Source organism: Callospermophilus lateralis, chromosome 6 (genome assembly GCF_048772815.1).
Source record: "Callospermophilus lateralis isolate mCalLat2 chromosome 6, mCalLat2.hap1, whole genome shotgun sequence".
Lineage (NCBI taxonomy): Eukaryota > Metazoa > Chordata > Mammalia > Rodentia > Sciuridae > Callospermophilus > Callospermophilus lateralis.
In genome coordinates, this window is record NC_135310.1 from 68,018,089 (window position 1) to 68,090,177 (window position 72,089).

General features: G+C 34.2%; 2 pseudogenes; one reads left to right on the forward strand and one right to left on the reverse strand.

Moving 5' to 3' along the window:
* Window positions 1-20,789: 20,789 nt before the first annotated feature.
* LOC143401888 (pumilio homolog 3-like) lies at window positions 20,790-40,025 on the forward strand (annotated as a pseudogene).
* A 24,353-nt stretch (window positions 40,026-64,378) lies between these two features.
* Window positions 64,379-68,888, reverse strand: LOC143401889 (microfibrillar-associated protein 1 pseudogene; annotated as a pseudogene).
* Window positions 68,889-72,089: the final 3,201 nt, after the last annotated feature.

The following is a 72,089-nucleotide window of genomic DNA, read 5'->3' on the forward strand; positions in this document are numbered from 1 at the left end:
TTATCTTTTTGACTCTTTTTGAATAAATATTTTATCCTTTGTTTTGTAGTTTATTAGTAGTTGATTTATTTAGCCTATGGTTGACTTTTTAATTGAGAACTATTATTTTTCATTGGTAGGTCAAAACCTGATAATAATTTAAGTTTAATTGAATCTGTTTGGTACTTGATGTATCTTACTAACTTAAAATTGTTTTTTTATATTAAGATTTTGAATTATTGTAAACTCCCAATTAATATCATAGAGACAACAATCTGTCACAAACAAATTAGATATTAGAACTAGAAGGGAAGAGAGTACACCTAGACCTAGCATAGTTAAAGACCTTGCCCCTACAGATGTCCCATTCATCATAAATCACAAATGCAATTTACTTAACATCTGAAACACTTCTATATACAAATCTTAGAAGTCATGGAAATATAAGTAAATCTTAAGCACTTAGTTCTCCGAGTGCTCCGCCTCTGCTTTTGTAGGTCAAATTGTTCTGGTCACACACTGTTGCCAACTATCTCTGCCAGCAGGTGTCAGCACCACATGCATTTACTTACATTTTTATTAGATTAAGCCTCATAAATAAAGGCATAGAAAGAAAGCATGGGTAAAACTTAGTAGGCAAGTCTGTTTCACTTATAATGCACATATATAATGCTTTCATGGGAATTTTCTAATGAAAGATTTTGATAATTTTTGTCAAAATATTATGTGCACCTATGACTTGCCTGTTATGTATGTATATCTGCATGAGTAACTTTTACTTGCAGTGTGTGAAAGAATATTTCTAAATAAGAGAGTAGAAGAAATCTAATGGTATTTGATTGTTCACCAAACTACGGGAATATTGACATATGATATCTCCAATTAACAAATGAAACATCAAAATATATTAGTCAACATCTGCCAACTTCATGCTATAGCTCTATAACTTGACCTCTAACATATAATTTAACCTAAAAATAGTTCTTCTGCATTGTAATTTTTCTGATTACTATATATGTTAATGTTATAATATATATATATATTATGTTATAATATATATATATATCACTTTATAGTGATATATATATATCACTATAAAGTACAGTGATTATATTGTTTTCTGCAAACTCAGGATTTCAGATGAAAGTTTCAATATAAACAGACTTTATAAGAAAAAATAAGCCAAGCCAAGCAATTATATTTTTTTAGTGTAACCTAAATCATATGCAACTTTATACCTGAGAGCAAATTTAGTAACTCTACTAATTTAGTATTTTTCTAGTCTGTAATTATTTTATAAATCAGAAATAAGTCAAATGACTTTACATTAATATTTATTTCAACTTTGCAAATTATGGTAGTTGCAGAAGGGAGAGATCAGAATATATTTCTCTTAAATCCATATTAGGAGTCTGTTATGGTGCACTGAAAATACTCAAGGCAAATACTCCACATTTTAATGGCACAGTCTATGTAATACTTAGAATGATTGTATAATCACTTTTTCAACAGTAAACTATGTCTTTTAAAAGCCAGTACATGAAGTGTATATTATTAAAAGGCATTTAACTGCAAGCTGTATTGCCTATTATTTTAATTTTATATTATAATTATAATATAAATAAATAAATTCACATGGAAATAAATAAGGATGACTGTTCTTTGAAGCAGTCTGATTAATCATTAAATAAATTTCTAATGTTGCATGAGTTATGGAAGACAAAAGATCTTAAAGTCTTAAAGAAATTAACAAATTTGTTGATATCATTGGATAGATTTACAGAATTTCATCAACTATACAGGACTGAGAAATGACAAATGAATGTAATTTTGTTTTGCATTTTATAAGGTGGTGGAGTGGAGGGAACCTTGATACCCTAATCAGAAAGACAAAGGAATTTTAGTTAGGGCTTAAATGACAACATTTAAAGAAGAGAGAATAAGGGAAAAGGAGTAGACATGAATTATGAGACTACAGAGGAAACCAATCTTCACCATTCAGTTCATATAGGCATTTTAGGGTAAATAAAAATAAACACTTGAATATATTGAATTATTTGACACTGTGTTTCTTACATCACTCAAAAGTCAGTGGTCCTTCCCCTTTATTTATTTATTGTTTTTGAGGACAACGTTGGAAGATTATCCAGTTATCATTATTTTAAATGATTTCAATAAGTAAAAAGAATATCAAAGAAATTATCTGATTTCTTGTGGTAAACATAATACCATTCATTTGAAGCATTCAAATTTTTATCTCCTGCAAGCTGAAAAAGAGCTGAATTCAATAACATAAAATCAAAACTTTCAAAGTCCCATATATACATTTGTGAAAACCCACAGATAAGTGGAAGCATGAAAAGAATTTATCAGCAACATGAGAAAACAAAACTGTGAGTAAACAGTGTGTGGTGACTGCAACAGATTATATTTTGAATAAATATATTTGGGAAAACAAAATCATTCATATCTTTCCAAGTAAACTTTACCATATCTTGTGATGCTTGCCATTAGGTAAAATATTAATTCTTAGTATTTCCAATCAATAATATTTGCCTTATTGATTCAAAGAACTAACTAGAGTTTTTATCTGACTTCATTTTCTAAGCATGGCTACAATAATAGGAAGACTATTCTGAAAATTTTGGAAAAAAAATTTATATTAATTTTCAATGAAATTTTTGGAAAATACTATAAAATTGATGCAAGCCATTCTGGGAGACACTATAAAATGTTTCTTTTCCTAAAAAATTTTACTAGACTGAGATATCTAGTAAACATGAGTAGCTACCTTACATTTTCAAGTGGAGTTATAGAAACCAAACAGACTAGTGAGTGGGTATTTCACTATATTTCTTTAGAATTTGAAACACTTTTAAAAAGAACTAGGCAGGGGCTGGGAATGTGGCTCAAGTGGTAGCACGCTTGTCTGGCATGTGCGGGGCGCTGGGTTTGATCCTCAGCACCACATAAAAATAAAGATGTTGTGTCCACTGAAAACTAAAAAATAAATATTAAATCTCTCTCTCTCTCTCTCTCTCTCTCTCTTAAAAAAAGCACTATGCATAAGAGTTTTTTTAAGAAACATAACATTTTTCAATTACTATCAAGACTTGAAGGTGCATGAAAGAACATAAAATTTCAGGACCCAAGAAGGTAAGTGACATTCCTAAAAGCTAATCTTGTGATATTAAAAATAGCAAATATAGTTAATATCAAATATACTAAAAATATGAAATTTCACACAAATATTTAATTCCATTTTAATTATTTCTGCTATTTGTAATGTAATGTTTCATATACTAAAGTAAAATATGGCATAAAATATGAATTACAGTAAGACATTCTTCATATGAAATATGTGAGTATGATTCATGCATTCTATCCAAAAGTTTTGAAAGTCTGCAGAAAACTTACGTTTTTATCACTTGGAAAAAAAATTTATGATGACATATTTCCAAGACATAGACTATTTTCAAAAGTAGAATTGAGATACAAATGTTTATCAGGTGACCCACATGAAGAACTATTTCAAATAGTGTTAAGAAGTCAGGAAAGTGAGAAAATATGTACTTTCATGATATACTGTAAGTCACAATTCAATAAGATAATTCGACTGAATTGTAAGGAGATACAAAGTAGAGCTGAAAAAGGCATGGAGTAGAGAAGAAAAGGACCCCTTCAGGGCAAAAACACTTCTTTACTACTGGAACAGAGATGTCAGGAAATCACACCTGTTCTGTTTAACCTAGGATGCAATATCTCTCTAGTTTCCTTGTAATGTCACTCTAATTTTCCTAATTGTTGCTTAATCAATCCAGAAGTTGATTCAAGTAGCAACTCCCCCCCCAACCTTGAGTTTAATTATTCAATTTAATCTTCAGCCCTTTTGGCATACAGACACAGCATTGTTTAAATTACTGTAAATGCATTTGCAACATTTATATTCCAATGGCTTGGAGATTTTTTAGATTCCCAAGTGTTTGTCTTATAGCCTAAAGTCAATGTTTTTATAAACTGCAAAAAGAATACCTTATCCCTGAAGCTTAATTCTAATTAGAATTAGTTAATTTAAAACATCTTGATCATGTAATACTTTACTACTTTATTTTTCTCTTCATCTTTATAGCTAAATTTTAAGAAAATAATTTTATTTGTTGTTTTGGCTTCTTTATTATATATGCATTACTTTTGGTTCATCTGTTTTTCTTAAATTTGATTATGTCTTTTGTTTTGAAATTTATATATCTCTTTTTCTTTTAGTGACTAGCGTTATATTTTTCCAGTTTCTAAAGTTAGATAATATATCCTTAACACACACTTGGAACTATAGATTCTACCAAAATTGAGCTCTTATCATACTTTTCTCTATTTACATGATTATATTATGCTATATTTTAGTACTATCATATATTTTTACAAACTAATTTTGTGGTCATACAAATGAAAGTATTTCGTTATGTTACTTATAAACTTGTCTTAATATTCTCATCCCTCTTTTTTGTATTCAGGATCATCGTTATGCACTGATTTATCTTATTTCTTAAGTATAGCTTTTAGATGTTGCTATAATGTTTGTCAAGCTCCAAGTGCAGAACAATATGTTTTTCCCTAATATCTGTTACACAGGGCAAAAATCCTAGTAATATGTTGACTTTTAGCAAAATAACCGTTTGAAAAAAACTTTTCCTGCTTCTGCTTACCCTCCTCTTTTAAACCATGACTCCGCCTAACATCATTATGATTCTGGTCAGCCAGTCTGAAAAGTCTCCAAATCTACCATGAGCAAAGAAAGAGAAGAGTTGGGGACAGGAGGACAGAGAAGGAAGGTGAGAGGATATCAAGTAAAAGGAAAGAACAGTTAATTTCAGTTAAGTATGAAAACAATTTTTATTTTCTTTTTACCATGGAAATTATCCAGTTCTTATAGCATGACAGCATGCCTTGCCAATAGAATACACTTGACTCATGTTTATTGAATAAATAAAAGGGAGAAAAAAGTATAAATTATAAGGTAAATAATGGAGTTTTAATTACTTCATAAATGACACCATAACCCAAATTTTTCATTCCAGGGGGAAAAATAGCCATTGTATTTGATGAAGTGGTTTTTTTAGAAATTTTAAATAGATAATTCAGAGATTATTCAGAGAAACACTTATTGGACTGCAGTTATGTATTGGCCTTAGAGAGGCCACTGGAAAATATATTCATATTAACTGATTTTCTTGATCTGTATTTTCTCATAATTAGAAAATAAAATCTTTGACTTTTACTTTGTTTTTCTTTTTTTGCAATCTATAAGGCATTAATTGCTTTTTCTATGGTTTTTTACTGCCCTAGTTCCCTCCCTGATTATCTTATGTTTCTTACAGTATCTCGATTATACTCATTATTGGACACAATTTTGCATAATTTGGGATATATTTGTGAATATTCTCAAACAGATAGTAAATTCCTAGAAATAAATTCTTACTAAATTCTTCATTTATGTCTTACTCTGTTTTTTTTTTGTTGTTTTTTTTTTTTTGCTACAACAGATGATTGGAGATAGGGTAATAGGGTAATGTATAAACAGCAAAAATTTATTTGACATACAGTTCTTGAGGCTGGGAAGTTCGAGTTTATGCCATAGTCATGTGGAGAAGGCCTTTTGCTGTATCATTTCTTGGTGGAAGGTGGAAGGACAAGACAGATGTGAAACAAAGAGTGAAGATTGAGAAGCTCAGTCTCATAACTAACCAACTCCCACAGTAATAGCAATAATTATTCATCTTTTCAAGCTTCCATTTCCTAATGGCATCACAGTGACAATTAAATTCTGACATGAGTTTTGGAGGGGACATTCAAATCAGAGGAATCTCCAAATAAAATCCCACAGTTCTCAGGATTTATGAATGTCTTACATAGAGTATATCATAAACAAATTCAGTGACTCAGCCTTATTCTAAGTCATTTTCTCCTTGTTTGTAAATTGAACATTTGGTACCACACTTTTGCACATGGGAAAAAAAAAACATGAGCACTACCCTACTAATGAAAATAAGTGGGCAGCTCTCAGAACACAGGCTAGCTGTGGGGAATCAAAAGAAGGCATGCAATTATAAATACTTCCCTCCAAATTGCAAGTACAAGTATTAACATAGATGAATCCATATAAAATATCTGAAATGCCTCAGAAAATAAGTAGGTTGACTGATGAAGGCTTTTCTCTTCTGAAAACAGTCAATAAAGACTAGAAACATTGCTTGCCTTTTTAAATTAAGAACAAAAGCAGGGCTAGGGATGTGGCTCAAGCGGTAGCGTGCTCACCTGGCATTCGTGCGGCCCGGGTTGGATCCTCAGCACCACATACAAACAAAAATGTTGTGTCTGCCAAATACTAAAAAATAAATAATAAAAAATTCTCTCTCTCTCTCCCTCTCTCTCACTCTCTCTTTAAAAAAAAGAACAAAAGCAATAATTCATGGAATTAAAAAAAATCAAGGCAAATATGCCATCACCACAAGAACCCAATAATTTTACAGTAACAAATCCAAAGAAATGAATATCTATAGATTTCTCAACAAGGAATTCAAAATAAAATTTAGAGGAAGTACAGATTACTACAAAAGACTATAGATGATCACTCAATATTTTAAGGGGAATATTATAAACAATAAATTCAATAAAGATATAAAATATTACAAAAGCACGAATTTTGGAGCTTAAGAATACAATGAATGAAATGAAGACATGCAATATAGAGTTTCAACTTCAGACTTAATAAACACAAGAAAAAATATCTCTGAACTCAGAGGAAAGCCATTTGAAATTATCCAGGTAGAGAGGAAGAAAGAAAAAAGAATGAAGAAGAAGAAGATTTTGAGATTCCATCAAGTGAAATAATATAAAAATTCTGAAATTCCCTTAAGGAAGAGAGAGAGAGAGAGAGAGAGAGAGAGAGAGAGAGAGAGAAAGAGAGAGTGAGTGAGTTTATTGAAATAGTTACTGAAAATATTCTAAATCTTGGAAAGCTAATGAAATCTAAGTTCATAGACATGATAAACCCAAAGAAGATTTCACTAAGACACATTATAACCAAGTTTTCAAAAGTTAAGGACAGAAAATTTTGAATGAAGTAAGAGAAAAGCACCCATCACATACAAGGGAACCCTCATAACTCTATCAGTGGATCTCTCAGCAGAAATCTTACAGATCAGGTGAGAGTAGAATAATATATTCTTGTGCTGAAAGAAAATGAAGAACAAGCAACCAAGAGTACTATATAGTTCAGACAATAAAGGGAGGTGAACTTTTCCCAAGCAAACAAACACCACTAGTAGATGTGTGTTATAAGAAGAAGGGTTAAATAGTTGTTAAAGTCAAAATAAAGGTTGCTAATCAGTAACCAGAAAACATGCAAGTGTATAGCTCACCAGTAAAAGTAAATGTACATTCAAATTCAGAACATTCTAATACTTTGATGGCAGGGAACAAATCACTCCAAACTCTAAAAGCTAAGGCACAATAGCATACTTTACAATCATACTACAATAATATTAATGATGCACAGTATAAAACAATGTGACATCAAAAAAATAAAATATGGGAGATGGGATTAATATTGTAGTAGTTTTTAAGTGATTGAAGTTAGTTGTTAACAGTTTACAACAGACTCTTATAACCATAAGATGTTTTATGTAGCTATCATTGTAAATACAAGTAACAACTTGGAGTAGATACATAATCAATTAATAGAAAATGATCAAAGCATACCACTATAGAAAATCATTAAATCACAAAGAAAAATGCCATGAAAATAAAAAAGTAACAAAGGAACTATAAAACAATCAGGAAAAAAAAGTAAAAAGACAGAGTGGGCAAGTCATAAAAACCACAACCAAACCAATCAACTAAGCAAACAAATCAGATTTGATAATAGGCTGAGTGAAAAAACCCACGTTATGTAGACAGACAAGCTAACATTAAAGGGATGGAAAAACCATCCCATACAAATGATTACCAAAAACAGAAAATGAACTTATATTGGACAAAATAAGCTTTAAAAATATTTAGAAAGAAGCTAGGTGCATTTATTCATACCTGTAATCTTAGCTACTCAGGAGGTTGAGGTGGAAGGATTGCTTGAACCCATCATTGCAGCAGTATTCAAAATAGCCAAGATAAAGAAACAAATTAAATGTCCATCTAACAATGATGAGTGGGTAATGAAAATGTGGTATATACACACAATGAAATATTAATCAGCCTGAAAAAGGAAGAAAATTTTGCCATTTGCAACAGACTGGATAAACCTGGAAGACATTGTGTCAAATAAAATGAAAAAAGACAAAAAGACAAATGTTGTATGATATCACGTATATGTGAAAATTTTTAAAAGTCAAATTTATAGGAGTAGGGAGTAAAATAGTGTTTCCATGGGCTTTAGGGTGGGGTAGAAATAGAAAGATGATGATCAAGAATAGTTTTAGTTTTACAGTTCTACAAAGTTTCAGTTATTAATTCTGGAGATTTAATATACATATGGTGACCATAGTTAATGGTAGCATATTACTATTTTGTACATATATGAAGTTTTCCAAGAAAACAATTTTTTTTCAGTGCCTAGAATCAAACCCAGGACCTCACACATGCTATGTAAACACTCTATCATTAAGCTATACCCCAAACCTAAGAGTAATTAATACTTACATGTTTTCACACACAGAGTAAGCAACTCTATAAGATACTTGTTAACTTACTTCCATTAAACTTTTCACAATAATACTTACTTATATTAAAATACCATAACACTTCTCAGAGGAGGACATACAATCAATCAACAAGTGCATGAAAAAATGCTCACCATCTCTAGCAGTCAGAGAAATGCAAATCAAAACCACCCTAAGATACCATCTCACTCCAGTAAGATTGGCAGCCATTATGAAGTCAAACAACAACAAGTGCTGGCGAGGATGTGGGGAAAAGGGTACACTTGTACATTGCTGGTGGGACTGCAAATTGGTGTGGCCAATTTGGAAAGCAGTATGGAGATTCGTGGGAAATCTTTGAATGTGTTAGAGTCTGTAAACAAGTCTGGATGGCGCCTGGCAAAATGCCAGGGGGAGTGGTTTGTGAAGTAACGCCATTGAGTCATTAAGTGTGGAGATTCCTGATTGGTTGGCTGCTGTATCTAGTTTATGTTAATTAGATAAGCTCTGTGGAATGTATAAATATCCCTCGGGTCCTACAATAAACAGCTTCCATTCCTGCTGTATCAATCTACACAAGTTGTTCATCACCCCCGGGTTATTTTGCTGCAGCCGGACTGCGGCAGGAATGGAACCACCATTTGACCCAGCCCTTCTCAGACTATTACCTGAAGACCTTAAAAGAGCATACTATAGGGATACTGCTACATCGATGTTCATAGCAGCACAATTCACAATAGCAAGACTGTGGAACCAACCTAGATGCCCTTCAATAGATGAATGGATAAAAAAATGTGGCATTTATACACAATGGAGTATTACTCTGCACTAAAAAATGACAAAATCATGGAATTTTCAGGAAAATGGATGGCACTAGAGCAGATTATGCTAAGTGAAGCTAGTCAATCCCTAAAAAACAAATGCCACATGTCATCTTTGATATAAGGAGAGCAACTAAGAACAGAATAGGGAGGAAGAGCATGAGAAGAAGAGCAACATTAAACAGGGTGGAGAGAGGGGAGGGAAAGAGAGATGTTAGAGTCTGTAAACAAGTCAGTCAGGATGGCGCCTGGCATTTTGCCAGAGAAATGTTAGAGTCGGTAAACAAGTCTGGATGGCACCTGGCAAAATGCCAGAGGGAGTGGTTTGTGAGGTGGTGCCAGCGAGCCATTAAGTGTGGAGATTTCTTATTGGTTGACTGCTGTATCTATTTTTTGCTAATTAAGATAAGCTGTGTGGAATGTATAAATACCTCTGTTGTCTTACAATAAACGGCTCCTACTCCTGCTGTATCAATCTACACAAGTTGTTCGTCACCTCCCCCCCCCCTAGTTAGTTTGCTACAGAGAAGGGAAATTGCATGGTAAAGGAAGGAGACCCTCATTGTTATACAAAATTACATATAAGAGGAAGTGAGGGGAAAGGGGAAAAAAAAAACAAGAGAGAGAAATGAATTACAGTAGATGGGGTAGAGAGAGAAGATGGGAGGAGAGGGGAGGGGAGGGGAGGGGGGATAGTAGAGGATAGGAAGGGCAACAGAATACAATAGACACTAGTATGGCAGTATGTAAAAAAGTGGATGTGGAACCAATGTGAATCTGCAATATGTATACGGGGTAAAAATGGGAGTTCATAATCTGCTTGAATCAAAAGTATGAAATATGATATGTCAAGAGCTTTGTAATGTTTTGAACAACTAATAATAAAAAAAGCAGGAAAAAAACACCATACCATATACCTCAAATTTATAATATATTTTTATTTGTCAATTACACTTCCATCAATTTGGAAAAGAAAATATTAGGTTATTATAGTAAAATTTTCTGATCCCCTTTATATTCATCTAATTGGAAATAAATCTGCCAGTCCAAGGAATGTTTGTATTTCCTAATAAATATCCTTGGCATAGAATTTATGTTGAATAATAGTGATTTCCATAAAAATCATCAATAGCTCACTTCTTCTTAAATCATATTCAGAAGCCTATAATTTCATTTTAATTCTTACAAGTGATATATTGCAATTTGTATTTTCAACTGAGTCCTCATACAACTGTAATGCTCTCAATGATAATTCCAAATATTAAACTTCTTTGAATATAATTTTGACCAATAGAAATCATATGTAGTTCTGATAATCTGTACTAACATAGATTTAAATATGAAGAAATGTGTTTAACTGATGCTATCTTTCAAACATTTTTACTCTCTTATTTCATTTTGTTTTACAATAATTTGACCAAGTTTTCATTGGGAACACCCAGTAACTTTGGTTTTTTAAATTATTATTATTATTATTTTTTAGACTGTAAGCTAGAATTTCATTTTTAAATAATCACCAGTTTTAAAACACATGCAACTATAGTTATATATTAATCAACATTTTTTTATTGGTTGTTCAAAACTCTACAAAGCTCTTGACATATCATATTTCATACATTAGCATACATTAGCTTCAAGTGAGTTATGAACTCCCTTTTTTACCCCAAGTACAGATTACAGAATCACATGGGTTACACATCCACATTTTTACATAATACCATACTAGTAACTGTTGTATTCTGCTACCTTTCCTATCCTCTACTATCCCCCCTTCCCTCCCCTCCAATCTTCTCTCTCTACCCCTTCTACTGTAATTCATTTCTCACCTTGTTTATTTTCCCATTCCACTTACAACCTCTTAAATGTAATTTAGTATAACAATGAGGGTCTCCCTCCGTTTCCATGCAATTCCCCTTATCTCTCCCTTTCCCTCCCACCTCATGTCTCTGTTTAATGTTAATCTTTTCTTCCTGCTCTTCCTCCCTGCTCTATTCTTAGTTGCTCTCATTATATCAAAGAAGACATTTGGTATTTGTTTTTTAGGGATTGGCTAGCTTCACTAAGCATAATCTGCTCTAGTACCATCCATTTCCCTGCAAATTCCAAGATTTTGTCATTTTTTAGTGCTGCGTAATACTCCATGGTGTATAGATGCCACATTTTTTTAATCCATTCATCCATTAAAGGGCATCTGGGTTGGTTCCACAGTCTAGCTATTGTAAATTGTGCTGCTATGAACATCGATGTGGCAGTATCCCTGTAATACGCTCTTTTAAGGTCTTCAGGGAATAGTCCAAGAAGGGCAATAGCTGGGTCAAATGGTGGTTCCATTCCCAGCTTTCCCAGGAATCTCCATACTGCTTTCCAAATTGGCCACACCAATTTGCAGTCCCACCAGCAATGTACAAGAGAACCCTTTTCCCCACATCCTCGTTAGCACTTGTTGTTGTTTGATTTCATAATGGCTGCCAATCTTACTGGAGTGAGATGGTATCTTAGGGTGGTTTTGATTTGCATTTCTCTGACTGCTAGAGATGATGAGCATTTTTTCATGTACTTGTTGATTGATTGTATGTCCTCCTCTGAGAAGTTTCTGTTCAGGTCCTTGGCCCATTTGTTGATTGGGTTATTTGTTATCTTATTGTCTAATTTTTTGAGTTCTTTGTATATTCTGGATATTAGGGCTCTATCTGACGTGTGAGGAGTAAATATTTGTTCCCATGATGTAGGCTCCCTATTTACTTCTCTTATTGTTTCTCTTGCTGTGAAAAAACTTTTTAGTTTAAGTAAGTCCCATTTGTTGATTCTTGCTAATCAACATTTTAGTCAGGTGTAAAAATAATACACTGAAATTTTTATGATTGTTTTTATTTCTCATTATATAATTAACTTTATCATATTTCCACTGGGGCCCTCATTTCAATCAAATGTCACATTCCTGGGAATAATGTAAAATAATCATACTTTATTGGGAAAATATTGGAAGGAATTCATTAATTTTATATTTTAAAGTGAGAATAATCTTCACAACCTGCAAATTTAATATATGAAACTATAATTTGGCTTATTTTATATCATTGATATAATTATCATGGTAAGTATCCAATATGTCATGTATTTATTGAAGGTAAATCTAGTGTATACAAGGATACATCAGATTATTTCTTCGTTGACTTGGGGATTCCCTAGTCAAGTTACAGCTCTGGAGTTGTGTCTCACTTTTGAGGCATACTGGAAGACTATATTCCAATTGGCTCATGCCTGACTATCATCTCCGTAGGCTAGCACTTGCTGGCTTCTATGCCCTTGAACAAAGACATGATTTTATCCCCTTGACCTCTCCTTAACTTTCAAAGTTTTTATAAGTTATCCAGTCATAGGTCTAAAATCTACTCAGTCTGTCCTAGCTAAAATTTTCATGAAGTATACTTAGAATTCTAGGCATGCTGTGTCCCTCCAGATGCTTACAAATATGCTCCTACATCTTAATGATGCTGTGGGGAATGGGGAAAACTATTCCAGATAGACTCTACCATTGTGTATTCTGGAATTCTGTGAAATAAAGTGATGCCAAAAAACTCAGATTAGTCATAAGAAATAAAGCAAAAACCACCTCACTTTCTGATAACACAGCATATTTAATAGTTCCATCACCCTTGGGGGGTCAAGGCCAAGAAATCATAAAAGGAATGGCTGCCTTCAACTCAGTAATCGTACCTCTGACTTTTTCATGATTCCAATCTCTCTACCTATCACAAAGACTCTGAGCAGGGAGTAACCTAGTCTGGCACTTGATCTTTTCTCCCCTGTTCTATTACTAGTGAAAGCTGAGTGGCTTTTAGCAATCTAAATTTAAATTGGTACAATCAGTATGGAAAGAAAGCAGTATGGAAATCCCCAAGAAAACTTGGAATGGAACTAAAGTATGACCCAATCATCCCACTCCTAGGGTACTACAGTGATGCAGCCAAACCAATGTTTATAGCAGCTCAATTCACAGTAACTAAACTATGAAACCACCCTAGGTGCCCTTCAATAGACAAATGGATAAAAAAAACCTGTGTAATATATACAAAATGGAGTTTTAACCAGCCATCAAGAAGAATGAAATTTTGGCATTTGCCAGTAAATGGATGGAACTGAAGAATATTATGCTAAGCAAAATAAGCCAGTCTCAAAGAACCAAAGACCAAATGTTTTCTCTGATAGGTGAATGCTATTCACAACAAGGGGGTGAACAGAGAATAGAGGTACTTTGGGCTAGACAGAGGGGAGTGAAGGGAGGGGAAGTAGTAAATGGGGGTAGGAATGATAGTAGAATGAATTGGATATTATTACCCTATGTGTGTATATGATTACATGACCTGTGTAACTCTATATTATGTACAACCAGATGAAATAGAATTTATATTCCACTTATCTATGATGTGTCCAAGTCCATTCTACTGTCATGTATAACTAATTAAAACAAATTTAAAAATAAAATAAACAAGCTAACCAGAAAATTCCATTTTTTCTTTTTTTATGTATAAAAGTGGAATGCACTACAATTCTTATTACACATATAGAGCACAATTTTTCATATCTCTGGTTGAATAAAAAGTATGTTCACACCAATTCCTGTCTTCATACATGTACTTTGGATAATAATGATCATCACATTATTCTACCATCATTTATAACCTCATGCCCCGTCCCTTTCCCTTCAACCCCTCTGCCCTATCTAGAGTTCATCTATTCCTCCCATGATCCCTCTCCCTGTCCCACATGAATCAGCTTTCTTATATCAAAGAAAACATTTGGCATTTGGTTTTTTGAGATTGGCTAACTTCACTTAGCATTATCCTCTCTAAGTCCATCCATTTACCAGCAAATGCCATAATTTCATTCTCTTTTATTGCTGAGTAATATTGCATTGTGTATATATGCCATGTTTTTTTAACCCATTTATCTATTGAAAGGCATCGAGTTTGGTTTCACAGTTTAGCTATTGTGAATTGTGCTGATATAAACATTGATGTGGCTGTGTCCCTATAGTATGTTGTTTTTAAGTCCTTTGGAAATAGACCAGAGAGAGGGATAGCTGGGTCAAATGGTGGTTCCATTCCCAATTTTCCAATAAATCTCCATATTGCTTTTCATATTGACTGCACCAGTTTGCAGTCCAACCAGCAGTGTATGAGTGTACATTTTCCCCCACATCCTCGCCAACACTTACTGTTGTTTGCCTTCATAATAGCTGCCATTCTGATTGGGAGTGAGATGAAATCTTAGAGTGGTTTTGATTTGCATTTCTCTAATTGTTAGTGATGATGAATATTTTTTCATATATTTGTTGATTGATTGTATATCATCTTCTGAGAAGTGTATATCATCTTCTGTTCAAGTCCTTGGGTTACTTTTTTTGTGTGCTTAGCTTTTTGAATTCTTTATACACCCTAGAGATTAGGGCTCTATCTGATGTGTGATGGATAAAGATTTGCTCCCAAGATGTAGGCTGTCTATTCAACTCACAGATTGTTTATTTTGCTGAGAAGAATTCTTTTAGTTTGAGTCCATCCCATTTTAAGCCCTAGGCTAACATCATTCTAAATGGAGAAAAATTGAAGACATTCCCTCTAAAAACTGGAACAAGACAGGGATGCCCTCTTTCACCATTTCTATTTAACATAGATCTTGAAACACTGGCCAGAGCAATTAGACAGATGAAAGAAATTAAAGGGATACACATAGGAAAAAAAGAACTGAAATTGGCACTAAGCTGATGATATAATTCTATACCTGGAAGACCCTAAAATTCCACCAGAAAACTTCTAGAAAGAGTAAATGAATTCAGCAAAGTAGCAGGATGTAAAATCAACACTAATAAATCAAAGGCATTTCTGTATATCAGTGATAAATCCTCAGAAAGGGAAACGAAGAAAAATACCTCATTTTCAATAGCTTCAAAATAAAATAAAATACTTGGGAATCAACTTAATAAAAGAGGTGAAAGATCTATATAATGAAAATTTCGGAACCCTCAAGAAAGAAATCAAAGAAGACCTTAGAAGATGGAAAGATCTACCTTGCTCTTGGATAAGCAGAATTAATATTATCAAAATGACCATACTTCGAAAAGCACTATACATATTTATTGCAATTCCAATAAAAAGTCTTATCTCTTTTTTCTATGACCCTATATTTGTAAATGAAAATGTTTACTCTGTGCCTTTCTATATTTTATACCTGTAATTTTTTTTATTTTCATAGGAGCTCATAATGTGAGCTTGCCTTGAGACTCAGAGGAGACTGGGCTTGAACCTTGGGGCAATCTTGGAACTGTTGAGGCTATGAGGATTATTGAAACTTAACTAAATTACATTGTGAGATGGTCATGAAGTTTTAGAGGTCAGGGGCAAATGTTATAGTATGTATGTGAGGTATGCCCCAAAATCTCGTGAGACAATGCAAGAAGGTTTAGAGGAAAAATGATTGGGTTATAGCCTTAACCAATCACTAAATTAATCCCATGGTGGGATTAGTTATGTGGAAACTGATGCGATGCAGGTAGGGTGTAGCTGGAGGAGATGGGTCTGTGGGGATCATACCTTTGGGGTATATATTTTGTATCTGGCAAGTAGAGTCTTTCTCTCTGCTTTCTGCTCATTATGTGAGCTGCTTTCCTTCATCAAACTCTTCTGCCATGATGTTGAGCCTAACCAGGAGTCCCAAGGAATGGATCTGGCTCTCTATGGACAGATCTCTGAAACTGTGGGTCCTGAAAGTTATTCTTGTCAGGTCTTTTAGTCACAGCAGCAAAATCTGACTAAAATATCTACCAAGATCATTGCTATAGAACTAGAAATGGGACCAAGCTAGGGAACTGTTTTATAGATAAAACTATTTTTTGTCAATTATCTGATAAATTATAATTTTCTCTTAAAGATGGTTTATATATTCTTGAAGCTTCATTAATCTAATAGATAACTGTTAATAGCATAATTATTTATTAGGTTTGATAAATTAAATATCTGTTCTCTAACAATTAAAGTCACTAAGTGAATGTTAATGCATAGTATGTATGAAGGTAAATATTTATGAAACTCTGCTTTTCATGTTTCAGAACAAACGAACTGGGTTCCCTTTTTTTTTTTTTTTTTGTTATCTGGAGGCACACAGAGTTCAACTGATTTGCTTGTGATCATAAGCAGCCTTGGACTTGAAAGACTTAGATTTCTTTTCATTATGTTAAATCTCTTGGTGTCTTTATAACCGACTCCACAGAATAGCTGGCATCAAATACATGTTGTTAGAGTACAAAAGTCAGTTATCCATGAAAGCATTACCATTGTTCAATATACAATTTTATACTTTCTAGATCTAATTTGACATAATTTGCTCCAAGTATAGACTGAGAAATTTACTCATTCAATGTCTTAAAGAGGATCTTGATTCTAATATCTAATAATTTGCTTCATAATAAATAATGAGTCTTTTGGTTATAAACAAATTTTGCTATTTAAAGACAGTTGCCTTTTAATCACTAAATATAATTTGTTATAATATACAGAAATAAGTTGTAAAATGGTTGCTCTGAGGCTATAAAGAATTGCTATCATTTCTAAATTATGCAAGACATTTTGTAACCAGAAAGATGAAAATCATTTGGAGAGGTCAGTAACAAAAAAGTTATTTGTAATAGAAAATTTAACATTTTTAGAAGTATATAATCACCCATTTCATGAAAACCATGCTCATTGTCATCTATTTAAATGTTCAGGAGCGTACAATTTACCTTCTAGAATTTTCAACTTTCATTATCGGTTTATCCAAGTAGCTAAAATTTTGTGATAATTTACTTTTCCTTTAAAACAATGCTTCTCAACTAGGGAAGATCTTTATTTGATGGTACATTTGCCCCAGAATTTTGTTGAATACCTCTTGAGGATGCAAATTTACCCCCAGTTGACAACCACTGTGCTAAAGGGAAATCACCAAGAGCATTGGTCACTGTTAATATTATAGGACAGTCTAAAGCAGAGCAAGGATGACTGTTGTTAATACCATGAATAGTTGACTACAAATTACATGTATATGCATTTTGTCATTGAAACTTAGAGGAAATATTCGAGGCTAGATTAAAAGGAAGGAAAGAAAAGTAGATTATTTTCATGCAAGTCTCTGATACATTCCTGTTTGTACTTCTTTTCTGAAGAAAGTTTCTGAAGATATTAACTCTTTTATCACCTCCAGTGACCATCCACAAGAGTACATGGGTTCCTTTACCTTGGCATTAATAAAAATGACAAGTAGAAGGAGAAAATAGAATTGGAATGTCTAGTTCCCTAGCATGAGAAATATTTCTTCACCAAAGACATAAAGATAAAATTGATTTTCAACAACTATAAATGGTGTTTTCCTCCAGTTCATAAAATACTGATTTTTCACAATTTACCACATGTCTAAAAGATCATGATTTTAGGAATCTTTGTAGACTCCATTGGGAAAAGATAATTTGATTTGTTTGAGTTTTTTATTATCTCCTGCATATAAATATGACAAATCAAATTGTTTAGAAATCCCTCTCTCTCAGCGTTTTGAGTTAAAAATGTTATGAATTATTGAATATAAACAGATAAATCTCTTTTAAAAGAAAGCTCCATCCTTCATTTTGTCCTTAAACATAAAGATCTGATATTTACAAGCCTTATTTTTATAAAATTTTTACATAAGGTAAGTGAGGAAAATGCTTTTTAGTTATAGGCTCTTTTATAAATGTAGAAAGATAATATCTATAATCTTTACAACCTCTCACCAATAGACTTCAAAGACCTTACAAATAAGCAAATCTCATTTATTTTTCAGTTTTCAGCACTCCTTTTAAAATATTCACCAAGCAGAAGTACAATCAAATGACAGTTCAACTAGTCTGTTTAAAGGAAGTACATGCAGCAAAAACCAAACCCTAACAAACTAAATAATATAGCACAAAATAACAATTTTAACTTTGCTAGCCCAGGAAGACACACTGTGCAAGTAAGCAACTGTAACAATATTTGCTTAGTTGCATGAATAATACTGTAAAAGACCATGAAACATCTGTACAGAACTACTTTCAGGAGATACCTACCCATGATATTTTACACTTTCTTTTGAGGGTCATCTCTGACTCTGTGTCCATCCTAAATAATCTCCTTATATGACAGTTAATTCCAAGTGTTCTGAACCGCGTAAGAAATCCAAATGTCTGTCTGTGCTTGAAAGAATTTGTAAATCTCAGACACCAGCCATGATGTCTATATAGAACTCTGGTTTATCCAGAGCCATCATCTCTTCCCTTCTTCCTGCAGGATATATTTAGGAACAGCTGCCTGTATGAACCAATAAAACACCCTCCTCCTGCATGCTACCGCAAAACTTAATTTCTCTTTGCAATCAAGACTTTAGATATAATTCAAAGACTGGTTGGTAGCATATGGTTCTATAATGAGTATTAGAACCTGAAAAGTATGTCAGACACTGCAGAGGACCTTGCTTTCCCTTTGTTGCACAAAGGCAGAGTCTGCAGACTCACAGGCCTTAGTTTTATATCAGGAGTTTTAAAACATACTCATTAGCATCTTCTGTGTCTTTCTTCTCACCAGCCTGTCTCAGAAATGAAGAAGGGTGGTGCTGGTTAGGGGAAAGTGAGAGACACAGAGACTAGAAAAGGAAATGGACAGGAAGGAGGAATGCAGCATCAAAGGGTTGCTACCAGGGAGCTCTGCTTTGCTGAGAGGTGACCATGGCAACAAAGGAACCAAGATGATGAGAGAACAAACATGCTCTGAGAATGAGTGTTTTCGTTTTTTATCAGAGCTCTTGATTGCTTTCAGAGTTGAGACAGCCAAGTTCTGTATTATACTTTCTTTCTCTGTGAAACAAATGAGGGTTTTGGCAGAATTACAATCAAGGAATACTCAGAAAGCCAATAACAAAAAGCAGTGCTCTGCATGATAGCCTGCTGGACTTCTTTTCATGGGTATTTCATTCAACCTGTTTAAAATTACTAACCAATATGAAAATATCTGGCAGGCAAGGGGTATCCAGTGCATCTGATGCAATGCTATGGAAAGAGCAGGTGTCTGGATTAGCATTAGCTTATTTGCTGGCACCAATTCAAGTCACTCTGCCCAGATGTTTCAGGGAATGGCAGATCCATTCCTTATTAATGACTTAGTTGCCCTAAATGCCTCACTGATTCACCCATTCTCTGAAGTACTCTAGAGGGGCAGATGAAAAATGTGGCATAACTTTCATTGAGAGAAAATACAGTTTGGGAAATACAACTTGTTTAAGACCAATATCGTTTTATAACAAATAGAATGTTTTGTATAAAAATAAATTTCTAATGTATTTTTGTGTTAATAACTTTTTAAAAGTGAATGGTGCACGCACCTCCATGCGCACATGCGCGCGCGCGTGCACACACACACACACACACACACACACATATATATATATCACAGATATTTTGTGGTCCAATGATATATTATACTTTTTTCTTTTCTTTTCTCCCTGCAATACTGGGGATTGAACCTACGGCCTTTTATTACTGAGCTACATCCCCAAATCTGTTTATTTTTTACTTTGAAACAGTGTTTAGCTAAGTTGCTAAGGCTGCATGGAACTTGCAATCTTCCTGTCACAGTCTCCCAATTTGCTGGAATGACTGGCAAGCACCATTGTGCCCAGCATAATTACACATTTAAACAGCACTGGGGCTTCTAATAGCACTTGTTTTCATACAGATGCTGAGACAGCAAGTTCTTAAGTCTGAATCAACACTATGAGGTCATTTATTTTTGGTCAGAAGAGATGAAAAATTTCCCTTACAGTGATGATTGACACGATGATATTTCCCTTGTTGTGTTGATTGTTTCAAAAACATAACTTCTAATTCGGCAAATATATCACAGGTATACTGATATTATAAAAAGCACTCATAAAATAGCAAAGTATTTGAGTGACAACTATGTTACAAACACTTAAAATTTTGGTAGTTCATTGGTGAACTTGTTCTTTCTTTTTCTTCTCTCTCTCTCTCTCTCTCTCTCTCTCTCTCTCTCTCTCCCTACTCTGTAAACTGAAACCTATACCTGACTTTCTGATTTCAGAAATCATAAGAAAATTTGCTAACTTTAATTCCTATTTCTTTTTCTTCTCCTCTAACCAAATCATAATTCTATTGTTTTTATAAGCTCTACTTTTCTTTAATCCGTGATTTTTATGGAGATAGAGTTGGTGATATAAATGAAATGATATGTTGGGGAAAATGAGCGTTGGGAAAGTTCGCATTCTTCTGAAGTCTCTGCCTCTGAGAGTGGATACCGGATGTTAGTTACGTAGCTTTGAAACACCTTTTAGGGAAGTGTTTCCACCTCTCCTACAATGTGATAGGTATGAACTATGGGTTCCAGCCAATGTTTCCTTTATGACCTCTGTTCTGATTTTCAGCATGATGTTACAGTAGTAGGTGTTTATGTAACATATTTCTAAGTTACACAAAGGATTTTTCTTGTCCATCACCTCTATTCCTACCTGTATATCAATAACAGTTACATAATTTCCATGTCACAGAGGACAAATAGAAACATATTTATATTTATATAATTTATCTATCATCATAGTGGGTAACTGAGGTCTGACCCTCATTCCAAGCCTCTTACTCTTTATTCTATTATGCAAACCCTTTGTTAAGAGGGTAATGAAGAGGGTTAAAGGTGAGAAGAAAGCAGAGCCAGGAGAGAGGATGTGATGATATTGATTAAATGATATTCTGGTACGTGTCTCAGGATGCTTTCATAGAATATCATCCTGACTCAGTGGATGCTCCTAGTCTGAAAAGACGACATAGCTGTACTCTTTATGAAGCCAACGTACCATTCCTAATGTAGACACCCATGCTAGAACTGCAAAAAGTACACCTTGGTTTCCATCTTTGAAATTCTGTTGTGAAACTGCTAATACTAATTTCCTCCAGGGAGGAAAACTCAGTGAAAGGATGACTTTTCACTTCATATTGTTTTGTATCATTTAAACAGTCAACTCTGTGACTGCCACCTATTTAAAGAAACATTAGGAAATATATTTTTAAATGTGTTTTAGATATGAAAATTTTCAGCTTCCCATACAATCAAGATCTTGTTTGAATCACTAAAAAGGATTTCAAAAGCCGGGCTCTTGACTCTCAAAATTCATTGTTCTTTAAGCACCTCCTATAGTATTAACTTCAGCTTATAATTTTACTGGGGGATGCACAGACAGAAATGTTCTAACAAACTGGCACCATAAAGTATATGGGGCATGTCAGAACCATTCATAAAACCCATTTCCACCAGTGCAATTCCATGATCTCCAACTCTGTAATTTACCCTCCCCTTTTGAGTCCTTCTCCCAAGCCCAGAGGGAAAGCCCCTTATAATGCTATGGTGAGTGAGGTCATCACTGTTAATCAAGGTCTGGTGGGTACTCCACTTTGAAGAATGTTAACTTCTAGGCACAAGTGGACCTTCCATCATGGAGTAAAGGAAAGAAGTCATGTTGGAGTAGGAAGGAAATATAAAAGAGGGAAGTAAGGACTCTGAAGAAAAGGTGAGTTCTAGATTCATGTTCAAGGCAAAGTCATAGTCGTGAGAAGTGACCTGCAGACACCACTGAAGACATGTTTTCCCATTCTCTGTGCTCAGAGTATATTCTCCTCACTAAAAGTCACGATAGTCACTGCTACTGTGCAGTAAAATGTAGAATTGTTCCTGTGTTTTATTAACATTCTTGATTTTGTTAAAAATAACAAGTGCTTCAGGGAATAAGAATTTATGCCTCCAGCCTAGCAGGTGAAATATCTGTCAGCAGCCACAGAGAAGATCTTTATTTATATGCATTAATTTTTATGACTTAAATTGAATTTTCAATGTTCATTTAATTTCAAGTTGTGTTTCTAACCAAAACCTCTCCTGATATTTATTGGTAAGAGCCATAACTGCATTAGGAGACAGCATAAAGCATAAAATTCTGCCCTTGATGTATTTTTATTTCACCTTGTTTTGATTTGCAAATCCTTTATAAATGTGTTTCCCTCATGTTTACTGCCCAAGGAAACTGTTTGCCAAGGTGTGAACAGATTCACACTGTACGTTGACGGAGCTTGGCATGTCAGCAGAAAATTAATAGCTGCTTTGTTTTTACTGCTGATACAACTGACCTTATGAAACTATTTAATTGTTTTCTGTTCATCTCAGAGTCTCACCACATTATTAACTTCTAATATTTCTTTCATTTTAATTATAAAGTTGGACAAAATCTATAATAATCATTTGTGTGGAACTCTGTTATAGTATGTTTGTATTGAGACATTATTTGTGTCCTTCTCATGCCTTCATCATGGAAATATCTCCTAGCACATTTTTTTTGTTATAGATTTCTATGCTTATAGTGCACAAGATATCAAAAACCTAGCATACACAAAATACTATCCAAATCATCCATTAGATCTTTTTGGACATCACCCATTGAGAGAAGAAAATAATCCTGTACAGTGTATAAATTGTATAGAGAATATAGCAGAAAAAAATTACATAGTTCAAGAGAGTCTCATGTTTTTATCAGTGAAAATTCTTAGTTCAGAGACAGTTTTATTTCTATTTTTCTGCTTCATGTCTCCTAACTTATTTTAAGATGATCTCTTATATCTACCATTCTAGAGAAAGTTGACAAGGGGAAGGGCAATGTGCTAATTAAAATCATCTCTTCTCAAACCTTAATGAAAAGTTGGCAGTATTGTCATTTTTCTTGGGGTTCGTAGAATTTGGTCGAGATTCTCTAGACATAATAATTTTTTCTGTCCCTATGATTTAAAAAAAATATTCTTCAATCTCTTAAAAATAATGAAGTGTGTGTTATAAATTAAGCAACTTCTGATTAAAGATGGTTATATAAGGATGTTTTTTAGTTCTATGTTTTTAAGAAGCCAATTGTCAAGAAATGATGAACTTTCTCTTCATGGAACAAGAAAGTAGCCATGGCTACACAGCAAAGTCCTAAATCCCACTGTGAAATATATTGATGTTTGAATGGAGGTTAGGAAGGATGCAAAGAGTCAATAGACCTCCAGCTGCAATATGTTACATATTTCATAAAACTGTTCTAAACCATTTGTTTAAACAATAAAATGACAAAGAAAATGTGGTGATAATTGAATTAAATGAGTTCTTCAAAGGTAAATAAAATGTTGAAAATGTCACTGAGAAAAGGGAGAAACAGCTTTAAGAATTTTGAACGGTCTGAGACTTGACCCTACTTGGAAGCTCAAGAGTCTTTCTGTCCGAGTTCAAAACAGAAAACATGACTTTCAGTTCAGAAACAAAGGAGTTTATTACTCATGGAAATAGTGGAAATCAGAATATCAACTTTTCTTCAATAATCTCCCTAACTTAGTTTCTATGGGTGACTCTAAGAGGTAATACCTGTGCATGTAGTAGCTTGTATTACAGAAAAGGAACTCTTTATTTAATATACAAATGTTTTTTTAAATGGGAGATAATCATATGCTGTTTTCTTAACTTCTGGAGGGAGATACTAACTCTGTCTTATAGAAATTTAAGCAGACCTATACTTTGTTCTAAATATAAAAACTATCTTTATAATCCCAGGTTGTTGGAAGTATGAACATCGGCAAAAGAATAGTCTGAATAAAAGGAATATGAGTGTCTTTCTTACAAGATATGAAGTAAATCAGGAGGTCCATAGAGAAATTATCTCAAAAATGACCCAATTCTTGGGATTCTGATAAAACATCCCAAATACTTTACTCTGTCAGTTACTCTGATTTGTGACTGACAGAGGTGGCTCAAATTTACGAAATTTATTGCAGGTGTGACCAGCATCAGTTAAGGGGAATAGAATGACAATCAACTCAATAAAGTTTCTTGCCTCACTAAGTAAGCTGAAAAAGTCCTAGTTATATTCAAACAGCTGTTTAAGCATTGCTTTGAAAATACCATCTGAATGTATTCTTGTCACTGGCCAGGTTGAGTTAATTGTGCTATGGAATGATTGAGCAAATGTTATAGAAATGGGGGATAGAGAAGATATGCAGGTGCTTTGCATATCCAGAAACATATGCAGGCACATGCAAAACCCAATACTAACCTTAGACCTAAGATAGACTTCTCATTAAGGTTAAGAAGGATGGAAATTAAATTTTGGTCAGAGCTGTTTGGCAGAAAATATAAGACCCAAAGTCAGTTAAAGTTAATATGTTGATGATAGCTTTGGAAAGCCACACAGGCAGATAATGCTAAGGATGCTAAGGAAAATCTCTGAAAGATAAACATCCACAATGTTCTTTCCTCCCTTCACAGGTACCAGGGTTATTATTGCCTCTCCACTGCCAAAGAATAGGTGTCTCTTATTCCAGAAATGGAACTTCACCTTTTGCTGCAATATTCTCCTCTTTCCTTCTTTTGATAAGAAGAGCCGGGTGGAAGAGAGAGAAAGTGGTATAGAAACCTATAATTTTCTTTACTTCAATCCATGTCGACCACCATAGGGGAATACATTGAACACTTCTAAGTGATCATAATACTTGTGATCAAGGACTATGGCATACAACATGAGAATCCAGGTGACTTAAATAGAATTAAGCTAGAATCCTTCTGGCCCTTTTTTGAAGAGTGTATAAAAGTGTGTCCTAAAGTTGCCATTAAAGGGGAAGAGGTGTCATGCCAAGAATCATGGGAGAAAAACCTTCAAATTTTCAAAGTATTTTCATGTGACTTTCCAATTTCTTCCAACCCGATCAAAACCCAGGGAGTGGCTAAGGTAGAAAATTTCCTCCTGGAGCAGCCACAGTTAGTGATCAAACTATCTTTCTAAAGTATACAGACCAAAAAGAGATTATGAAGATAAGAATTTTGAGATGATTTGTCAATCAACCTGTTCCAACATTCATTGATATCAGATTTTGTGTATTGAAGGAGATAGGAAATGTCCATCTAATAATTTGTCAATATGCAGCTTCATAACATTTTCAACACAAAGTGCATTATTGTTAGAATGAAAATTATCTGAAGAGCTGAAGACATGACACAGAGTAGTTTCAAGGTGATATATAAATGTATCAAAGATTGATCCTAGACATTAATTGTTATATTACTTTACAGAAGGCTAGGATCATTTCCTCAACGTTAGCCAGAGGAACCACACTCAAATTCTAATATATCCATTTGCTTTATATTTAGCTCAAACAAGCATATTTAACCCATTTATTTAAGTTGCCTGATTTTCATATTCCACAAAAATCTCTCAACATATGGTAATCACAGATAAGATAAACCCTGGAACTATAGAAATACCATATGATGGTTAATTTTCCATATCAACTTGACTGAACTATAGGTGCCCAAATATTGGGTTACTGATAATTCTGGGTATTTTTATGAGGATATTTTTAGATGAGGTTAACATTTTAATGGATAAAATAAAACACATAGCTACCTGAATATATGTTGGCATCATCCAGTCAGTTGAAGGAAAGCCTGAATAGGGGTTTAGAAAAGACTCACCTACTCCTACCTAGGAGAAAATTCTCTAGCACATTGTCAATAGAATGGAACTGCAGCATTTGCCCTTCTGTGTTTCAAGCCTGACAGAAATACTGTTGAGGTAGAAGTTTAATGCGGGTTTCTTGATTCAGTATGCATTTAACCAATAATTTAATTACCCAATAAATTTTATGAGCATTTCTTTTATCAAATACATTAAATTAGTCTCATCTTGTTGATATCTTCAATGCCGGAAGATAGAAAACCAAACTAAATATGCTTTACACTAATTCAATCCCAAAATATTAAAGGAAAATTTACACTAAAGACATTGAATTATTAAAAAGTTATTTGGCCCAAAATTTTCATAAATTTAATTAGATAATACAAATAAAATCTTACTTCATTGGTATATCATTCTCTCTGAAAGAAAATCTATTAGCCCTACTTTTTTTATAATAATAGTCTTTATTCTCTAATTCCCAGTTCCAGAATATGTTTAACTATAGTTTTCCTTGTATCTTCTTTGTCTACAGTATGTTTTGTAAGCAGAAACCTAACTCTGATGGAAATTTCTGAAAGCTTAAAATGTACAATAATGACAAAAATTCATTTCTAAGAAAAACCTTTTAATAAATGGAGCTCAAGATAATGCAACTATTTATAATAAATGTTCATTATTCTACAATATTTGGCATATCCAACTGTTAGCAGAAAAAAAAAAGATTCAAATCCACCATATAGTCTTTTCTCCATTATGTATCTGTTCAAACACTCTTGATTTTCTAGTGTCACTCTAAGTTGTCATTTCAATCATTAACAACAATTCTAATACTTGGCCAGTAGATGTATAAATGTTAAATATTATTGCAAAGACTTTTTGTTAATTTAATTTGTAACTATTAATATTTTTATTCTTGTTATCTTTGGAGCAGCAGCAAGGAAAAACTTGCCTGTTTGAATCACAGACATTTAGAATATTTCATCAACCGAGCATATATTATCATTGTGCAGAGAGTTGAACCATTCTTTCAGCATGGAAGAAGAGTAAAGCCTTAAGGTCAAATAGGACTAGGTTCAATCTAACCCCAATGTTTCCAGTGTGCAATTATATTAGTCTGCACTCTTTTCTTTTAAAATTACTTTGTTTGTATGTAGTGGGGTGGGGGAGGTTGGTGCTAATGATTGAACCTTGGAACTTGTGCATGCTAGGCAAATGTTCTACCACTCAGTTAACTTCCAATCAGCCCAGGGCTGCCATAACAAAATGCCATAGAAAGAGTGGCTCGAAAACAGGAGTTTGTTTCCTCACAGTTCTATAGGCCAGAAGTCCAAGATCAAGGTTCTGGCAAGATTTTGAGAAGAGTTGTTTTGTATTAAGTTTTGTGTTCTTGGTTTACTAATAATCACCAACTCACTCTGTCCACACATGGCCTTTCCTTGGTGTGTGCACATCTTTAGTGTCTCTTTTGTATAAGAAAATCAGTCCTATCATACCAGGGATCCCACCTCCCTAGTAATCTCATTTAATGTTAATTATCTCCCTAACTTCTCTATCTCCAAATAGTCACTTAGGTGTTCAGGATTCACATATGAATGTGTAGGAGTAGAATTCAGTCCATAACACTGACCCTAAGTAAATAATAACTGTGATCCTCAGTTTCTCTGTTTGTAAAGTAAAAGTGCTGATGATCGCCCTTAATAACTATTCTGCTTAGTAAATGAGATACTATGTATCAAATTCACAGTATTCCATCTGGAGTTGTAGCTCTGTGGTAGAGCACTCCCCTTCCACATGTTGGGTTGGATTGGGTTGGATCCTCAGCACCACATAAAAATAAGTCAATAAAATAAAGGCATTGTGTCCATATACAACTAAAAACATTTAAAAATTCATGGTGTTTATGATTAAATAACACTATATCTATAATGGACTGTACTTCCACCTGACCACTGAATCTCCATTACCTATTGTTCGTTGCATAGGTATCAAAGAGCAAGGATAGGGGCTGTACTAATCAAAATAAATCACAGAATTGCATTAAAATTAATGTGAATCTTCCATGAATTAAACAAGATAAGTTTGGATGTGGATTAGGTCTCGTTTTGATGTCTGTAAAGATTTTAAAATCAACTCACATCTGAAGTTTTCCTAAGTCTTTGTTCTGTTTAAAGATGGTAATGTTATGTAGCATATCCTTTGCAAACAAATGTGATGAAATAGGCTGAAAGGAAGATAAAATAATATATTAATGTAGTTTATTTGTTTTCAAACATCATGTAGAGATTCTAGCCTCCACATATAAAAGAACCTATAGGTTAATTGAGTTTCAGGGTAAGATTGAATGGCTAATTTGTGACAATGTTGAGACTACCACTTAGGTTTTCAAATTTCTTTCCAAAAGTTCTAAAATTTTCTTTAATTGCTTGCCTTACCAGGTAAGTGATTTTTGAGTCTAAGTCTAGTTTGTTCTTTCAGTTGTACAAGAGTGATAATTATGTGACTTCATCCATAGTTTGTTTTAATGAGGATTACATGTATCGTTCTTGTGAAGTACTAAGCAGAGTGCTCAATGATCAATAACATTAAATTTTCATGATAATTTTACCCAGAATAATTAATTTACCATTATCTCCTAGTTAGTGTTTTTCTCTCGTGGTACGATTTATCACATTTAATTCTTTGAAGTAATTAACTACTTAATATCTCATTTCTTCAGTTCTACTTTTGAAACTCTATAAAACATGACCAATTTTACCCACTTGGTAGGCATTCATGCAACATACCAATTTGAACCCTGACTCTATTCATTTTTCCCCTCACCAATGTTATCATTGATTCTGTATAATTCTCACTTTTAGAAACAGGACCCCTGGAAATGTCCCATGGAATTCTAATCATTTTAAAGGTGAATATCAAGGTTGCTTTTCCACTGGCCCCTTCTTTAAATATTACTATACATTTCTATTTTCTGAGCTAATTTATTTTCTTATTCTATTTTAGTCTACTTCAGTTGGACCTGTAGTCCATCATTTATCTCACATTCTCAAATAGAAATCATGTCTCAACAGACTTTAACACTCTTTTTGAAACTTAGCAGTCAGGTGAAAGAGTAAGAGAATGAGGTCTCAGCTAATGGAAGTAATGTTTTTAAAAACTCAAGAAGTTCTTTAAATAAGAAATATTTGAACATTTTTGGGCCACTGCAAGTCCTTTGATATGGTTAAAGCAGAGTTCAGTGGCAAATATTGACACTGGAGTGTTACACATGGCAATGAATAAATCTATAACCCATGCTAAGGATGGGCATTCAGGACTACCAGAAGGTTTTAAAGTAAAGGGGTATTTTAGGTTTAAATTCTAGTAAGATTACCTTGACTGAGGCATGGAGAATGATTTAGAGTTGTTAAGGAAGATAAATTTGTTAGGAAGACAATGGCATTACTCAAGGCCTACTCAAGGGCTCCTCCCTGATTTTGACTGTCTTCCTCATTCAGGGTTTAACTCAAGTGTCATCTACTCAGACAAGGTAGAAAATCTTCTCATTGTCAATTCTTTTTTGGAGATCAGTTAGCTTGATTTTATATATGGTATCCACCAATACCCACAATTTCCAATTTATGTATTAATTGTCATCTTATATTTAAAGACAGATAATGAAAACAAAGACTGTATCTGCAAAGCAGTCTGTTCATAAACAGAGGCTGAGATTTAGTAATCACCAAAGCTTTATTGTGGAAAAAAATGAAACAATCCTTACCAAGTGTGATAATACTGAATAGGATAATGAATGGGCAGGGAAGATGGAAGGACATTAAAAGTTATGTATTAGCAGATAGACTCATTTATTCCCCCAGCTTTAGAGATGCTTGAGAAAATATCTTTTAGACAAGCTTCTAACAAAATCAACTAAAAAGATGCATTCCTTGATGATAAAAGTGTCTTTTTTTGAGGTTCTTATTTACTAATTACCAATTCAAGGATGCTCAAACATGCTGCATTAGGTTGAGAAGATCCTTCGTTTTGTATCTTCTAATCTATTGCCCATAACTGAAATTAAAATGTCAGGATAGAGAAATGTGTAGCTCTCAGTTCTAAGTAATTAACAATTCATTTAAGGTGAGAGATTCTAAACCCTAGAGTTACCCTTCAATGACATAGCCTGTTTCTTTTTAGTATCTCCTTTGACCAAAATACCCTCTAAGGTTATTAATCAAATAAAATCTGCATAGGTTTGTTGTAGCCTTTGTGATGCTGTCATTAGGCATCTTCCTGGCTTGTAGCCATTCATATCACTCAGCAAATATACTAAGTTTACTTATAGACTGGATTCAAAATCTGAACTTGAAATTCCATTCTGGTTGCCTTACAAAGAAGCTTGGATAAAAGAAACATTACATAAAAGGTAAAATAAATTGTATTAAAATCTGTATATTCTTCTTAATGTGTTCCTTTTCTTACTAAGCACACTGTCACTCCCCTGGTGGAAGTACTCAAATTTTTCACATGGCTATTGTGATAGTCTCCTAACTGGTCTCCCTCACCCTGCACTTTCCCACTTAGTTTTCATTCTATTCTCACCCACAGAGTTAATGTCATTCCTCAAGTCAGAATACTACATGGCTCATCTCACTCAAATTAAAACCCAAAGTGTACTTATCATGGCCTACAATATTCTATATGATTGTGCTTCCCAATCATCTTTTACTCCTTTTAGTCTCCTCCTTCTTTCTGATTGTTTGCTATTCCTTAGAATATCAGGCACTTACTAACCTTGTTCTAGACTCTGGGATTTAGAGGAGTAGAAGAGACAAAAATTACTCTTCTTATAGATCTTTTCTTTTGGAAGGTAGATGGAGTTCATCTTATCTATCTATCTATCTATCTATCTATCCATGTATGCATCTATTTTTAGAAGAATTTTTATGAGAGTGAACTCATGCAACTGTGCAGGCAAGCTGAGGATCACGGAACACTGAAAAAGTAACTCAGTTAATGTTCAAAGGCCTGAGAACTGCGGTTCCAGTGTTCAAAGAGAGAAAAAAAGTCTGCATTCTAGCTCAAACACAGAGAGAAAATTTGGCATTCTTCTGCCTTTTGGTTGTCTTCTGTTTTTATGGGGGCTTTTTGTTTGTTTGTTTGTTTGTTTGTTTGTTTTCTGCTGTTGTTTTGTCCTAATGCATTGGACCACATCTTCCCACATTGTCTATTGCAATCTTTCTTACTCTATGTATGGATTCAAACGTTTGTTACTATCTTTCAAAAACAACCTTACAAACGTTCCCAGAAATAATGTTTGACCAGCTTTCTAGGCATCCCTTAGCATAGTCAATTGACAAATATGATGAACTATAGCATTGTAAATCAAGGGAAACTTTAAAAAGTCATAGAGAAATGTACTCACAGAGAATGAGTGCTTGCATACCAAAATATTCCTTTTCAATTTCAGAATAATGCAGTGGGAGATAAACCTGGAAAATTAAGATACAATTAAGCTTTTATAATTAAATTTTTGGTATAAGCTAACATATTTATAAATTGATTTCTGAACATAAAATGTGTTGGACATCTACTCAGCCCAGCATTTTATAAGAATAAAATTATGAGCAAAACACATAGATTCTGTATATCAGTTGAGTTTATGGATACAATGAGAGGCTGGTAACAATGAGAACAGTAAATGGAAAAATATATAGCTTATTTCAAGCTATTTCTAGAACACAGCTATGTAATAGTAGCTTCTATCTGTTATTTCTAATTTTAAATTATGAGAAAACAAAATAAATGAAATAAATTCAGAATAAATAAAAATGTTTAATATATTCACTGTAGCTTATCATTTCATTTATTTACTCATTTAAAATATAATTGATGAATGCCTATTCTGTGTAGCACACAGTACTGCAGATACCAAACTAAAGAAAGATCTTCTAAATCTAATGGGTAAGCAAACAAAGAACAAAACATCCCAACAATTACAATAATGTAGTCAATCTCCAGGAAAATGTTCTGTGTAGAAGTTTATAGGAAAGACTGTGGAGGATAGTCACAGTTTCCTGATATGAAAGAGTGAAGGGTATTCCAGAAATAGCTTTATTGAAAGAAGAGAAGCAGAACATTTGGAAGCAGGACAGACTGTAGGCCTGCAGTGCATATATTTTATGGCTCTTTTCAAGAAAAATCACACACATTTGAGAATAAAATCAGATATAAAAGCGAATCTTTATTTGAAATGAGAAGTATAATCTCACTAATTTGTTTGATATTTAGGAGACTTATATGAACTCTTCAGGCAATATATCTGTAGTAGTAGGGAGACAGAGATAGGGAAAGGGTTGCCAATACATACTAGGTTGTTGGTTGCAGAGGAGAAATAAGTTCTGTTCTTCTCTTACATAGTAGGGTTAGTACAAATAATGATGATGTACTATATATTTTTTAAAACACTATAAATGTTTCTTAATCATTTCAGGACAGAGAAAATGATAAACATTTGAGGACATATGTTTACCCAGAATTGAACATTACACAATGTGTACATGTATCAAAATATCACATGGTAGCCCATAAATATGAACAATTTTATGCATCAATTAAAAAGAAAGAAAAAATTAAAAGGAATGTTCACATTGAAATGCTTCTTGATTGCAACCTGATTTCCAGGTCTTCACTCAGAACTTGAGAATTCTCAGCAACTTCCAGCATTCAAGGGCTTGTACAAGGACCGGTATATCAGGTTCATCAAGTTCATGATAAATCTACCCGTGGTTTGGAGTGGAAGGTTATATGTGCTGAGAAACAGGGAGGGAGGATAGGAGGTGTAGGAAAAGAGAGGTTACAAAAGATAAAATTGAAATGGGGAAAATGAGGTCAATCATTGGATACTTTAAAAGCCATCTAAGTTATTTTGGTTTTATTCATCAAAGGAGCCTAAAAGGTATTTGAGGAACTGATCCATATATTTAAGGACTTATTTTCTTAAAATATAAAGCACAATGAAAATGATTTTCAGAGATATATCATTTTCTCTAGAGTCAAAGTGAAATATGCATTCATATAGGAATTGATTTGACCTCCACTCCAAACTAATGTGTGCTATTTATAGTGAGATGACTTATTACAGGATCTCAAAACCTATCTTCAGTGCTCATAAAAATGTATTTATTTTCATGCCCTAAAAAATCCACAGGTACTCAGCAAAAATAAATCTTATAGAATTTTTATTATTTATATTTCTTTAAAAATAATTTTATTTTAATGGCGTTAAAGAAAATAATGGGATAAGCAAGAGAATTTTATCATGATAATTTGATGGAGGCAATTGCTTTCTTACTAAGCTCCATAAATAACAGCAAAGAGTAACAAAAGAATGATGAAAATTTCATTTAAAAAATAGCTTTCTTAACTATAAAGAAATATTCCTGAGAGTACGAGTTCATATTTGGGGAAAATAAAAAATTAAAGATAAAGCTAAGCAAGCCCTATTTTCTCTCACTTCCATCTTTTGTTAGAGTCCCCATTTGTACTCTTGGGGACAAGGATGACAGTTACTCTACAGGTGATCCCTTAGAGGGGCCATGTATCGAAGTAGATTTGGCTTCTACCAAATAAGGATTAAACATATTCCATAAATATAGTGTGTTTCTATGTAAGGAGAGTGGAATGTTTGACAAGTATAGTGAGATGTTTTCATGTTTCCATAGTCGGCTGCTGCTTTAATCCAACTATTCAATAGCAAATATTCACCCATTTCTCTGCTCTACCTCTGCTCCTCTGAGCATCACACTCACTTTTGTGTTCTGATAGGTTGCTCCTCCTATGCCTGTCTTGTTTCACTTAGCATAATGACCCCAGTTCCATTCATGTGCTGCACGTAACAGGATTTTACTTTTTTTTATTTTTCTGGATGAATAACATGACACTGTTTGTGTTTGTGTGTGTGTCACATTTGATTTGTCCATTTATTTATCAATGAATACTTGTTTTTTACTGTGTCTTAGCTATTGATAAAAAATGATGCAATAAACCATATAGAGCATGTATCTCTTTGACATATTAATTTCATTCTCTTGGGATGCATACCTAGTAGAAGGATTGCTAAATCCTTTGGTATGTCTATATTTAGTTTTTGGAGAAACCTCCATACTGCTTTCATAATAGCAATGTTAATTTATATTCCAATCAACAAGATATGAGAGGGATGGAGAAAGCTCCAGAAATGTGAATTCCTAGACTCTACCCAATTCTATGCATGACCAACTGTAGGAGTGCAGTACAACATTCCAGAGGATTCCAGTGCATGAAAATTAGAAGAACCACTGATTTAGTCAATTTCTACCCTTTGCACATCAGTTGCCTACTCTTAGGAAATAATGGTATATGTTAAATTAAGTCATACTGAGTTATTGGGGACATTGATGTTTCAATAGAAGAAATAGAAACATGGACCAGACCAATAAGATATAATCTGACTTAAAAAGGAAATAGCAAATAAAGAAAATGGCAGGTAATATCCTTGATTAAATAGATGCAAAGATCCTCAACAAAATTCTAACAGACCAAATTTAATACACATTAAAAGTATCATTCTCCATGACCAAGTGAAATTCATCTGAGTGATTCAAGGATGGTTGCATATATACAAATCAATAAATGCAATACATTACATTAACAAAATTAAGGGCAAACCATATGATCATTTTAATAGATGCATAAAAAGGATTTGACAAATTCAATACTCCTTCACATTAAAAATTTTCAACAAATTAAGTATAGCAGAAATGTACCTCAGAACAATAAATGAATCCATAGATAATGTTGTACTGAATAGGAAAGTTTGAAATCTTTTCAGCATACTACAGTAATACAGACATGCCAATGTTTATAGTAGAGCAACTTATGGTAACAAAGATATGAAACCAGCTCAGGTGCCCATCAGTATGATAAAGAAAATATGGCATATATATATATACAAACAAGCTTTACTTGACCATAAAGAAAAATAAAATCATGGCATTTTCTGGCAAATGGGAGAAGAGGAATGTAAGGAAGAGAAGTAGAGAATGAGATTAATTGAGTTAGTTTTTGAGCATATGCAAATATGGCATAATGAATCCTACTAAGTGTAATTCTAATATACATATAAAAATATATTACAAAATTAAAGCAACAATAATAGCATGAAACTGGCATAAAAATAGATGCACAGACCAGTGAAACAGAAAAAAAAAAAAGATTATTGAGATAAATCCAGATAGTTGGAGCCAACTGGCTTTTGACAGAAATATCAAAAAGACACACTGGTAAAGGTCAGTCTATACAATAAATGGTGCTGGGTAAACTAGATATGGACGCAGAAAAATGAAACTAGATACCCATCTCCTACCAGGTAGCAAAATCAACTCAAAATGGATTACAGACTTAAATTTAAGCTTAAAATATTAAAATACTAGAAGAAAATATTGGGCAAATGCTTGATGACACAGAACTAGGCAAGGATTCTTTGGATGAGACCTCAAAAGAACAGGATACAAAAACACAAACAGAGAAATAGGGTGACATCAAACTAAAAAGCTGCTGCTTTCAGTCAACAAAGAGATAATGCATAGAACAGGAGTAATAATTTTCAAAGTAGGTAGCTGACAAGAGGTTAACATCGATAGTAGCTAAGAAACACAAACAACTCAGCAATAAAACAAACAAACAAACAAAAAAAACCCACAAAAAATTCAATTAAAAATGGGCAAAAGAGCCAGATGTGGTGGCACACACCTGTAAATCCCAGCAATTTGGGAGGCTGAGTCCGAAGGGTCAGAAGTAGAAGCCAGCCTCAGCAGTTTAGCAATGTTTTAAACAACCTAAACAGATCTTGTCTCAAAACTTAAAAAAAATAAAAAAGTTAAAAGAATGTTGGGGATATAGCTTAGTGGTAAAGTGCCCATGATTTCAATCTCCAGTGACAAAAAAAAAAACTAACAAAACAAAAAAAATTGAAAATATATTAATAGATATTTCTTAAAAGAAGTTATACAGATGACAACAGGGATATGATAAATGCTCAAGAGCAATAACTCTGAGAAACATACAAATCAAAGCCACAGTGAGACATCACCTTACCCAATATAATGGTAATGTAAAAAAGACAAGAGCAATAAATGCTGGCGAAGATGTGAAAAATGGAGAATTCATGCTTTTGATTAAAAATGTTAATTAGTATATATTTTATAGAAAACAGTACAGATGTATCTCAAAGAAGTAAAAACAAAACTTCTGTTTGATTCAACATTGCACTGAGTATATGTCCAAGGAAAATGAACTCAATGTGTCAAAGAATTATCTGTATCCTCATATTTACTGCAGCACTATTCACAATAACCAAAGCAAGAAATCAGCCCAGGTGTCCATCAATAGATGAGTGAATGAATAATGCGGTATATGTATACAGTAGAAAGTTATTTCGCCATGAAAGAGAATGAAGTCTTGTCATTTGCAGCAAAATAAATGAACCTAGAGGACATTATGTTAAGTGAAAAAAGCCATACCCAGAAAGACAAACATTGCATTCACTCAACCATACATGGAATATAAAAACGTTGTATTTATAACATTAAAAGAGTAGAATAGTGGTTATCAGAGACTAAGGAAAGGAGGGAGGAGGAGGAAGAGGGAGATACTGTTTAAGAAGTACAAAGTTACAGTTAAATGGAGAGAATAATTTCTGGTTTTATTACACAGTAATAAACATTTACATTTCAAATTATCTAGAAGATACTGTTTTGGATGTTATTACTCAAAGAAATGATAAATATTTGAGCTGATGAATATGCTTAGTTGCCCTGGTTTGATCACTATACAAAATATACATGTAACCAATTATCACATGATATCCCACAAATATTTATTATTATTATTTATCAAAAAAATTTTTAAATAGAAAATCCTGGCAGAAGACTAAATGCTAAACTCATAAAGTACAACTATAAAAGTGTATTTTATTATAGCACCTGAAAAGAAAGTATTTTGATGAGGATGTTTTCAAGTAATTAAGAGCTTCATATTTGATCCACCCTGCAAATATCTATTTCGAATATCTATTCCTGTGTCAATCCATCAAAATATACTTGTTCATACTTATCCTTTTCAGCCCCTCATCTCTTCTTTATAAGGCAACAGCTAGATGATAAACCAATACATGATGGAGCACTTTTTTTTTGGTAGTGGTGGTTCTAAGGATGGATGTCAGGTGCATGCATGCAAAAGCAAGCACTCCACCACTGAGCTACAACTCCAGCCCTGTTTTACAAAAAAAAAAATGATACAGTGTCTCTAAATTTCCATAAGATAGACTTGCAGTCTTCCTTCTCATTCTCCTAAATAGCTAAGGTTATGTGCATGTGCTGCCTCAGGTTTGGCTGAAGTTCAGTTATTTTACTCATTATAAGTTCCTTAAAATTTCACCAATGATCCCTCAGTTCTGTGTGTTGGGAAAGTCTGACTAAAATGGTAGGTTAATGAGGTATGAAGAGAGCTTCCATGATTGATCACAGCATATTGATTAATCTCATCAATATGCTATGATCTTTTTTTTTCAAACCTGAGTTTATAGATTTTTACCTGAAATATTTACCTGCAGAAAGCAAAAACAAATAAAAAAAGCCAGAAGGAAGGTGTGCTTCCTTTAGCCTCAGTACCACATGTGTGAGTTGCTATGAAGTCATATAGAAAATAATTTCACAGGAATGAGTATAAAGGTATTGTAAGAAAAATAAGTGTATTTCACAAAAACAGTGATTCTAGTTCTTCAAAGACTTTCCTAAGAAAAGTTGTTTAAAAAATGTTGGACCTAAAATCACATCGAAGAATTTTGATAAAACTGCTACAAAATCTGGGCTGTAAGAATAAGCAATGAGGGGACAAAGGACCAAAGCACAAATTCCAGCAGGCAAATAAATTCAACAAGAAGAGAACATTCCAGCCCATAGAAGTGATGAATCAGTAACCAAGAAATCCAATTGGGATGACTTCAAAAAGAAGAAGAAAGAATTTAAGCCTAATAGATGATTCAGTGACAAACCCAACTACATCATCATCATTGGAGTGAAGCTGACTTGGGAGATCTTAAGAAGAAAAGATTGTGACCAAAAAAAAAAGAAAGAAAGAAAATGAAGTTGATGACTGTATTGCAGAAATTGATTCAAGGGAAGATAAAAACTCTTGCTTTTTTTTGTACATGATTCAACTCATGTGATCCAGTGCTATATACAGTATGGTAACTAAGAACAGAGAAAATAGGCCTTTGAAGAATTGTGAGATGATATGGTTGAATTAAATAATGCTAAATATTTCAGGAATATTGTTAAGAAGTTTCTCATATATGGGAGTGAACCACAGATTACAGAGATCATCCGAAATTTTAAAGGCCATGAGAGCAAGATGCACCACACAGAAGGTCTGCCCTCCTGGAATATGCATGCAATGACAAAGCCATTTTGAGCAGAATAAGTGCTGACAGAGGAGCTTTATAGTAGCACAGTTCATCTTTACAAGTCAGCATAACACCCAACTGTGGTCAGAATGTTAAAGGTACAGCCAGAAAATTAGAGCTTATTATGGATGAAATGAAGTAGACTCTAAAGGCCCAAATGGAACTGTGATTAAGCACTCATTAGTCTATAAACTATTCCTGGGCTTTTTTTTTATTATGAATACATCCTGCAAAATTCAGATCAGAACTGCGTGAAACCATCCGCGAAGCAGTGGTATACCTGGCACACATACACCTGATGGCACCTGAGCAGCTAAGCATTGTCTATTGAAGGGCACACCCAATGAGGGCTTATTTCAAAAGGTGACTAATGGCCAGTTCTCTATTCACTTTTACTGGATGCATTTGATTGTATTGACTATTCTAAGCTTATGAAGCAGATAATCATCTCAGAGATTATCAGATTTTTGACAAACATGGTAAACAACAAAAGTGGAAGAAAATTCTGTTGCCTTTACTGAGTGCTGGAGCTCCTGCATATAGGATACAAGAAGTCATTGAAGTAGTGCAAAAAGTAAACAATAATGCACACAGTAAGAAAGAGATATACTGTTGTGGCGTAAACTAATCAATAAAATCAGTAGGAGTATGAATTATAGGTTATAGATTAGTAAAAAAATATATTATAGATATACAATTTTGATAAATTATAATTATAAAGCAAGAACTGTCATAGTCAGGCCTAAGACTCTATTTTGTTGCCTTCCATAAAAAACTGTTATAAGAGCTGTTTCTGAGAACCGGAAATAAAAGCTGTTTTCTTATAATATATTGTCTTCTCTATTTTGTACCCCACAAAATGTATTCAACCCAGGATGCAGTTGTCTAACACCTTCTTAAACCCAAGATGCGATTGTCTGAGTTGCTCTGTTAACTACTGTTTTAGCTTCTATGATTGGCTTGCTTGCATGACACGAAGAAAAGTCCCTGAGCTGTATTTTTCATCCTTAAATTCCCAAGACACAGACCAGGAAATTGCTGTTCTCCTACAGAGCTTCAGTCTCTATGGTGGTTGACAGTCCCTGGCCAGATAAATAAAGCTCTTCTTTGAACTGAATTTGGACTCAGAGTGTTTTCTGAAGCGACTCCTCATAACACTGTTGTGAACTCTTACAATCTATTTCTCCAATTTTATTAAATTACCTGCCAGGACATGCCCAAGAGGTGGTTCTATATAAGTCTGTATGGGCGCTGGTGTCAGATATTCTGCCACTGGAGACACTCAGCTGGTCAGTGGATACCATTGCGAGGTTGGAACAGCAGACTAATCCTGGTGGCAAGGGCAGAGAGCCTCAGTTACAGAACATGAGTTCCGACCAAGAGGTTGTAAAACAAAGTCAAGCTGGGCTGGAAAGCTGGATTCCCACATTGAAAATACAAAAATACCAACAAAAGAATGGAAAGTCTACCAGAAAAAACTGATAGCATAGGTGGAAACAGTTAAGAAAAAAATGAAATATTATCTCCCATTCTCTGTTCTCCTCCCAACAACAACAACAAAAAAGATTGGAAATAGTCCATTTAATTGATATTTTAGGAGCTTTGTACTTGTGTTTATAAGAATCAGTTTATATAAAATTATTTCTAAAAATGGTAAAAGAAACAAACAACAATAAAAAAAACTGCCAAAAGGCAACCGTATTGCTGTTTTACTTTATTTGAAAGACAAAGAAGTACTAAATTTATAGGAATTCATATTTTACCTCAATATATGAAACTTAAGAGCTAAAGCTGTCTCCAGAATGAAGTAGCATAATATAGGTATTAAGAGCACATACTTTGGATACAACTGGATTTGAGTTCGTATCTTTCAACTCCTCTTACTAGTTTTTTGACCTTGAGCAAGTTAGTGAACTGTTGTAATTTCAGTTTTCTCAAAATGACAATGATATTTTCTTCATAAGGTTATTGTGATTAAGTATAATAATTATGAAGTACTCCATCCAGTACCCAAGGTAAGTGATCACCTTCGTAAAGGTAAACAACTATGAAATGGTAAGTAAATGGTAGCAACTATGGAATGTTTTTTACATAGTTTCTAGCAGAAGGTGAATTACCAAGCTTGCAGAAATGCTGTAGAATGTGAAATGAAAGAACTGCTGTCTATTTCTTATCTATGAATCTTAGACCTAGAAAGCCCTGTGTTTTCTCACTTCTCTACTTAGATGAAAACTACTTGAAGAAAATAGTTACATAGGGGAAAACAAAATTACTTTGATTACAAAGTAATTTTAAGATGCATTTTGGTAGCTTATCTTTTAGGAATCCATAAAACAAATCTTAAATATTCTCTTCCAACAGTAACATTTTTCTACTATGAATCTCTTCCACATTTAGACCACTGCTTCTTTGATGATGTTCCCACCTCTCACAGCAAAATTCAGACATGACCATGAATCCTCACTCACACATACTATAATTTGATGTCTTGTATAAATCCTGTGAAGCTCATGGGGCTCTGCCTGGGTTGGCATCAAATGTGCCATGGTCTTTAGAAAAGTGTGGCCTTTTTCTATTTCAACATAATTTTCAGGATATAGCTTTTACTTCTGCTACTTAGGTGATGGATAAAATATTTTAACAATCTGACTAGTTATTTCCTACCATTATCCAAGGCATTGACATTTGCAGACATATATATATATATATATATATATATATGTATATATATATATACTTTGACGTAATTTGTTAAACACTCTGTAGGAATCCAATAGGTGAAAATCATTAAAACTATCCTCAAAAAATGTGATTTTAAATGAACAAGGAATACATAAAAATCTTTTTTAAACATGGGAAAGATATTTTCCTTTTATGAAACCATATCCAAGACATTAACACAATTTCAAAATATGTTCTTGCTTTTGATCACAAATCCCACTTCTTTTTATCAGTCCTATGTATTCTTTGGCAAAATTGGTGTTAGAATAACAGCAGAAAAAGAATTTTTAAAAGTGAACTTTTAATATTTATTGTTTGTGGAACTCTTTAATTCCTGGCCAAGTAGATTCATTATTAACAATTTATTTATTTTATTGTTGCCTGCATTTTCCTTCACACTGGGTGAGGGCCTTTTGGGAACCTCAAATATCAATACAGTAGATTCCAGCCACAGATTTGTGGAGTCAGTGATCCTGGCTCCACAGCAGCATTCCAAGAAATGACTCAAGCAGACACTTGTGGGCATTCAATCAGTGTCAGTGGCTTTGGAGGCATTAAATTTATGAGAATCAATAATATTAACTCAGGATGGTGCTTCTACTTTGAAACCTGCACAGCTTTGCCCATTCCTCTAGTGAGAAAAAGAGAATAATTGCATGTCATGTTTCGGGTAATTATAAACCAGTATTATAAAGCCCTTACTACATTTGTATTTATATGATATTACAAGGAGAATACTGAGTCAGGGAGAAAAAAACAACTTGAGCTTAAGACCAAAATTCACAGGTAGAAATCCCCTTTTTCCACTTATTAGCTGTTATATTTTAGACAGCATAGATTAATGGCTATAGATTCCATTGGATTTACTTTGTAGCAATGAATCTTCTAAGAATTTCATATACAATATTTTTATAAATATTTCATTGTCTTAATTTTACAGAAAAAGGAATCCAAACCAAATACAGCATAAATCCAAAGTAACTCGGCTTATATGAGAGGGAGCTGAGGTACCAATGGAGGCCATCTGGCTCTGGGATCCTTATTCTTAACAATTATATACATACTGCTTAACTTTATCATTCATATATTACATAAGCAAGATATTAAAGCAAGATGATAATATCTTTGAAACTAACAGCCTAAGATTATCATTTTTCTCAAACATAATCATTTGGTGTGTTAATATTAGTGCTCTTATTAAACCCAAAGGATCTTATTATATAGAATTATGTAAAAGAGAGGGAATAAACTACTGTTATTTTTATTTTAAGACTAGATACTTAAAATATAAATCTGCAGCATCTGTGTAGTTAAGAATTATAGCATTAATTCCATTTTACAGATGAGGGAAATAAAATTTCTGAGAGGTTAAGTAATTTGTCAACTATTCCACAGTCAAGGAGCCACAAGGCTGAGAGTCAACTTTACATCTTTCTCACTCTCAGTCCAAATTACTTTAATTAGATTATATTGACTAGTAATTTTAAAATATTTTAAAAACCTTTAGAATTTTAACTTTATGCTCCCATTTAGAACATTTATTCATTGATAGTACATGTGTCTCTGCAAAAGTATATAGTAATTCTCTAAATTATTGAATGTAATTAGGAGGAATGAAAACAGTTTAATTTATTCTGTCATGACTGAAATTTCTTAGGAACACAGCACAATTTCTTAGTTAAGAACATTATAAAGTATATACCTTAATTCAACTAAAAGCTCAAATTGATATTTTTGGCAATTATTGGAGAGAAAATAACATATGCATAAGATGTCTTCTCCATAAGGTAGACGATTGATTTCTGTAATTATAAATAACAGTTGGACAACAAACCTTTATTAGCTACATGAAGTCATCTCGAAAGAATCTTTGCCCTGTGCTCAAAAGAGTGCTTTCTTGTTAATTGCAAATATGTGTGTACATAAAGACTCTAATAGAGGAAGGGAGAAAAAAGAAACCCAGACGTGGTGCAGAATCCAAATTCAAAGTTTCAAAAAAAACTGAATACTAATTCTTCAGGGCCATTGTTCCAAATCATGTCAAAAGGGTCATCAGTAACATATTCAGTATGTATAAATACTGCAGCAATTACTTTTTATAAGGTCAATTGGAGTCACATGGGTAGTTTAACACCTTGTAACTCCCTTAATACTCATCGAATAACATACTTGACTAGAAATTCCTCAAATCAGCCTTAAATCAAAGTATATTTTAATAGCACAGAAACCTAGGGGCAGAAGGTCATGAGAATCTGCTGTTAACTACTTAATTTTGCCACATTAATTATAACAAATTGGGTCTTTGACGGAAGTAGCAATAATGGAGGAAGACAAGCCATGGTTGACAATACCAATATTTCAGTTGTATAATTTATGAAGTCATGGCAAATAACTAGCAATTACGTCTAAAATCATTGGGGTGAGGTTGATTAAAGTGGATTTAAAATGACATTAGAACACAGATGTAAAAATAGCTCAGGACTTGCCATTCCTTCATATAGAATTCCTTAAAGAAAAAGTAGGCCCAGAAAAAGTAAAATCACCACTTTACTGCAAATGGAATTTTTATCTAGAATCCTCTGTAACTCCCTGGTAGGCTAGCTAGAAACAATGAAGGGGATTCCTAAGGTGAGTCCAAATGGGCCAAAACTGAAGCTCAAAGATCTTTTCAGCTTACATTGTTTTCAAATCCCAAACCTGATTGCAAATTCCAATTTGAAATAAAAGTAGATTATTTATACCTGTTTAAAGAATGCAAGAAAAAGTGAATTTTTCCCAATGTAAAAGGTAAAGCTGCTTTGATTTCCTGACTTAGATATTTTCAAGTCTTCTAATCAGTCTCTCTGAGTTATGAGGGGGAAAAAAAAAAGGATTTAAAGAAAGATGCTGCTAACATATAATCATTTAAAAATACCTCCCCATCAAACCATTACAATATTTTGAACTTGAAAAATTTTAATAAAAACCCTCTACTTGCAGATGATGTTGGGACTAAGTGACAGAAGCAGGGAGCTGATAAGAACCTAAATGTTCTCCTTTAAGGGACAAAAAAAAAAAAAAAAAAAAAAAAGACTTCCTTTGACTTTTCCATGTGTATTTATTAACCCATGAGGAAAGAGGGTTAATAATAAAAATCATAATTGGCCAAAAGTTGATTCAAATTAATAAATTTTCCCTGTGAGGAGACAATCACACATTATCAAAACTGCTTGTTGTGAGCCACCGGTGGGCTGTGTGTGAGAGCTATGCGCATTTTAGCATATGAGGGGACTGGTCTGGCATTGAGCACTGATTCAGCTGTGCTGCTTAAGTGTACCTTTCCTCTAGCTCTCCTATGATCCCACACAGCACCCTAGATGGGTGTGACTTGCCAAGATGTCAATCAATCTGCTGACCTCAGGACATCACCAAGCAAGACTCCACCTTTTAAAAAGTCTATCCCTTGCCTTATTTGGGTGGAATGTTCTATCGAATGTCTATTCCCCAATAAATAGGGGGGTTCCATGTGTGCTCTCTCTCTTGCTTTTTCCAGTGCTATCCAGCGTGGAGCTGACCCTTGGTTTCACAGAGCAGTGTTCATATTTTGCATGGTTTCTTTGCTGTTTTCTCAGTTTATTGCTGCAAACAGCTCCTTTGAACCCAGCTCATCTCGCCAGCCTGGCCAGCTGGCGACACCTGCTCACAAATCCTATAAGCAATGCACTACAATTCTTTTCTGGATCTTTGAATTGGAGAATTTTTTTAAAAAAATTTATTTTCAGAGTATTTGAAGTAGTTCAGGAAAGTACACTAGGTTTACTCAAAATTCCTCGTAAGCATAAAACAAAAAAGCATCCTGAAGATAACTTCAGAATTCTCTTCTACTCAACTAAGCTTCAGAACAAAATTTTCTGATATATACCAGGGACATCAGAGTTTTAAAATACTATCAATCACGTGTATATAGCAAGCGTGTGCTAATGCTGCATAGCAGGTAACAAAAGACAACTTTTGCAGATAGTTTTTTGTCTCCCCGCAACAAATTTGAAATTCCCAATTTGAATTTTTTTCTTTTTTCTTTTCTTTTTTCCAGAAAAGTTGCCTTTCCTCCCTTGTTACTTATTCTACATAGCTCGAGCCAGATGGATTTTATCTGCTGCAGCAATCAGAACCACCTGTCACTGAAACGTATAGAACTTCTGTACCCCAAATTGAAAATGTTTTACCACAAAACTAATGTAGTCGATAGTTCCAAATATACCCATGGTTGATAAAGCCAATAAGATATTCAGATACTAATTCTATGTCCGTAAGATTTAGAATACACCAGCAGCAGTATCAAGGCATTATAGCAGTGTAAACTCAAGGTATCAATTTCTCTGTAATATTATTACTCAATCAGACGCAGTAATGTTTCCAAAATGCTAATCCTAGATTGATTTGCTAGCCATAACACATAGCAGAAAGAAAAAGAATATCATTGTGGGTAAAATGAGTGGAAAAAAGAAAACAAAATTATAGGGAAAAAAGATATGTTTATGGGTTTTATCCTAGTTTGTATTAATTGAAGATAGCAGATACCTACATTTGCAAACTTAAATTGTAATAATATGCTTTCTGTTTCCTGTAGGAAATAAATTTTATTCATAAAATGAAGAAAATAAAAGCTAAAACACTTCTGTAGTTTTGCATATTAAGACATGTGCATCTTAGTCCACTAGACTTTGCCTTCTAGTTTCTTTATCTTTCCCCACCCTTCCTCCAAGTCTTAGTAATTTGAAGGCCACCCCCTGCTCTCAGCACAGCCCTGTTTTCAGAACACCTTAAATACTTACCCTGTAACCCGAAGCAAATTACAAAAATTTTCTTAAATTCCAATCACTCATCTAATAAAAGGACTGTGCACAGTAAAGACTGGGCTCATGAGATTTCAAATGAGGAAGAGGACTATATTGGATCTTGGAATAGAGGCCATTTACTTAAGAAATTTTCTGTATTTTGCCCATATCCTGAGACTTTCTGTAAGGTTTAATTGATAGGTGATAGACTTCTTAATCTGGTGGAAGAAATTTCTAGAGAGCATAGTATTCAGGCAATGACATGGATATTGCTGTTGGCTTTTAGCTAAGTTTATTGTTATATTCAAGAGTAGAAAGCAGAACAGAAAGATTTGAAAAACTTGGACTTGAAAGGTGGGAGTAGAACTGGGGCTAAGGAAGTGACAGTTCTTAAGGACATTACCACCACATAAGAAATGCTAAAGACCTTGCCTGGATACAATAAGAAAAATGGGTTTAGGGCATCTCAGAAATTGGCAAGAACACACTCATCTCAGGCTCAAGGGATTAAAAGTGAAAATTCCCTTGAGAAGAAGCCAGTGGGGCACCCTCTTGCACAAGGGGGCCTAAAAAGTTTTTTCAATGTGTTCAGCCATGCAGACACTCAGAGGCTGCTGCAGCCAGGGTACCTGGATGCTTGGCTATTGCTTGATAGGGTGACAGACCTTCCTGGGAACCATGTGGTGCTGGTTCATCAGGAATGCAGGACACTGGAGTTAGGAGGTCATGAAAGATTCCAGCAAGACTTCCTTTTATTCTTTTAATATTGTTTTTTAGTTGTAGTTGGACACAATATCTTTTTATTTTATTTATTTATTTTTATGTGGTGCTGAACCCATCACCTTGCACATGCTAGGCAAGCACTCTGAGCCACAACCCCAGCCCCTCAATGAAGATTTCAAAGAAAAGGCCTTGGAGGCCAGCAAAATGCAGCATGGTCAGAGTTCATGTGGGTGGCCCCTGAGAGGGCAATTCATGGAGATGTGAGGAATAGTGGAGAGCCCCAAAATTAAGAAATGCCAATACTGAAGAACATCTGGCAAGGAAAGCTTCAGGATTGATCAGAAACAAATCAAGAGAGAAGCTATATAGCCTGCAATGTGCAAGACCCCATGGTGCAGAGCTGCACAAGCTTTTTGGAGGGAACCTGTGGATGCCCTATGACCTAGATGCTGGATGAGAAGCTACAGGACTTGTTTGCCCAGCTGGATTTTGGTTTTGCTTTGGTCCCATCCCTTCTTTCTATGCTCCTATTTTTCTAAATAGAAATGTTTATCCTGTACCTTTATATATTGCATGCATATAACTTGCTTTTGTCTTTACAGGGGCTCAAGATGTGAGTTTCCCTTGAGTCTCAGAGGAGGTATTGGACGTAAATATTTGTACAATGTTGGAACTGTTGAGACTACGGGAACTCTTTGAAAAGTACTAAACATATTTTGCATGGTGAGATGATCAGAAGCTTTGGGGGGCCAGGGGCAGAATGTTATGTTTTAGATGTGAGATGTCCCTGCAAAGATCAATGTGAAAATGCAAAATCACTGAGAAAATGCAAGAAAATTCAGAGGTCAAGTGATTGGGTTATGAGAGCTTTAACCCAGTCAGTGAATTAATCTTGTAAGGATTAACTGAGTGGTAACCAAAGGCAGGTAGGTTGTGGATGGAGGAGTTAGGCATTAGGGACATGACTTTGGGGAGTATATCTTCTATTTGGTGAATGGAGTCTCTCTCTTTGCTTTCTGGTGTGATGTCATAAGCTGCTTTCCTCTACCACTCCTCCTGCCACATTGTTCAGACTCATCTCCAGCCTGAGGAATGGAATTCACTATCTATTTCCTCCTTTAATTGTTCTTGTCAGATTTTGGATCACAGAAGAGAAAAAAATCTCATTAAAGTACGCATATATTTAATCATATATTTATTTAGGTATATTCATACATGCACATGGCATAGTTCAGTAGATTTTGTTCTCTAGCACTTCCTCCCCTCCTAGCTTTCTCTCATCCCCTTCTTCTGCTTTATTGGTCTCCTTTCTAATTTCATGAGATTCCTCCCCTTTTTAAATTCCCTTTATCCTCCACCCCCAAACCCTTCACATGAAAGACAACTATTTATCCTGAATTTTTGAGTCTAGCTTTTTTCACTTAGCATTATGTTCTCTGTTTTAATCCATTTACCATCAAATAATGTAGTTTCATTCTTATTTATGTCTGAGTAAAACCCCATTGTGTGTATATACCACATGCTCTTTATCCATTCATTTGTTGACAAAGAAGCACCTGGCCTGGTTCCATAATTTGGTTATTGTGAATTGCACTACTATTAACATCTGTATGCATGTGTCAATACAGCATGATGCTTTTAGTTGTTCTGGGTGAATACCAAGGAGTGCGACGAATGGGTTACATGGTTGTCCCTTTATTAGCCTTTTGGGGAATCTCTACACTGCTTTCTAAAGTGGTGTGTTTTGTTGTTGTTGTTGTTTTTGAATTTTGTTTGTTTGTTTTAAAGTGCTTAAATACTTGAAGATCAGGACAAGTAAAAAAATCTTTCTAATTCTGTTATTTGTAGCTTTTAGTTCATATATTCCTTAAAATTATTAATCATGTTTTCTAGGGTTATATTTAATGTTATTTATAATAAGATAGTCCCAGAATAAAAAAAAAATCCTTAATTAATCTGAATTGGACACTTTCTGATAAATATCTAGACTATGAAATAACCAAGGACCCAGTTATAGTTTTCTAATATCTGACATGAAATAGATGAACTGCACAATAAGATGTGCTACTTTCATAAGAAAAATATAGTAATATTTTTTGAAATTAAAATAAGATAAATATACAAAAATATTTTTAAGAAATCATTCTTTTTTATTTATTCTAATTAGTTATACATGACAGCAGAATGCATTTTAATTTATTGTACACAAATGGAGCACAGCTTATTATTTTGCTGATGGTATGTGATGAAGAGTAGCACCATAATGTGGTATACATGAACTTAGGGCAATGATGATCATCTTATTCCATCATCTTTCCTCTTCCCATGACCCCTCCCTTCCCCTCCCTCCCCTTTTCCCAAAGTTCCTCCACTCCTCCACTCCCCATTATGGATCAGCATCCATTCATCAGAGAAAACATTTGGCTTTTGGTTTGGGGGATTGGTTTACTTTGCTTAGCATGATATTCTCCAACTCCATCTGTTTACCTGCGAATGCCATGATTTTATTCTCTTTTAATGCTGAGTAATATTAAATTGTGTATATATGCCACAGTTTCTTTATCCATTCATCTATTAAAGGGCATCTAGGTTGGTTCCACAGTTTAGCTATTGCAAATTGGGCTGCCATGAACATTGATATGGCTATGTCACTAAGTCCATTGGGTATAGGCCAAGAAGTAGGATAGCTGGGTTAAATGGTGGTTCCATTCCAAGTTTTCCAAGGATCTCCATACTGCTTTTCAGAGTGGTTGCACCAATTTGCCGTTCTACCAGCAATATATAAGTGTACCTTTTTATCCACATCCTGGACAACACTTATTATTGCTTGTATTCTTTAAAATTGCCATTCTGACTACAGTGCATTTCTCTACTTATTAGAAATGCTGAACATTGTTTCATATATTTGTTGATCAATTGTACATCTTCTTCTGAAAAGTGTCTGTTCAGTTCCTTAGACCATTTATTAATTGGTTATTTATGGTTTTGGTGTTAAATTTTTTGATTTCTTTATGAATTCTGAAAATTAGTGCTGTATCTGATTTGCATGTAGTAAGATGTTCTCCCACTCTGTGGGCATTCTCTTCATGTTATTGATTGTTTCCTGTGCTGAGAAGCTGTTTTTTGTTTGTTTGTTTTTTGTTTGTTTTTTTGGTCACTGTGACCAAAAGACCTGACAAAAACAATATAGAGGTGGAAAAGCTTGTTTTGGCTTATACTTTTAGAGTGTCAGTTCATAACTTCATTATTCTTTGTCCAAGAGGAGGCACAACATCATGATGGAAAGGTATGAAGAAAGCATCTCAGAACATGACATCAGGAAGCAGAAGAAAGTCCTGTTCACCAGGGACAAAATATAAATCCGAAAGGCACATCCTTGATGACCTATATCCTCCAGCCACATACTACCTTCCAAATGGCTCTGGCTCAAGTTTCCCAGACCATTTTGAATGAAAGTGGTAATACAGTACATCCTTGTCTTGTCCCAGTTTTTAGAGGGAATGCTTTCTTTCTTTCTCTTTCTTTCTTTCTTTTCTTTTCTTTTTTTTAAGAATGATATCAACCTTGGGTTTGGCATAAATTTTTCAATAGTGGGTTATGTTCCTGTTATCCCTAGTTTTTCTAGTGTATTGAACATAAATGTGTGCTGTATTTTGTCAAATGTTTTTTTTTTCCTGCATCTATTGAGATGATCATGATTCTTGTCTTTAAGTCTATTGATGTGATGAATTGTGTTTATTCATGTCCATATGTTTCACTAACCTTGAATCTCTGAGATGAACCCCATTGATCATGGTGCACTATGTTTAATGTGTTTTGTATGCAATTTGCCAAAGTTTTATTGAGAATTTTTTAAATCTATGTTTTTCTGGAATATTGGTCTGATGTTTTATTTACCAGATGTGACTTTTTCTGGTTTTAGTGTCAGGGTGATACTAGTCTCATAGAATAAGTTTGGAGGAGTTTCTTCCTTTTCTATTGCATAGGATAATTTTAGGAGTATTGGTATTAGTTCTTCTTTGAAGGCCGTGTAAACTCAGCTGTGTATCCATCTGGTCCTAGGTTCTTCTTGGTTGGTAAGCTTCTGATGGTATCTTCCATTTCATTGCTTTGTGTTAATTGTTTTTTGAAGGTCTTGTAGAACTTGGCTAAGAATATGTCTGATCCTAGGCTTTTCTTGGTTGGTAGGATTTTGATGGCATCTTCTATTTCATTGCTTGGAATTGCTCTGTCTAAATTATGTATGTCCTCCTGCTTTCATTTGGATAGGTTATATGGATCTAGAAATTTTTCAATGTCTTTGAGATTTTTTATTTTATTAGAGTATTCATTTTTAAAATAGTTTTTAAAATTTCTGTATTTCAGTAGTGTCCATTGTGATATTTCCTTTTTTATCAACAAATTTTAGTAACTGAATTTTTATCTTTTTAACTCCATTAGCATGGCTAAGGGTTTGCCAATTCTATTTATTTATTCAAAAAGCAACTTTTTGTTGTGTTAAATTTCTGAATTGTTTCTTTTGTTTCTATATCACTGATTTCAATTTTGGTTATTCCTCATTTTCTACTGCTTTTGGTGTTGATTTGTTCTTTATCTAGGGCCTTGAGATTTAACATTAGATCATTTATTTGTTGACTTTCTATTTTTTTTAATGAATGAGCTCAATGCATTAAGCTTTCCTCTTAACATTGCCTTCATAGTGTTCCAGAGATTTTGACATTTTGTATTGGTGTTCTCATTTACCTCTAAGTATATTTGTTTTATTTCATCCTTATTTTCTTCTTTCCATTAAACATTCAATCATGTATTATTTAGTCTCCAGGTGTTGGAGTATTTTCTATTTTTAATTTTATCTTGATTTATAATTTCATTCCATGATGATCTGATGAAATGCATGGTAGTATCTGCTTTTTTTTTATTTGCTAAGAATTGCTATATGGCATAAGATATGGACTGTCAAATTCACCAGTATTGTTGTGCTGTGTTCTCTTTGATTCTTAAAATTGGGAAGGGTTTGTTTCATATAGATAGATGCTTCATTGTTTGAGGAATAAATAGTTATAATTGTTGTCTTGTTGACGTATGATTCCCTTAAGCCGTATGAAATGTCCTTCTTTGAAATCCACTTTATCTAATATGAAAATTGAAACTGCTGCTTGTTTATGCCATTCATGTGAGTGATATCGTTTTTTTTTTTATACTTTCACCTTCAGACTGTGCATTTTTTTGCCTATGAGGTGAGTCTCATGGAGACAGCATGTTGTTCGGTTTGGTTTTTAATGCTGTCTTCCTGTCTATGTCTTTTGGAACAAACTATTGACATAACAAAAAAAATGTTGTGGTTTAAATATTAGGTGTCCCACAAAAAGCTCATGTGTAAGACAATGTAAGAAAAGTTTAGAGGTGAAATGATTGGTACTGGAAGTCTTAACCTAATTAGTGCATTAATCCCCTGACAGGGTTTAATTGTAGGCAGGTTGTGTATGGCTGGTGGAGGTGGGCCATTTGAGGTGTGACTTTGGGTAAATATTTTGTCCATGGTAAGGAGAATCTCCCCCTCTCTCTGCTTCCTGGTATCAAGTCCTGAGTCACTTTCCTCCACCACATTCTTCCGCCATGATATTCTGACTTATCTTGAGCCTTGATGATTGAAGTTGGCTCCCTATGGACTGAGGTCTCTGAAACCATGAGCCCTCAAATAAACTTATCCTCTAATTTTTCTTGTCAAGTCTTTTGGTCATTGCAGTGAAAAGCTTACTAAAACACAAATATTATGTATTTCATGATTCAATTTATAGAAAATTCTTTAAATGACAAAATTATACAAATGGATACCTGATTTACTATTTGAGATTCCCAGCAGTGGATGGTTGGAAAGCTAATGTGACCCAAATGAAAAATTTCTGTGGTGATAGAACAGCTTATAGTTTGATTGCTGTGATGATTTAACAAGTCTCCATCTTTGAAACAGTTACCTAGGTGTAAACCCATATATTGTACCAATGTTGAATTTCTAGTTTTGATACTGTAGTTATACAAGTCTAACCATTTGGAGAAACTGGGTAACAGGTTCATAGAGATCAACTTCAGAATGTTTGTGACTTCATAGAAATTTTCATAATCTGTGTCTAAAAATAGAAACTTCACAAAAAGCTAGTGTGAAGGATGTGAAAACCTGTAATGATCATGATCATTATGAAGGTTTTTAAGGTATACTTGGAGCTAGCACTTAGCAATGGAAAGAACTCATATTGCTCTGACTTCCATCCCCAGTACTGCAAAAATTAATTAACTAATTAATTAATTAATTAAAGACTAAAGCTAAATGCCAGTGAAGATGTAGAGTAAAGGGAATGCTTCCAAACAGTTGGTGAGAAGGTAAATTAGTAGAGCAATTAAGGAAAACAGTTAAAATTTTCCTCAAAATATTAAAAATAGAACTACAATAAGATCCAGAAATCCTAGTCCTAAAGGAAGTCAAATCAGTGTGTCAAAGAGACTATTTTAGTCAGCTTTTTCAGTATCATAACCAAAAAACCTGACAAAAAAAATTAGAGTAGGAAAAGTTTCCTTGGGTGCTCACAGCCTCAGAGGTCCAATCCACAGATGGCGGAATCCATTCCTCCTGGATCAAGCTGAGGCAAGACATCAGGTGGAAGTGTGTAGTGGAGGAAAGCAGCTCTGATCATTGTACCAGGAAGCAGAGAGAGGTCTGCGCTTAACAAGGACAAAATATAAGCTCCAGAGGCATGCCCCAAGGGACCCACCTCCTCCAGTCACACCCAACCTGCCTGTAGGTACCACCAAATTAATTCAGGGGAATGATGCACTGATTAGTTTAAACCTTTTATAACCCAATCATTTCACCTCAAAACTTTTTTGCATTATCTCACACATGAACTTTTGGGGGACCTCTCATATCTAAATCAAACAGAACCATCTGCAATCCCATGTTCCTTCTTGTACTCTTATAATAGCCAATAAATGGAAATGATCCAAGTGCTCATCATCTAATGAATGGGGAAAATATAAATAATGGCTTAGGATTCTGCCATCAAACAAATAAAATCATATCATTTTCAGAACATCGGTGGAAATGAATATCATTATGTTAAGTGAAGTAAGTCAGGCACAGAAAGGCAAATACTACATTATCCCAATTATATATGGAATCCAAAGTATTTCATCTCATAGAAGTTGAATGTAGAATGGTTGTTACTAGACACTGGAAGAGTAGTTTGGAGGGAGGAAGGGCAGAAGTGTATCAATGGGTACTATATTATTGTTAAGTAGGAGTAAAAAGTTCTGGTGCTATTGCACCTAGGATGCTTATAGATAATGATACTTGCACTATGCATTTCATAAAGTTAAAGGATTTTGAATGTTTTTACCTAAATAAACAGTAAAAGTTTGAGGAGTTAGATATGTTTAATCTGATTTAAATATTAAAATGTACACATGTATTCAAATATGTCACCACATTAATATGTGCAATTTTTAATTTCTATATATCTGTTCAAAATAAGTTTAAGTAAAAAATAAATAAAGCTAAACAAAAAGACAAACAAGCAGAAGCTATCGATAATTGAGTACACAAAACTCAAGTCCCAAACACTCAGTTTAACTGTCTTACATAGCCCCCATGAAACATCAAGGATCACTGTTCACTTTCTCCTCTCCTCTGTTGTGAAATCAGTACTTAATTTAGCCCAACAACATACTGTCCTTGAACATGTGTGTTTAAGCTCTGCTTCTGTATTTTTCACTTATAATATTCTGTCCATCTTGAAAGCCCCCTGTTCTTCTTTTTCCCCATTTTTATGACACAAGTATACATATTTTGAGTGCTCAACTAGTACCAGTACATACGCTAAAAATTTATAGTATTTTCTTGATTTTAATATTCACAAAAACACTTTCAAATAGGTTCTTGTTATTATTGGGCCTGTTTTACTAATAAGAAAACTGAGACACAAAAATTAAGTGAAATTTCCAAGGTCAGGCAGATAGTGCTATAGCAAAACAGGAAATAAGATGAAAATCCACATAAAAGAAGGCATATATGGACTTTTCAAGGAGACCCAAGAAAGTCATTATCCTAAAAAAGTTTTGAATTTTATAGATAACTTTCATATTCTCTTTATTTCATTTTATTTCATTTTCCTCAATTTGATATCAGTAAAAATTGATATCTGATAAAAATGTATAACAGAATTAAGAAAATATTATATTAAAACTGAATAATCGATTTTTCAGTTTGGACACAAAACAATAATACTATTAGTTCATTTTACTGTTTTAAAACCATACAAATAATAAAGCAAACTGCTAAAAGTCTGAAAAGAATTTCATTGGACTTCTGATTTTCTTCAAGAATGTGTAGAACTTTTGATATTTAGGACATTTTAAACCTAAAACCCAATGTTTAGTTGAACATAAATCCTGTGACAGGATATCTTTAATTGTAGGGTGCATCTGGTGGTTTGGTATTATTAAATCTTCTACATGTATGTGTACACATATATTTTTAGTTTTATCCTTCAACTAGTTGACTAGGGAAGGCTTTCAAAAGATTTAAGAGGTCTTTGTTTGTTGAACAAATGTTTTTTATTCACTGTAGGGAAAGAGGTTAATCCTGCTGTGTCAATTAGCTTAATTGATGGGGAACTTCAATGGGTCCTGGGGTGTGTTAAATTCCTGAGGTGAAACTATTGAGAGAATTAGTTAGAGGAACTTTCACAGTTGGGAAAGCTTTTAAATGCACTTGACTTAATCTGAGATGAGTTAGCATACTTTCACACATATTAAATGCCCCAAATCCTCCTTCCTTCAGTGCCTTTGATGTCAGGACAAGCTCTGGCTGTCCCCCTGCAGCTTTCTTCAACTGCCTTTCACTTAGACAAAAAGCACATGGTTTGTCCTCATGAATCCTTGGGGTAAAATTAAGACCAGTGTTTGGAAATTACTGTCGTGCAGGGAAGAACATTCTCCAGGTGGGCTCTCAATGATAGCATGTAGACTCAGACCCTGGGAAACAGATTTGTGATCCTGGCAGGTGAAAGATGATGTAAAACTCAGTTAGGATAGTAGACATGCTTTATTTAGAGGTGGCAACAGCCTCCTGAGTCTTTCCTTAGCTTTGTTTTATGTGCAGGCAAAACAAAGAAGGCACAATACCAATATCTACTCAGAAGCAGATACTTATGATCTTGAGAACATATGTTGAATTAGGGTGTTTATGACCTTCATTACATACTAAAAACAGCTGGCCAGAAGTCTTGGTGAAGGAGCCTAAGTGTTGCCACTTGGATCTGTCCCACATATGCCTATGTGTATTTAGGGGCAGGGGTTCATTCACAAACCAGTATGAATTCAACTGGTAGTTGTAGAGATCTATACATTATTTATTTCCATCTTCCCAGTGCAATAAACCAGACTCAGAAAGGCTAAATAGCTTTCCAATTTGCAAAGCAGAGCTAAGGCTTAAATACTTTAAAATTATGTGTTTTAATAAGCTTTGCATTACTGTGGATGAAATACCTGATAACAAATTAGAGGAGGGATATTTGGGGTTCATGGTGTTTCAGAGGTCTCAGTCCATAGAAGGCTAAATCCATGGGTCCAAGTGAGGTAAGACATAAAGAACACAGGGCAGACTTGAGATTTTAAAACAGCTCACCTCTTGGCATCCAGAAAGCAGAGTGAGAAAAAGGGAAGGGTCCACAGGGACAACACATCCTTGGAGAGTATGTCCCTAGTGATCCACCTCCTCTAGCCATACCCCATAGGCTTATAGTTAGTTCATTAAACCTAGGATGAACTGATTGGTTCACATCTCTTATAATCCAATCATTTTACCTCTGAATATTCTTGCATTAATACTGAAGTTTTAGGAGAACACCACATATACAAATCTAACAGTGTTCTTTTCTCTAAATCAAACTGAAAACATTAAAGATAGCTTAGAGGGCATATGCTAAAAGGAATTAAAGTCTTTGTTGTTGGGGGGAGAGTTTGGACAAGGGTCTTCACAGTGTCTTGGAGTGACTTAAGAACACATTCATTTTCTGAAGTGTTTGAAAATTAATGAGATCCATAAGTATCCAAGGACAACTCTCTCTCTCCCTTTCCCCACCCCCTGTGCCCTTACCCCTTCTTTTGCTTGCCAGGATGTCTGGTGCACACAGGGCAAACAAAACAATGAAAAGGCAACTTTAAGCGTCTGGAACCTAAATTGCTCTGCATTTTTCAGCTAATTGACAGGACTCCTCTCAGCCACCCTTATTGTCTCTACAAAGTGTTGGTAGCTAGAAGAAAACAGAGGTGAAATGTTCCATGACATTAATCTGGGCAAATATTTCCTGGCTATAATCCCAAAACCCAAGAAACAAAATAAAAAATAAACAACTAGGAATACATCCAACTTACAGTTCCTGCACAGCAAAAGAAACAATTAATAAGAGTGAGAGACAATCCAAGGATTGGAACAAAGTATTTGCAATTAATATGGCTGGTAAGGACCTAATATCCAAAATATGCAAGGAACAACTCAATAGATAGAAAATAAACAACCCAATATAAAAATGGCCAAAGCAAATAGACACATCTCAAAAGAAGACATATACATAATCAACAGATTTATGAAAAAATGTGCATTGTCATACAAATTAAAAACACAATGAAGTATCACCTTATGCATGTTAGAATGACTGTTAAAAAACAGAACAAACATTCATGAGGGTTGGAAAAAGGTCATTCTTGTGCTTTGTTGATGAGGTATAAACTAAGGGTCATTATAGGAAATAGGACTGAGGTTTTTTAAAAAAATACAGTACAACAACTCTGATCCAGAATTGTACTTCAGGGTACATAGAAAAAGGAAATGAAATCAGCATGCTGAAGCAGTATCTACATTTTCCACTGCAGCATTATTTACAATAGTTAAGAAAGGAAGATAGTCTAGGATGTCTAGACAATATTGTATACATAAACAATAGAATATTATTTTGCCAAAAAGGAGTAATTGTAGTCAATTATGGATGAGCCTACAGGACATTATTCTAAGTAAAACAAGGGAAGCAGAGAGCTGCAAATAAACACTGAACATCATTCATATATAGAATTTGACAAAGTTGAATTCATAGAAATACAGTAGAATGATGATGACCAGAGGTTGAGGGGAGACAGTGTACAGGGAAAAGGAAGACATTTATTGAAAGGTACAAAGTTTCAGTTAGGAGAATAAGCTTAAATAATCTATGGCATAGGAATTGTGAATATAAGGGGAAAATTTACTGCATATTTCAAAATTGCTGGAAGAGTAGATTTTAAATGTTTTCATGACAAAAATATATATGTGAATTGATGTAATCAATCAACATGATTTAATCATTCCACAGTGTAGGCATCGAAGGATATACCACATTGTATTACATAAATATATATCATTATTTTCCCATTCAAAATAAAAGTACAAAAACAAACAAAAAAATGATCAAATATTCCAAATACAAATAACAATATTTTGCTCCTTTTTGCTCTTTTCTTCTCCAATAGGACAGACCCACAAGAGTTTTGGGGTTTACCTTTGTCTTCTATCATTTGGTAAACTTTAGATTCTATAATCTACAATTAGCTTAAATTAATGGGACTTAATCTCCTAAATATCTTCAGCCTCATTAGCTTTTCTTTTTGCTCTGAGAGCAGACTCACCTCTTTTCTTACCAGATTTAAAGTAGTCACCCTCCTCAAGAGCTACCATTATAAAGTAGATCTGACAATATCTCTGCCATGCTAAATATACATAAAATAAATAATAACTTTATTTTATGTAATCTCATTTGAAATTTCGGATTCAAGAACTATTGATATTTTAAGATGTGGAAATAAAACTTGAAAGTATACAAATATCTTTCTCAAGTTCACACTGTTAGTAAATTGCATAACTGAGTATCAATCCTTTCTTCCTACATCCTCTTTGTATTATCCGTAAGTCCACTGAAGACTCCTCTTTATATGTGGGTTAACATGAAAATTCCTTCAAATGTGGCTCTACATTGTTTCACACCTACACATTTAATTAATGCCTTTTTAAAAATTTTACCACATGACTTGTCATTTTTTTCAAGAGCAAATCTTCAAAAATTTGCATATACTCACTTGCCCTTCTCTAATTCTCACACCTTTATTAATACTATTTAAATTGGGATGATTCAATCATGCACTTTTTTTTCTTTTTTTGTGTGTGTGGTTACTATAAGAGCCTAATTCTCCAACATTATCTCTCGTCTCATCTCTTAGGACTTTGATTGCTTTAGATTGTGTACATTCTGGTCTCTGACTTCAACTCCCTTCCATCTTCATTTTCTGAAATATTTTTTACTGGGTTGCTTTCAGTAGTTCCATGGCAAATACCAAAATTCACATTTATGTCTTCACCATTTTCAGCAAATAGTCTTTTCTGCATTTTGCTATATCCAAACTCCAGATTTCCACTCCATCTGTGATCCTATGATAATTTGATGTGTTTTTTACCTACATGCCTCCTATCACACATTTTGGAGGTGAATTTGTTTCCTCTTTCATCCTTATTGCATCCAGATATTTTTTTGCTTTCTTCTTTCTAATCTGAATCTCACTAACAACACTAGTTTGTCACCACTTCTGCTGCCTTGCAGATTCCCTCCATTCCCCCTAATCTCTACTCCTGCCTCTATGATGCTGGCACTGGGTTCACTACCATTCTCTCCAACATCACTTCTACAACTCTTACATTTCACTATCCATACAAATTCTGCCAACATCCGTGTCTCTAAGCAACTTCAGCTCCTTCATTCTACCACATACTCTTATTCTCATGATTATATTCTAGTGCTTTTTGTAACCAGTGACTACATAATCTCTCTCCATAATTTCAACATCTTATCTTCCACTTCTCCTTCTGGCTCATTCCTAATACTCCAATTTCAGATCTCCTCCAAAACTCAGGACATACTTGAATCTATGACTTATTAATATTCCTTAGCCCCATATTCACTTCTCTCTTTACTCATCATAAATTCCATACTCAATTATTATAATTATTTTGCTCCCATTGACATATATATACAATCTTTTTGTACTGTGTCTTCAACCACACAAATAAATGTGTCTGGATAAAAGTACACAGATCATGCTGACTGGACACTCTTTATAATTATAATCATTAACCTGAAATTGTTTCTTAATGTGGCCTAGTAATATTTTATTTTGCTATTCTCATTCATGCTTTGCAGTTTCTTCTATCTTAAAATTTCCAACTCCCCTTCCTTATTTAATCTCCTAATGGATTGTTAGCTTACTCTGTCAGAGTTGGCTCCATTATTTGGAGGACCTGGTACAAAATAAAAATTCAGTGCCTCTTGTTTAAAGATCAGGGAAAAAGTTCCTTTAGAGGCATTAAAATTTAAATATCTTTTCTGCCATAGTCTTTCTCTTACAAAATAGCATGATTTTTTAAAATTTAGGACTTAATGCTATTCTAAGTAAAGAAAAATTAAATATATAATTTATTAACATGGATTCTCATTTTTATGCTGTAGAATGCCAGTTTGAAATGGAAATACAAGAACATTTAACACATATGAATAATCACCAAAATTACATAATTCATATTTTGGAGCTCATGTATGTATGTGTGCTATTACTACTACAACAGTGGAAATGCTGTACAAAACTCAACTGTTTCTTTTTCACTTTTTAATGTTCACACATTCTACTTTAATTCTACCTTCAGCATGCTAATGAAGAAGAAAGGACTGAAAGGAAATGGAAATATGTTGCCTTTTTATTTCCTTTTTTTAGTATATATCATGGTTTTCAGTGGAAAATGTCAACTAAGACAGGGAATTAACATAAAAAGATATAATAGAATTTCTTGATCATTGTTTCTCAGAACATTACTGTTCTTTTCTGAGTTGGAAGCAACCTCTTATAAAAAAGTGTGGCTTCTTGTAGCTGTTGATGCCTCAGGTGTGGTCATAAAATCATTTACCTGGTACATATTTTGAGTTGTGACTTCTCATTATGGGTCTGCTGGAATTCTGTGTTCAAGGGCATCTTAAAGGCTGCATGTGACTGAGTTGGTTGGCATGGGAAAGTAATCCACGTGGTGGGTGTAAATCTTTGCTCATACACATGCTCTTTTCTTTGTTCTTTACAAAAGTTCAAAGATAAAATTGTTAATAATTTTGTAACATTAACAGGAGAAAATTAAAATTACTAGGAAGCCCTTCTGAGTGGACCCTATGCAATGGCATTGACTGCTCACACATGGAGCTAGCCTCATTCCATTTCCTGAGAACTTTCATCATCTACTACCACACTGTGACACCAACTTGCTTCTGTGTCCATATCTTCAACTCACCACTTATTTCGATGAACAGTGCATATTTCTGTTCATATTGAATCCTTCCTATCTATACTGAATCTCTTCCTTTCCAACTACTCAAAATATATTTCTCCTTTCTCTGGGGCTAGGTTATTCTCATCAGTAAGTATTTTGTTATTTCTCCCTATTTAAAAAAAAAAAGCTTTCTTAATCTTTCTATTCACTTAAGATTCCATAATATTTATCTGTTTTTTAAAATTTTTCTTAAAATGTTTATTTAGTTGTTGATGGACACAATATCTTTATTTATTAATTTTTATGCTGTGTTGAGGATTAAACCCAGCACCTCACATGTGCAAAGCAGGCGCTCTACCACTGAACTACAGCCCCAACCCTATTTATCTGTTTTTAAAAGAAAAAAACTCATAAAAGAGCAGTTTTTTCTTATTGTGTCCAGTGTTTTTCCTCCAGGTCTTCTTTGAATTTCTTGAGTTAGACATCACCATCCACATGATCCTTGGTGGCATTGTTTGGCTAATTCAAGTGTTCAATTTATGCTTAAATCCTTAGCTCTTATTACTTTATCTATTGCAGCACTTGAAAAAAAAATGATCTCTGTCATCTTTGAAACTCTATTGCATTCAGAGATGGTTAATTTGTGTGTTAACTTCACTAGGCCATAGTAACTATTTGATCAAAAACAAGCCTGTAATCTGGGGATGGTGGCACAGACTTGTAATCCTAGCGGCTCTGGAGGCTGAGGCAGGAAGATTGTGAGTTCAAAGCCAGCCTCAGCAAAAGCAAAACACTAAGCAACTCAGTGAGACCCTGTCTCTAAATAAAATACAAAATAGGGCTAGGGATGCGACTCAGCGGTTAAAAGAGACTAATATTTAGTTCAGCAGACTTTGAGTTCGGCAGACTACCCTCCATAATCTTGGTAGACCTTATTTAATCAGTTAAAAACTGAAAGAGGAAAAATATTGAGCTCTGATAAAGAAGAGAAAGTTCTGCCTCCAGATTGCCATCATACTTGACCTATAGCAGCAAGTCTTCCCTGGGTCTGTAGCCTGATATTCCACCCCAAAAAGTGCAGATTTGCCAACCTCTAGTTGTGTGTGAGCCAATTTCTCAAAATAAATTGTTCTTTCACTCTCCTCTCTTCTCTCCATATAGTACATGTACACACACACACACACACACACACACACACACACACTATTGGTTCTGGTTCTTTAAGAACCCAAATACAGTTTCTAAAACACCAAAGTCAATGCCTAGCTTTTCTCTTAGCTCTCACACTACTCCAACTGAATATTTTCCACCACTTATTCCCCATTTTCCAATCTCCAAATTCGGCAGTATGTAGGATTTGTCCTTGGTATTCATCTTGTTGCTATTGATGTTCATTCTCTTGCTGATCTCAATGAAGACCTATATGCATACTGGGGACTTTCTCTAGCATAAAATCTCTCCTAAACTTCAGATTTTGTACAGTCAGTCGCTTATTTTGCATCCCATGTGAATATCAAATGGGTGACTCAAATTTAACCTGTTTAATGATGAGCTCTTGACATGTCTTCCCTTCAAATAACTGCATTTTCCTGGGCCTCTTCTGCCTCAGTAAATGAGGGCTCCATGCTCTGATTGCTCAGCCCAAAACTGTGGAGTTAACCCTGACTCCCCTCTTTCTTTAGTACTCTACCTGGAATCAACAAATCCCGTTGGATATATTTTCAAACTAAAAACTTTATCCCAGTAATTTTTTCACTGGACCATACCATCATCCTCTCACTACTGGACTATGGAAAGAAACTGCTAATTGGTGACCCTGTCCCCATCATTGGCTTATACCCACTACTTTACTAGTCTCCCCTCCTATCTAATTTCAATGCAGGATTCATCCTATCTGTCCTAATTCAGATCATTTTTTTCCTTTAAACTCTCATCTCCTCCCCAGAAAAAACTTGAAAGTCATTATAAGATCCCACATCATATGAACCCTTGTTACCTCTATGACTTTATTCCCCTTAGTTGTTCTGCATCTCTTTTCTTTAAATGTATAGATTGCACTGGATCTTCAAGTCTTTGCATTTACTAGTCTTTGTAACAGGAATGATACCTGCTTGACTAGCTCACTCACCTGCATTAAGTCTTTATTCAAAATGCTTCTTGTTAGTGAATCATTCCTTGCTACTCCAGCCAATGACAAGCTTTCTCCAACCAAAATAGTGCACTTAATCTGCCTATGATTTGATGTTTTCCCTGACACTTCTTACTAGCTAATATACAATATGTTTTACTTACTAATATTTATACTCATTTAATTTTCTTTCTACAATTCAGTTCTATGAGAGCAGAAATTCATAGGTGTTTTTCTTCACTAAGACACCTCTGGATACTTAAGCAGTGCTTGATACATGGGGAGCACTGTAAATTAAATGATATAAGTAAATTAATTTACTGTAATGTAAATGATATAGTTAAATTAATGTAACTTATTTTTAGGACTACTTTTTCTTTTTCTTTTTCTTTTTTTTTTTTTTTGGAGGGGAGGGTACTGGGATATAACCCAAGAATGTTTACCACTGAGCTACAATCTTTTTAAAATTCTATTTTTAGAAAATTCCCTGCTGTCTTTTACCTTAGTTAACAGGTAGTTTATTCTTGTCAGTTTACACATTTTATTATCCAGTACTATGCGAAATATTCTGTGTAGGATTCTTTTATTTTCTGACACATATACATGAAACGATAAAAAGCATTTTCATTTAGAAAAGTTGACTTCAACCAAAACTGCAAAATATGTTCCAATGGGTTTTGATTTCCTGGTATACTACTTCTAACTCTAAGGAAGAAGTAATGCATTTTCCACTTACATGACCACATTTCTGACACAAGCTAAGTGATGGAAAAAAGAAAACTTAGAATAATCCCAAGTAAATATGGGAAGCCACATCAGAGACATCTAAGATTTCTTGAAAACATTGTTAAGTGGGAAACCACTAATCCTACATTTCTGTGGGTTTCTTGGTACAAGTCCAAATCTCTCAAAGCTCTTCAAGGTATGGGCTACACAATGACAGATACAATAGTAAGTTCAGTAGCGTGTAAATAAGAACCATGCAAATAATGGTAAGAGAAAGTCAAGGACCAGATGATGAGACAACCCTTTGTGCTCCATAGGTGGAATAAGTAGTTAAACCCTACATAATTTTATGCTTCTTGGCAGATGCTTGCTCAAATACAGCACATACTCTGATGCCTTTGGTTTAAAGAACTTTCTGTTCTGGGCACTCTCCTGGGTCCATGTTGAGCCAAAGGAGAGGGTGTTTTGATCTATATGGTGGGTGTATTTGTTATGACCAGGGCATCAATAGTTCTCAACCTGTGTGACTTTAGGAAGAATGTTTTTGTTGAAAAGATCCTCCAAGGTAGATGCTTTGAAATCTCTCTTGAATACACCCTCATCCTCTTCCATGAAGAAGGAACCCAGGTGACAGTACTTGTAACAACTTGTATTTGTCCTTAACAGCTTTATTAGTAATGACTTTGCCATTTGCCTAAAGTTCAGCTTGCCTCTCTTCCTCAGTCAGGTTTTTCATGTGTTAAATTTCTGCTGTCTTTTTCTCAAGTGTTTCTCTTTCTTTTCTCCCTCTTGATTCTTTTTCATTCCCAAATTTTTGCATGCCTCATATTTTTCCTCATCCTTTTCATCATCAGTATTGAGTGCATCCACTGCAGCCAGGGAATGCTGTTCTCCTCCAGGTCTTTTTTGGTCTCCTCTTTTACAATCTAAAATGTGAACATTCACTTTCCTTCAGTCATGCATTTTGCTTCCTGCTCCATCTCTTTCTGTTTCAATGCTTCAACCTCATGTTTTTGAACTGTCATTCAGTCCTACTTTTGAATGAAGACTGGCTTAAGTTGAGGCTCTGTTATGGTTTAAGTGTGGTGTCCCCCAAAAGCTCATGTGTAAGACAATTCAAGAAAGTTCAGAGGAGAAATGATTGGGTTGTGACAGCTTTAACTGAATCAGTGAATTAATTCCTTAGTAATGATTAACTGAGTGGTAATTGGAGTGGTAGAGTGTGGCTGAGGATGGTGGGAATTAGGGCGTGGCCTGGGGATATGGATATATATATATATATATATATATATATATATATATATATATATATATATATTGAATCTGACAAGTAGAGATCTCTGTCTGTTTCTTTTTTAAAAAATATTTTATTTTATTTTTTCAGTTTTCGGCGGACACAACATATTTGTTTGTATGTGGTGCTGAGGATCAAACCCGGGCAGCACGCATGCCAGGCGAGCGCACTACCGCTTGAGCCACATCCCCAGCCCTCTGTCTGCTTCTTGATCACCATGATGAGAGCTTCTTTCCTCTGCCACACACTCTGCCATGATGTTCAGCCTCATCTTGGCCCCAAGAAACAGAGCCGACGTTCTATGGACTAAAACCTCTGAAACCGTGAGCCCTCAACTAAACTTTTCCTCTTCCACAGTTGTTCTGGTCAGGTCCTTTAGTCACAGCAGTGAAAAAGCTGACTAAAACATGCTCCAACTCATGTTCACTGCCCATGTACTCCACTCAGACTCTGATTCTGTCTCCTCCTCAGATCACCTTTCATTTTGCACCTCTATGATATCCATCTTTTCATTTTTGCTCTCCTGTGCTCACTGATAACTTACTTTTTTATTTGGGGACAGGGTCTTGCTAAGTTGCTAAGGCTAGCCTCAAACTTGTGATCCTCCTGCCTGAGCCTCCTGAGTCATTGGAATAAAAAGCATGTGACATCATGCCTGGCTTAAGACTACTTTTTTAGAGCAGTTTGAGGTTTACAGTAAAATTAGGAGGAAGGTATACAGATTTCTTTTATACTGCTGCTATCACACATCCATTTGTCACAACTGATGAATTTACAATGATTGACACATCATTTTACCCAAAGCTCACATTTAAATAAATGTTCACTCTTGGTATTGCACATTCTATGAGCTTGTACAAATATTCAATGACATGTATTCACCAGTACTCTATCCTGTGTTGTGTTTGTTTTTCCCTTCCTCTTCTCAAACTCCTTGTAACCACTGATCTATTTCCATACTTTTGATTTTTTCAGAATGCCATACAATTGGAATCATACAGTATGTAATCTTTCCAGATTGACTTATTTCACTAAGTAATGCTCAATTAAGTTTCCTTTATACGTTTTCATGGATGGATAACTCCTTTCTTGTTAGCTCGGAATACTATACCATTGTCTGAATGTATCAACATTTATTATCCATTCACCTACTGAAAGACATTTTCTTGGTCTTTTCAGGCTGCACTGACAAAATGACATAAGTTGGATGGTATGGAAACAAAAGAAATTTTTTTCCATAGTTTGGAGGAGGGAAAGCCCTAATTCATCAAGACACTGGCTGATTCAATATCTGATGGTTGCCAGTTTCGTTTCATGGATGGGACTTCCTTTTTTAAAATTTATTCTTTTTATTTTTCCCACATCTTTGCTGGTGCATTTTTGTTATACATAATGTTATAATGTGTTGTTACAAATCGTTGCATGCACATAATATAACAGTATAATTTGCCCATGTCACTCCTTCATCTCTCCTTGTCCTCTTACCTGACGTCTTTCCTCTCACTGAATTCCCATTGATTTTTTTGAGATTCCCTCCCCACACCCTCTTATTTTTCCTTTCTAGCTTCCACATATGAGAAAACATGTGACACTTGGCTTCTGAGTTTGGCTTATTATACTTAACATAATTATCTCTAGTTCCATCCATTTTCCTGAAAATGACAAAATTTTATTTTTCTTTATGGTGGAATAAAACCCCTTTGTGTATATATACCACATTTTCTTTATAAGTTCATCCATTGATGAATACCTAGGCTGGTTCCATAGTTTGGTTGTTGTGAATTATGCGGCTATAAACATGGCTATCCATGTATCACTATAGTATGATGATCCTTTGTTGTGCAGAAGTTTGTAATTTGATGCCATCCCATTTATTAGCTCTTGGCATTATTTCTGAAGCTTTAGAGATCCTATTGAGAAAGTCATTGCCTGGGCCTAAAACTGGAATGTTGAACTTATATTTTAAGAGTTGCATAATTTCTGTCTCATTCCAAAGACTTTGATTCATTTTTAGTTATTTTCATATAGGATGAAAGATAAAGGTTTAGTTTCATTTTTCTATTTATGTATAACCAGTTTTCCCTGTATCATTTATTTAAAAGACTGACTTTTCTCCAATGTACATTTTTGGTACTTTCGTCAAGGATCATGACTTTATCTGTGTGGTTTGTCTCTGTGTCTTCTATTCTGTACCATCAGTCTCTGTGTCTGTTTTTATGCCAGTATAATGCAGGTTTTTTTTTTTTTTTTTTTTTTTGTGTGTGTGTGTGTGGTCATTGTTATTGTTTTATTTTGTAGTATAATTTAAAATTAGGTATTTTGATGTGAACAACACTTTTTTTGTGTGTCCTTATATGTGGCAAAAAGACATGTCAGTTCTCTGGGGGCTCTTTTATAAAAGCAGTAGTTCTATCCATGAGGGTCTGTGCTCATGAAATAATACCTTTCTGATTAGGTTTCAATATAAGAATTCAGGGGAAAACATCAACATTCATGCCATAGCATATACTTGGTTCCTTCCAAGTTTTGGCAATTATAAATCAAATTACTTTAAACATCAATGTCCAGGTGTTAGTGTGGACATAAGTTTTCAGATGAGCTGGGTAAATGTCAAGAAACAAAATCGCTGGGTAATAATTATAGTAAGAGTTTGGGAAGTAATTGCCAAATTCTGACAAATTGATTGTACCATATTCCATTCCCAACAGCAATATATGAGAGTTCTTGTTGTTCAATATTCTCACCAGAAATTATTGTGGCCAGAATTTTCAAATACAGCCTTCTGCATTTGGCCAACCTAATGTATTTTCCCTAATGACATATGATGTGGAACATCTTTTCATATGGTTATTTACCATCCCTATACCTTTGTTTGCAAAGTATCTGTTAAGATTGTGATCCATTTCTATTACTTGGGGTGTTTTATTTTCATATTCAGTTTAAAGAGCTCTTTATTTATTTTATAGGAGAATTATTGATTAGGAAAGTCTTTGGTCCCTATTTTGTCCTCTTCTGTGACTTGTCTTCATTCAGTTCATTCTCTAGCAAAGTAGCATTTTTATTTTTAAATTTTGACTGAGTCCATTTTACCAACTATTTAGTCCATAGATTGTGCCTTTAGTGGTGTACCTAAGGAGTCAAACTCAATGTTACATAGCTATTTTTTCCATTTTTTGTTTTCAAATCTTTGAGCAGTTCTATGCTTTGCTTCTAACCTTGAATTCTGTGATCTATTTGAATTAATTTTTGTGGAATGCATAAAGTTTGGGTCTAGATTCATTTTTTGAGCACATTAGTTTCCAGTTGTGCCAGTGCTATTTATTGAAAATACTACCTGGGTTGCATTGTATTGTCTATGCTCCTTTGTCAGTGAGTCTCTCTGTGCTCTTTATTCTGTTCCTCTGATCTCTTTGTTCTTTCAGCAATGCCACACTGCTTTGATTGATGTAACTTTATAGTAATTCCTGATGAAGATGCTGTTTTAATGCTTTACCTTATCTTTTGCCTTCTTGTCTAGTGAAACGTAAGCACATTCAGGTAATAACTGATGCATGACTCAAGAGTCCAGCTACCTTATTGGACAGAATGAGTCAGGCTCTTTATCTTTGTATTTTGAAAAGAATTATGCATTTCCTTCTACTATATAAAAAAGTGGATCCAATATTATTTTGTGTATGTTCTTTTTCAAACAAGCCAGAGAAAAAGTTCTATTCATCTCTGTTTTCCAAACACCTAAAACATTGCCTGATGCATAGTAAAAGCCATGACACATAAATCTGATTAGGAAGAACCATGAAGATGAAAGGACTGTGAGGAAATTAAGGATGTCCCTGATAACTAATCTGATTCAGGGTGAGCAATATCAAAGAAGTTACATAAATGTGTGGGAAAATTAAGGAGATGGGAAAAGTACTGCAAGTTTCTTAAAGTAAAGTGATATACAATTTATCATCCTCACTGGAAGCCTATTCTAAAGTGAAAGAAAGTGCATTTCATAATCAAGCTGAACCATCAGATGCAGCTGGGACTTTTCCTGGCAGACTTAGAATTATATATGGTGATCATAATTAGAGCAGAATTAAGTGGTATGGAAGATAATTACAAATGACACCTAGAAAGAAATTTGAAGTATGTGATTTTTATTTGAAGTCATTTAAATATTTTATAAATTGAAATAATATTAGTATGAGCATATATTTAAAAGATTTTGCCTATTTCTGTATTAAGATTCCACATCATCAAAATCATAGTAACAGAACAAAAATAGAGCTAACAAAAAAAAGAGGTTGTCAGTATAAGGGCATTTTATGTATTTCTGTAAAAATAATGACAAATTTTTTTAAAAAAGAGTGCTATTAGAAAAGGGTAATGAAAAGTATCTTGGTCCAGAGTGTGTCTTGCAGAAAAGGAAAAAGAAAACAAGAAGGCATGCCTAACTCAGTGTTGTCGGGATGTATGAAACATTGATATAAAAAGTGAGAATTGAAAACCAAATTGACTTTGTAAATTAAATGTCACTCTCTTCCTTATATCAGTATACAAAATATAAAGCAGCCTGGTGTAACCCTTGTGGAAAAAAAATTCAAACAATCAAAGAATGTGCTCTTTTCTGAAGAATTTGTATTGTTCTTAAGGGGAAGACTAAGGATTTTGTGTTGATTCTCAAAGTAAATTTCTTCTCATTTTATCCATTAGAAAGCTATGTACCTTGATGACCAGTTATCTGATCAGTAATCTGTGTCTAAAATTTTCTCAATTCCTATTTATAAAGCTTACAATCTAATCCCCCCAAAAGTTTCACAGTACCAAACTAGATTCATATCAAGTCTCCAATAGAACAAAAACATGTACTTATTTTTTTAATATTTAAAATCATTTTGTTGCATACATTTTAAGGCATACCACATGTTGTTTTGATGTTTTTACCTTGGTATACATAAATGTAGCAAAGTGATTACTACAGTTCAATAAATTAATATATCCATCATTTCATAAAGTTGCCTTTGTTTGTGTGCATGCATGCATGCATGCATACATGTCTGTGTGTAGTAAAAGTACCCCAAATCAATTCTCTTAGCAAATTTCAGTAAATAATATACAATAGTAACTATAATCCTCATTGTTATATATTAGTATTTCCAGATTTATTTGTTCTATATAACTGAAACTTTGTACCTTCTCACCTAAATGACAAATTAGTTTTTAAATATGCATGATTGGCCCAAATTATCAGGCATGTGAGGAACATGAGTAACATGAAATGGAAAGTCCAAATAAGCCAAATAAAGACATAGAAATCTTGTGTGAAACTGATTCAGGGAACTGCAGAAAATGTTTTAAAAGATCAAAGTGACATAGAAGAATAACACATTCTGAACTTTGTTCTTATATGCAGAGAAGGTATGATTCTTCATTTTCTGTACTTGAGATAATGTTCTTCAGATGTTTCCTACTTATTGCAAAAGAGGAAAGTTTGCGGGCTGGGCCTGTAGTTCAGTGGCAGAGCACATGCCTAGTATGTGTGAGGCACTGGGTTCAATTCTCAGCACAACGTAAAAATAAAATAAAGGCATTCTGTCCATCTACAACTACAAAATTAAATAAATAAATAAATAAATAAATAAATAAATAAATAGGAAAGAAAGTTTGCCAGGCAAACAAGACATGTTTTGTCATGTCATTATCCTCCTTAGCTTAAACTATCACCTTCAAGTTGATATTAAATCTGTTCTAGTTTCCCTTTGTTAAAAACTTGCTAGTCTCCAAGGTAGAGTGTGTGAAGCATTTGTAGACTATTGAAAAGAGGCTGTGGTATGAGTTTGAGAAATCTGGTGCTCTTTCAGCTTTTCTTGGCCTCTGAAGTGGCTGGTCCACTCAACGAGGTCACTTTATATCCACTCCCCATGAAGTGGTGACTGGCAAACATGAGGTCTGTTCTTATTCGGCTCTCTCCATCAAGTCCTGAGATGTCCTTGAAGAATTGGCTCTTGCAGTTGTAATGCCGGATTCGTGGGACCCCAATAGACCTCCAGGAGCCAAATCTGATACAATCACACAAGAGTCTTTATTGCAAGCTCAAGCCTGGACTCACAACCGTTTCTGATGCAGTAGTCCCGAGGAGTGAGTTCCTGTCCTTTGTTCAGTGATATTTTATAGGTTTGGGGGGATACTCTGTACATTACAACATCACACAGCAAATTATTTCACATCATGGGAAAGTCAAACAACAACTCTTAACATTGACTAGCACATTCACTAGCGGCAACAATTTGGGTAAGGGTTATTGGTTAGTACAAGAGAGGGATTTGTTTGAATTGATTGCTTTAATCCATGAGGGGTGTACAAACTACATGGTTTCCTAACATATTGTCAACCACCAAGACTACTGGGGGATCATCTGGCATCCCAGGTATTTTCCCTGTCTCATGCTGATAGGTGGTTGTTAGGTGGTTGCTATGGGTCCTCACCTAGCCTAACTGAGTCAGGGACACCTGGCACTGCAGATCTCTCCTATTATTTGCAGACCAACAACTCAGCTGGGTGGCTATGTGCCTAGGAAGCTCTGTGGGTTTTTCCAAGGACAAGGGTCACGTCACGCCCCCTCCCTCTGGACAGGCTTGAGGTAGAAGCTGTTTTCAAAAAATGGAGTCACATCAGTTTCTCACAGTCAATATGGGTTTTTTTTTTTTTCCCTGACACCTATCATTGACTAGGATCCCTTTTGATGTTTTTTTTTTTGAAATAATTTCAGACT